This window comes from Caloenas nicobarica, chromosome 2 (assembly GCF_036013445.1).
Source record: "Caloenas nicobarica isolate bCalNic1 chromosome 2, bCalNic1.hap1, whole genome shotgun sequence".
Lineage (NCBI taxonomy): Eukaryota > Metazoa > Chordata > Aves > Columbiformes > Columbidae > Caloenas > Caloenas nicobarica.
The window spans coordinates 3,040,842-3,112,712 of record NC_088246.1 but is presented as its reverse complement, the minus strand read 5'-3'; the positions used below and the strand labels follow the sequence as shown (position 1 = coordinate 3,112,712).

Genomic DNA, 71,871 nt, shown 5'->3' with positions numbered 1-71,871 from the left:
GCTGTTGAAAGATTAGTACTTTTCTGTGAAAAGAAAGCCACTGAGGAGGTCAGAGGGGCTTTATGGGATGTGGCCTTTAACGAAGGGGTTTCACAATGGACACTGTCTAAGATGGAGTGTAGTAGTCAAAGAAGAACATCCAGCCAGGAATTTAGATCATGGAAAAAGAGCCTATAGAGGACTTATTTCCAACATGCACTGTTTCTCTGAACAACTGATTCTCAATCTTTTTCATCCTTCAGATACCCTATACTGAAACAATCTGGAGTCTGAAGCAACTTTTGCCTCCTATTCATTTTGAGAAGTTTAAAGTTAGAGGCCATTTTACCAGCCTGACATTTTCGAGTATTCCAAACAAAAGGGAAAATTGCACAATTCTGACACTGAGAGATCATGGACCTGGAATAAGTGCAACTTCCTCTATCTTCATAAATTGTGAATGACTTTGTTTCCAAATGGGATAGATCATTTTATTCTGTTTAGTAGTCAGTCTACAGCAGGTTAGGAATGAGACATCCCAAAGCATTTTCTCTCTTTTCCCACAGTATATTAATGTTTTTTTCTTTAAAAACTGCAGTATGAGTTGAGCTTGTGGCACTTGCAGAGTTACAGCCCCTTACATTTACTCTTCAAATTCACCCCTGATTGAGATTAACAACCAGCTCCTGAACCTGTCAGGAAGCCCTTCTCTTGTGGAAGTGAAAAGACAACAGGTCCTTGGATCTGGAAGAGGAGTCCACTCACCATCACTGGCATATTCGGAAAAACTCCTTGCTAAGGAAGGCTTAGCAAGGCGAGTGCTAAGTTTGAACTACCTACTTTCCTTGTAACCGCAGAGTCAAAATCCAGCTGACTCAACTCAAAACTTTTGTGCTTCTTCAGCAGGTGAGTAGAGTCTGTTCAGATTACTCCCATTAAGGATATATTGTTTCATGGTCTGGACAGACATTAAGGCCAGTTTCTGGTCAGAAATGAAATTTGCTCTTGTGTCTTCAGATACAAGTTTCTTCCTAGTTAGAAGTGACCTTCACTCTTCGGCTTCTGTGGTTATCGTGAGCTTTTCTTTCTTATGGAAAGCATTGTAGACCGCTCAGAGGGAACTGGTTTTGGGCCACGAGCTGGCATGTAAACCTGAGGGGTTCAAAGGAAATTTTGGTGCCAAAATTTAGTCAGCTGGTACAAAACAATTTCGAAATGTATTTGCATTTCTTTAGCATTTATTACAGTTTTGGATACTTTTTCTACACTCTACCTCACAGTTGAGATTGCTGCAAATTTGAGGTGAGGCATGCAGTTTTGGGATGGTTTCATCAGCCCTAATTTACACCTCTCAAAGTGAGATGCCCAGGTCCAAGTTAGTCAGCCCAGGTTTGCTTTGTAGTCAAGGGAGATGAGAGTCATCCCTAGAGGAAGATTCATCTTGTAAAACAGACACCCAAGGTCGGTCATGCAAATCACTTGCTGGACATGTCCTGTTCTCTCCCCTTCACTGTACAGATTTGTCAGAATTTTAATATTTTTAAAGTTAAGTGAAATGACTACTGTCTTCAGGGTTTTTCTTCTAGACTGGAAGAATAAATAACTTTTTTCCTGAAAGGCATTCCCTCCTGAACTGCAGAAAGTATATGAGTCTCTCCCAAGTTTGTTTCATGGACATTTACGTGTTGATGAATAGATGATCAGCTGTGCTGCATCAGACAGCAGGTTGTGTTGGCCCCATCTCCTGTCTATGACAGAGGCCAAGAGTAGGTGCCTGGGGAAGAGCAGAAGAACAGGACAAATGCAGGGTGACACTGCCACTGGCGTGTGCCCAACTCCCAGCAACTCCCGGCTGGGATTTCTGATTGAGGAGTTGTATCTTTGAGTGTAAAAAAACCCCTCCTCATGCATTTTTCTTTAGTGAATTTTGTCTAGTTGCTTTTTAAACTCGGGTAAATTTAAATATCCACAGCTCCCTGCGGCAGAGGTTTCTACTGTTGAACTGTGTCCCATGAGAAGAAACACTCCTTTCTGTTGTTTTCCACCTGCTAATTACAGTGAATGTCTCCCAGTTTAATATTATGAGAAATGGTGGATATTTGTTCTATATTCACCTCTCGGTGCTGTTGTCTCCCCAGGCCTGGCTGCTCCAAGGATTTCTTTTGCAGATCATGCCAGCTTGCACCCTATGGCCTCTGCTTACAGAGCAGTTCCCACCTTCTTTATGCCAGCAAGGTGTAACCACATGCTTGGTGAGCTAGCAGAACTCTAAATTTTTTATTGACTTGTACTAATTCCAAGCCACAAGTGAAAAAAGTAATTTCCTTGACATGACACGTTTGATAGATAATGCTAAAAAGTGGACCTCACTTTTCTTTAGTTAAGCCAAACACTGTTACTATTACTAACTTGCTGTTATTTTTGCATTCAGATGACTTGCAAGACATCTGCTTGGTAGGAACAACTTTGTGGCATCCTTGGGTATGGTTGTTGTGTCTACAGGCAAACTGGCTCAGGCAGCCTACAGTAATGGCTAGGAGCTGGTTTTATTTATCAGCACCGCTGATGAATGTTAACAGGGTTAGGTAGAAATAGATGACTTGGACTGGAAGTTCTTTAGGACTGAGTCCACCTCCTTGTTCTGCATTTGTACATCACCTAGGCCTTGGGATGCTCTTCAGCTGTGATGGGCACCAGAGACACCACCACAAGACGTGGCGTATGATGATGACTGAGACTATCATAATAACAATGACACTTGGATCTCATTGTGTTCCCCTGATATCGAAATATCCTAATTAAAGGAGAGGAAAAAAATAATTCAACAAAGTAGTGCAGCCAGACTTTTGGTTGCGTTTTATTCCATATGAATTTGGAGTGTCTGCTGACTTTTAATGTGTAACCTTCTTCTTCTCCGCAGGGACAACATCTGCTGCTAAGGAGAGGTGTGTCGAGCAGTCCCTGCCAGCCTGTAACAGCAGCTGGGCAGCTGGGGAACTTATTCAGAGCTCTTGAGGGCCACTCAATTGTAATTCATTAACAAGTCTAAAGGTCAGCTCCTTGCGAGTCCTCCATGTGCCAAACTCCTTCTCGATGACTGCCGTGCTCAGGGAATGGTGTTTCCACTCCATGGTTGAACCAGTGACAAGTGTGATTATTGATTTAGCTGTTAATAACAACCAAAGTTCTTTCCTTACCAACTCCAGGGTTATTTACTTGTCCTGCCCTCTTCACTTCATTGAGACACCCTACTATCCAACTGACACTGCAGAAAACATGCCTGGGAGAAATCTCCTGCGAAGTCCGGTCTGATATTCTGGCCTGGGTTAGCAAGGTGGAAGATAAAACCATCTGCAAGGTGTTTGAAGGGGCTGTGTCTCATCACAGTCTATGTGGAAAAGCATAAGCCTTTGTCAAAAAATTCACCCATCTTCATTCCCATTGACTACCCAAAGGCTACTGTGGAGTCTCTACTGCGAACCTGGGTCTAAAGAGTGGGTGGGACCCAAGTTACTTCATAATTTTTGAGAGCACTTGGAATTCAGGTGTATCGCTTGTGGGGGAGCGGTATGAGGAACAGAGAGGGAGCAGCAGTTTCAGAGGGAGCATTTTTCCCCTGGAAAGCAGAAGTTTGTTGAAACTAAGATTCCAGTGAGGTTGCTCAAGACTAGACTGGAGCTATCAGTCACTCAGAAATGGCTAGTGACTCAGCCAGGATGTTGGCTGTAGGTTCAAGTCTCTGTCTGATAGGGAGGGGAGGCTTGCCCTGGGGTTTCCATGTGCTGCCAGTTGTCCTCGCCGTGTGGCTGTTCTGGAATCCTTTTCCCACCAGAGCAATCCTATTTTGCATAAAGACCTTGATATTCCCAGGATGAAAGACGCTGCCTGCATAACCCAACAGCATTGATTAGGACAGAAAAAACAGGTTCAAGACTCTCCTTGGATTCCTGCATGAAAGAAATTCTTGCTATAACAAGTTGGCACCCCACCACTACCACTGCTGTTTCCCACACACACTGATGCTGCAGAATTGAGGATCACCACGGCCTCATATATCCCAGGAAAAAATCTCATAGATGCACTTTATTTCTCAGAGCTCAGGTGCTTGTTGAGATATACTCAACCCAGCCTTGTTGTACATCCTCTTAGAAAAAAGAGCAGATGAAATTTGGGGCATTGGGGTGTGCATGAGCCAAGGAGAACAGAACAAGGTTTCAAAGGGTCAGGTCCAGAGCACAGATCTATTTTAGATCACAGTTAAAGTCTATTTAGTCTTGCTGTCCTTGCACAAAACCAACTTGCAGAGAAACTGAGCTGACCTCACCTTAACACTACCACCAAGTTCATTAGTTAACACTTCACCTGTTGACACTCGCAGGCAAATCCCAGACTGGGTTGTAGCCCTGTGGAATGCAAATCTGGCTATGTGCCTCCAAATGACTGTATGGTGGGGAAGAAAAAAAAAATCCACACCTGCAAATAAAAGCGATCAGTAAGCAAATTCCAAAGCCAGGCTGGGTAGCAACGAGGTGGCAAAGCTTTCAAATTATATTGGGTCACAGCTTATTTCTTTATGGCCTGGTTAGCTGCTGGTCAGGAGTTGCTTTCAGCTGGTTTTCACAGCTTCAAAGGATGTTGTATTGGACTGATTGCTTAAGCGGGATTCAACTTGCAGATTAAGACCTCTAAATTTAGGCAGCAATATGTAGTGTGCTGCCTACATGCGCTTGGAGAGTCTAAGCTCCCATTACAACCCGTGGAGATCAAAGTGTCAGTGTGCTTGCCTAAACACAGGATTCTGGTACCATCTAAGGTGTCTTAGTGTAATTCCTTTGGGTATCCACCTCCCAGTCTAGAAGGGTTTGGGTCTCCTAAAGGGTCTGTAGCATGGGACATGCCAAGCCCATATGATACTGCTGATGCCCTCAGCGGTCTAAGGCAGCACTCAGACCTTATGGTTAAATTAATCCCTTTCTAGACTTCACTGACAATAACGGGAACTTGAAAGTCAGACCTCAAATTCAGGCAAATTAGGCTCAATTCACTTGACTAAAGTGTCTAGTGCCTTTTGATATGTCTTGGGGTATCTGAGACATCTTCCTGGAGCTGCCAGACATGACAGAGACCTGCAGGAGACCCATGGAGGTTCTGGAACAGCACCTGGAAGACAGGCAGGATACTCCAGATGGAAATGCCCGGAGGGCATCAATATGCCTATTTGTGGCTCTGTGGGCACCTACATTTGTGTGTTTGAATCTGTGAGTTGAATCCCGCTCCTTGTAATCAGTGAAGCCTGCGTGGCAAGTCTGCAAGTTTGGGGAAGACTTAGGATGCCTTGTTCACATGCAGATTTGTCTGACTATGGGTGGTTTATTTCCACCAGACTGGTGCACAAGGACTCTGGGTGCTGTCAGAAGCCTTGGGCTCACTCTGCATGTACAGACCGATTTTCACACGTGCTACAGATCTGACACATCCCAGACAGCTTTGAGTTACTCTTCATATGTGACTGGGTTGCCTGCGCATGCAAAGCAGTCAGGAGAAATGGTGTAGTACTACCAGCGGTGTGGCATGTGAACTTGGCCACAGTTTGGCCTAGGAGTAGTCTAGTCAGTACTGATTCTTTGCTGGGAACCAAACCTTTGGCCAAGCTCAGTGCACTGTTTCTCAAAGAAATGTTAAACTCTCGACTCTGATGATTGCAAGCAAGCTAGGTGCCTAATTACCTCTCTGCATCAAGGCCTGTGTGCACATCAAAACTTAAATTATGCTTGGGAATGAGGTTAGACCCTTGACTCTGAGTATCAAATAGCAGCCACTTGAATCATAGAATGGTTTGGGTTGGAAGGGACCTTCAATGCCCATCTAGTCCAACCCCCTGCCATGAGCAGGGACATCTGCACCAGCTCAGGTTGCTCAGAGCCCCGTCCAGCCTGGCCTGGGATGTCTCCAGGGATGGTTCATCCACCACCTCTCTGGGCAGCCTGGGCCAGGCTCTCACCACCCTCAGTGTACAAAATTTCTTCCTCATTTCCAGCCTGAGTCTCCCTCCTTTAGTTTAAAGCCATCACCCCTTGTCCTATCACAACATGCCCTGCTAGAAAGTCTGTCCCCATCCTTCTTATCAGCCCTTTTGAAGTATGGAAAGGCCACAATAAGGTCTCCCCAGAGCCTTCTCTTCTCCAGGCTGGACACCCCAACTCTCTCAGCCTGTCCTCACAGCAATGCTCTTCAAGCTGTCTGAGTATTTTTGTGGCCTCCTCTGGAACCGTTTTACGTGACTTCTATGAGCTAGGCTGTCATCAGCAAAGTCCACTGCCATGGCTAAATGTGACCATAGCCTGTGCTGCCTACCCATAAAGAAAAAAAGAACTGTTCTGCAAAAGAGAGAGCTCCCACAGGTTCTCTAATGGTGAAAAGTCCAGGTCATGGGGCAGCAGTAAGTTATCAACACCAGATTTAGTTCATAAAAGGGTCTAATAATAATAAACGGGTTAATAGCATGCATAAGGTAAGAGCAACTGAGATGTCCACTCGTTTCTAACTTTTTCCTATTTAAATGAAAAAAAGGCTCTTGCTCAAACCTGGTGAAGCAGGCAACACAGTTTGACAAATAAGCTTATCTCAAGTGCTCTTTAATAAGAATGTTTATCATTTATTTCTGGAAAATATGCTGAGTCTGGTATGCTGAAAGCTCTCTGTGGTGTTTGACCTGTGTCATTCAAAGCAAGGCATGGGTGTGTGTTTGTGGGGGGGGATATTTTGTCTGGGCCATCACAGTGTGCTACTTGCTTCCCGGTCCCTTCTCATGGGAAATGTGCTTGTTTTGTTGTTTATAGATGTGCTCATTTAGAGTCTCTGTAGGAAAACGGATGTCTCTGGAAGGTGATTTATACCAGGTTCTATATTTTGAAGAAATGAGATGAATCTCTGAATGTGCTCAGATCCCTTCATCAGCTATAAAGGATGAGCTTAGACGAGACACTTGGTCTATGAGGGAAAAAGCTGGATGGCTTCAATGTCTCCTAACTGTGTGATGAAGGCCACAAGAAGACCTGTGGTATCTGATCTGCTTCTATTTGTTTGAGTGGGCTGGGAGGGAACAGGCATAAAGCTTTGGAAATGCTGCCCTGTCTGCCTGCAGCCATCTATTCTGCAGTGAACCCCTCGCCTCTGCAACCAACCCATCACCTCTGCAACCAACCCATCAACTCTGCAACCAACCCATCACCTCTACAGCAAACCCATCACCTGTGCAGTGAACCCATCACCAGTGTCGTGAACCCATCACCTTTGCAGCCAATCCAGTCAAGCTGAGAGTATCGAAGAGAAGATTTGCTTCTTTCTGAATTAAATGAGCCAATTTCATGAGGATGTCTTTCCTCACTAAGGAGAGAAGAATGGGAAAGGCTGTTACGTGGGTTTTTTTGGGGAGCAGATTTCTCTGTGTACGGTCCATGCTAGCCATAGTAGGTGCAATGGAAGGCCAGCTATGGTAGGTTCCAATGAAAGGAACAACATGGGTTGCCTCATCTTCTCCATCAGCAATATCTCCTCCTAATTGTGTCCTGATGGTCAGTCTCTGAAATCTATTCACTCTTCCAGCAGGATTACAGCCTTGGTGGATGCATGACTATGCCCAGAAGGCTTCAAACCTAATGTACTGACAGAGGAAGAAAATGGCAGGAAATGGCAGAACCGACATAAAATTTCTTAGAGCCTTCCACAAGCATTGTGCAAAGAGAATTCTTGCCTCCATCAAGCTTTCGTTGCTCTGGACAAAGAATATTTAAAGCATCCACAGGCTGAGGTTATAGTAGCTCACCATGTACCAGCTCTCAGCCATGAGTAGCTGTGTGGTTGGTCTTTGTCCTCCCCATGTTTGAAACAAGATGAATGCTTTTTGTCTACCTTTCTTTATGTTGCAGGAGGGAAACTAGGTCTTTGTCCTAGTGATGCTCGGCTGAGAAATGGACTTGTGGTAGTTGAAGTGTAGATGTTTTACTCATAATTGGGTTGTCACCTACCACAGCACCTGAGCATGGGCTAAATGGTGCCAACTCATGTGGCATCTCTTCTTCCAAAGCACACAACTTCTGTCATAGAATCACAGAATCATAGAATGTCCTGAGTTGGAAGGGACCCACAAGGATCATCGAGTCCAACTCCAACTGTCCTGCAAGAGGAAGACATATTTGTTTCCTACTTCTACTCATCTGTATTTCAGCCCCTGATATGAAATATCATCCCATCCATACTATGGCATAGTGGGAAAAAAACCCAAACACAGGTTAAAATTAATGCTTTTTTATTATTATTTTCATTATAAAGTTAACACATCTATCAAACTTAACTGGTAACAAAAAACAATTATAAGACATCGCTAGTGTGCTGTCAGTAGAAAATAGGGTAAAAGCCAATGAGGTCACAAGCACAACAGCAGAGCAATGACACTGTCCCGATGAGTTATTTCCGCAAATATATACTCTTACTAATATATACATTTATTCATAAAATAAATAATCATAAAAAAATCATCAGACTTAACAAAATACTGAGAAAAATAAAAGGTGACAATCCTACTTTGTACAATAGCTTTGGAATTTCAGGTTGTATCATACATGCAATCTGTACAAAGGGGTGCGCGGGTAGGGTGAGGGCAGGGGAGGAGTTACAGACGGTGATGTAGCTTTGAAGAAGGCGATGTAATCAGGCAGACAGTCTGTGGGAAGGGAAAGCAATAGTGAAAAAAAACCCACCCGCAAGAAGGTACTTGTCCTCGACTGCCGGACAATCATGTTTTGTACCATGGGGGAATCCCCTGGGGTGCTACAGGTCTGCGTTTTGTGTCTTCCACACTGCTGGTGGGCTCGTCAGATAGTCCAAAGCTACGACAGGTCTTGTTTGGGCAGGTTTTGTCCTGGGAGTTGCAGAAAACGATGCCATAAGAGAGAGATTGAGTGGATCTCCACTGAGGTTAAGAGGTGTAAGGCTGAGCAGCAGTCAGCTGGGGACAGGAGAGCATTGGGGCAACCAAGTCTGGAGGAACACACATCAGTGGGAACCAGGCTTTCAATGGGGAGGATTTTGTTACACACAGGGGAATTTTAAAGGTTTTGGGAGCCTGACTTGGAAAGGCTTAGGCTTCTTGTGCTTTCCAAGTGGTAGCAGCAGGTGGCAAGTGCACATTAGGAAGGAGCCTTGATAAGATGGTGTCTCCCCTCAAAAACATGGGTGATACCCAGCTGCTTGCTAGCCTGTGTCTGTAGCAGACGTGCCTTCGGGATTTTTGGTGGAGTGAAATGAATGGTGAGAAATAAATAAATACTAATAAATAAGAATAAGGAACTTTGAGAAGAAAGGAAAATGATGAAAGAATCTCCTCACACCTTCCCCACTCTCCACTTCCATGCAGGGCTGTCCAAGTTCTCCCTTAGTCCACAGAACATGTATAAGAAAAGTAAGGTCTAAAGAGTCAGAGTAAACCAAGTCATGTAGAAAGGACTCTTGTGACTGTTGTGCTTCAGGAGCTTTCTTTATCTGGATGGTATTCCTATAGCAGCAAGCTTTTGCCTGTAGATGACTTGGTGAGACTTGTCCATTTTCATTATGTGCTCACCAACAGGAAGAGCAGAGACACTCCCTTGGGGTCAAACCCATTACATACCAGTCAGTAAAGTGGATTCAAATAATTATTCTTGCAGAATATGTCCACTCTCTGCTCCCTTTGATACACTTGTAAGTCTGGCGTTATGGAAATTATGTCTGCTGATTTATATCAGTTTGAGAAGAGAATGAAGCCCATACACAGTTTTCCATCTTAAAGTCTCTAAAAACATGAGAGTTAGGCATCTGGAGTGGGATCCAGCTCACAGATAAAGACACACACTTGTAGATGTTCACAAGCATGTGTCTCCATGTGACTCAGACATCTTAACACCTTTATCTGACGGAGATCTAGTCAGCAGTCAGTGGAGTCCAGAGACTGGTTCAGTTTGCCCTACAGTGGACACTTATATTTGGCCAGCTGAATTCTTCTCTAGCCTCCACTCTTTATTGACTAGGAGGTCAACTGAGTTGCACACACACAGGCATCTATTGCCTCCTGAGATGCATTAGGGTTTCTGCAACATCTACATGGAGCTAGCAGACACACCATAGGACTTAGGGGAAGGCCATAGTCTTCCAGTGTAGCTTCTAGAGGCCAGTGGGGTACCCTGGTGCACCTCAAATGGCTCTAGACACTTATTTCCCATAATTCAATTCAGTCCTAGATGATATGTTTAGGCAAAGGGAGCCCATCATTGGTTTTGTATGGGAGTTCAAGCACCTCCCTCACATGTAGATACCTGCATTTAAGCATCTCACCTTGTATTGTGAATCCCACTTCAGGTGCCACTGCTTGGGAGTTAACTACTCGCCTCTCATTTGTGCTTGGGAAAATCTCCCCCTTCAAGGTGGAGATGCACCTCTGGAAAACTGCAGTGAAGTGGGAGTAGAATGACTTGCCCAAGTCCACGAAGAGACTGGAAGTGTCAGGAATGAGGACTAAACACCCCGTTCTCAAAATGGAGCCCACAGGAACCTCCGTTTCCCACCAAATGGAAGTGTCTGCACCCTGCAGGACTTAACGGAGGCCTGAGGCAGGAGGGTCCTGTTCCTTTGCTGAGTTGTGATGATCTGCAGGGCAGTAGCTTTTGTTGGAGCACACAGGAAAGGGCAGGAAACATGAGAATGATGGGCCAAGCCATGAAGAAAACAATTCAGCAAAAAAGCAAGCCAGATCCTGCTGCTGCTGCCTGGCGAAAGAGGGGGAATCTAGAAAAGAGATTCTCCCGTACTAAGAAGTCCCTGCAACAGCCAAGATTTAGCCTGATGGCAGGTAGAAAATAGGAGATATATAGCTATGAAGGAGAGATGGGATCTCGTCCCACCCAGCCCACCTTCTCTCCCATCATCTAATGCTCTCTCCATATCTTCTCATCCAAACAGCTGCTTGGGCACATGGCTGACAGATCTGATTGAACATCCCCTGTCCCTTGCTGTGTCACTGAGCTCAGCAGCCTCAGCTCTGGAGCAGGTCTCTGGAAGAGCCGGGAGTCATTTCCCTATGAGCAGCCTGTTTAACCAGATCCAACAGCTGGTGTCTGCAGGACTGTTTGATTCGGTGCCTTTTCATGGCCCTGCTTTGTCTTCCCAAAGAAAATATCATTAAGGCATCAATGGAAGTTCGAAGTAATTTCCATAGTGCAGAAACTAGGACTGGATTCACATCTCCTAGCTCTTGCAGTGTGCTCATGCTGTAACCCTGAATATCCACAGGAACATCAGCCTCAGATTTTCATCACTGAAACCCCTCTTTGACTAAAAAATGTGACCTGAAGCTCATAGTGTTTCTCCTGTATCTGAATTTAAGGATGGGGGCATGACAAGCATATGAATACACATGATAAATATATTATAATCCATGGACACCTCTGTGGGAATATATCTGAAAACACCAAAATATTTTAGATTGAGTGGCAAAAGAATTTCCTCTCTAATGTTTGTTAATGCAGGCTGATGTGGTTGGTGCTGGCTCAGAGATTTCTGTACCAGATTGCATCTTGTGGCTTGGTTGTCTCTGCAGTCTCCTCTTGAGATTAAATTCTGTCTGCTTTAGTTCTGCACATGAAGCCCCTTGCAAGGAATGGAAACAATTCTCATGACTTCAAAGTGCTTTGGAGAAGACTGTCAGTGTTGAGCATGACACTTAGCCAAAAGAGATACCTCAGGGGTCAAGTATATAGAAAATGTCATGCATTTCCCTCCTTATGTTTTTCTTTTCTCTAAGAAAGACAAACCCCCAAATTCTAAAACTGAAAGAAAACAAGAAAAAGCTCCTAAGCTTTCTATTTCTTTCATAGAAAGAAAAGAGATGAGGCCAAATTCACCCCTCACAGGTAACTCCACTGTCTTCGGTGAGGGTGGCTGTGGAACTGATGAGGACCATCAAAACCATCTGTTCAGTTAAAGAAAAGGTTGGGTAGCAGCATGTAAGAGGATTGAATTATGTTCCTTTTTTAATTTTTGTTTTTCAGGTATGTTACTTGGTTGGATGATATCTTCTCCCTTTTCCGTGGTACTGCCAGACACATCCCTGATACAAACCATCTGCCCGAGCACAAACCTCAAAATAAGTGAAGACCAGAAGGAAGAGCACCACAGATCATGGAAGTTGATTTGGCCAGCTCTGATTTGTGGAAAATGAATTATCTTTTCATTTCGACTATAGACCAGTCCATTACGCAGCTCAACTGAGATGGAGAGGAAGTTTTGACAGAAAACCATTTCCAGAGAAGTGCACAATTCAACTGTCTACATGTAGGCATCTCGTGTCATTTTGCACACCCTACAGTCTCTCCCTGACATATCCGCCCAGGTTTAAGGCTTGTGGGAGTTATTGAAGCAACAGCTGGATCCCAATAGGATACTGTAGAGCACATAAAATGTCACCAGATGCTTATATTATTGAGTGAAACCCTAAGTCCTCTCCATAAGGAAAGCCTGATGGTTTTCACAGAATGGGAGAACCTGAGGCAGAAGGCAGCTCTAGGATGGATTTAGACCATCTCCTAAATGATGCCAAGTGTAGGCATGATGATGTATAAGGAGGGATGGCACCTGACTCAATATTTCATACCACTACAGTGGCAACCCTAGCTTGAGACATCTCGTGTAGGCAATGGAGTGAGATCTTAGTTTTCCAATGAAAATTCATGTGCATTAGGGAGCGATGGTCCAAGTCCCTCCTCCAAACCCATGGGATGAGACTAAGACCTCGCATGTGCACTCAGCATGCTCCCAGGTCCCTACCAGGCTCTCTCTCTTCCCTCCTCATGTGTGGGAAGAGTCAGACCTAGGACCAGGGCCCTCAGATGCACTTGGAGTGATTAACAGAATTCACGCAGGCATTTTTCATTGTCTTTAGTAGCAGCTGCTCAACCCTTTACATTATATCATCATGGTGGATGACTAATTACACAATAAAACCAAACAAGTATGCATAAGCTTCATTAGAAATCCCTTGAATGGGTGAAAGTCCCCAAGTACTGAGCTGTTTCAAGCCTGACCCCAGCTTTGGATGAAGGAATACAACTTCCAGCCCATCTCAGCTGATGATCAGATTGTAGCTTCACCTCCTTGACTCATGGTGGACTTCACATCATCAGCCTGTATCCAGGAACTCGTCATCTAGTATGAGCTCATCAGCTAAAGTCAGAGGAAAGACAGAGGTATACCCAGAGGACAATTTACCAAACATAGATTAGATACCATCCTAGGCTACAATGAATCACCTTCTGGACTTGTTTCTTGCCATTGATCCTAGAAGAAAAGTAGATAAATAGCTTAGACTAGATGACATGGCCAGATGAAATAAATTCCACTGCTGCAGTCAAAATCTGTTTGTTCACCTTAAGAGGCTATTGCTCAGCAAATGTCTAGTTTTTTGCTGTGTGTTTTGGTTTTGTTTGTTTGTTTGTTTGTTTGTTTACCCTCCATTCTTCCCAAGGAGTTTCACCTGCTAGTAATGTTGGGCTTGTTTCTGGTGCAAAAGCAGAAATGGTGGATGTTAGCATGCTGTGGATGGGCTGGGGTCAAAGTCCAGCTCCCATGCATAGAAGCCAAGTCCTTCAACCCATTTCTTCCCCAGTGTGGTATAAAAGAAGGAGTTTGAAACTACTTTGCTTAAAAATATTAGGGTAAAATCAGTTGTGGGTGTGACCCTGCTGAAGTCAGTGGATTGACAGGGACTGTGACCTGCAGTGATTTGCATCCTCACCATCAGGGATACCATTAACTGACACAAGTACCTGGTGGGACATGTCTAACATGTCTTGCTGTGGCTGCTAGCACTGAATCATATTAAGTAAATCAGACATATCCCTTGTCCCATCTTTTCCAATTCATCAATGTCTCCACCACATATATGGTTTTCTTCAGCTTTCTTGAAAGCTTGTGTTTGAATATTGGTTATTGTAGCAATATCCCCCTGCAGTGGCTTCCTTCTCTATTTGCCATAATAACCAGATTTTCCTTTTCTCCCAGACTGTATTATAAAAAATCAGTCATGCCTCCATTAATTGGTCCATCTTTCAGTTTTTAGTGATCTATTGCTTTCTACCAGTCAGTGTGTCGCCATTCATTGGGTGCAACATTGACGTGTACAGATATGATTGGTTGGTTTTCTCCCTCTTTTTTCATTGTCTTGATCTCTTCCTCTCTTCTATGTCTCTGCTCTCATTTCATTGCAGTTTGGTTTAAATTTTTTTTTTTCCAGAGAGTAATAGAAGTGCCTCCATCAATAAGCAAAGTTTGCTTGTGCCCTTGGGCACAGCCCTGAGACAAATGGGTGATGCACAAACTGCACCAGCCTTGGAGTGGTCCCAGGAGACGCCATGACTGAGAGTCAACCCTTGGAGGCATCATTTCCTCCTGTTTTCCCTCTGAGGGGATTAAGCTCTGTTTGTTCCTTGCCTCTTCTGCATACTCCCTCCTTTGGTTCTCAAGAATAAGCAGGGATAAAAGAGCACTCTCGTTTCTCTACATAGACATCTAGGTGTGAACGAGCCCATAGCCATGATTGCATTGCCATGAAAATACTCTTACGGGTCACTGGGAGTTAGTTCATGCCTGATTTCCCTTCCTGTACTGAAGAGGGAGAAAAAATGCCAATCCATTGTCCTTTTCCCAAGATAGGAACCCAAAGGTGTGGGTAAGGCAAAGAGGACACAGGACAAGTGCATGATTCACCACTCATTTATGCCAAAATCGACCAGGAGTAACTCAAGCAGAGTTACAGTGTGATAAATACCAAGGTGATGGGCTGAGATTCACACCTGACACCCAGATGGCTGAAGAAGCCCTGATGTCCACGGAGTAGGTGGGAGCTGTTTCTACAGACTGGGAATCCTGACCTGAAATCAGAAGTAGGGCAGCACGCAAAGACAAGGAGTGAGGGGTGAACAGCAGAGATGGGGCAGCGCTGCAAAGCTGGTATTCGTCTCTGTGTCCAAGCTTGCCCAAAACTCTGGGCTGGTTCAGCGTCTGGGCTTTGTGCATTATAATATGTGTCACTTTCAGAGATGGGAATGGCTGTAGAAATTAGGTGTGGAACAAAATTCAGCATGAGTCTCATACTGTTCCAGCTTGTGTGTGGGGGTGGTGATGGGTTGGTTCACCATCACGTACGTTAATGAGTGACAAGCGGTCCTTCAGAGTCATGTTCCCAACAGACTTGTGATCTGAGGCTTTTGCTAAGTGCCCAGGGGGAAGCCTGAACGAGGTGCAGAGAGCGGATGGACAAAGTGCACTTTCCGCTGTTGGTGACTGCATTTTCTAACGAGGTGGGAGAGGTAAACACTTTCCCTTTCCTCCCCTACGGGACCACACTGGGATGCTGAGGAGCTGCATGTCCTACTCCCAGCAGCGAATGTCCAGCCCCAGGAGACTCACTCTTCACCGCTTGTTTCCAAGGAAGACTCATCTGAACCATGTGCCAGGCCACCGCTGGAGCAACATCTCCATCCGTGGGACTGTCTTCTTGACGTACACACCAAGTCCTCTTCTCAGATCAGGCACTGGACTTGTCCGCACCTTGCACATCACCTGTGTGCCAACAGGGCGTTTGCAGGAAACCATCAGCAGTTCTCTCTCTTTCTCTCCTTCTCCTTTCCTCCCTCTCCACAGGTGTCACTTCATCCTGTGTCAAAACTGGCAGAAGGTACTGTGCTAAAAAGTTCACGCAAAAAGCCTGCCCACTCCACAGCTCTGTTATGTATTTGTAGACTTCTCCAGTTCCAGGGCAAAAGCAAAAGAGTATTTGCATTTTTAAAAAAATCATTAATTTATCTGTTTTTTTTTTTTCTTTTGCTGCTGCTGTTGTCGCTCATGTTACACACAGAGCCAGGCCATTTGGGTGGGTAGATAGATCTCAGAAAGCTTAGTGCTGCTGTCCAACACAGCCTCTGCCTGGCCGAGGGAAAAGGAGATGCTCAGGAAGATGCAAGTCTTTCAAAGGACACTTAATCACACGAGTCACTTCGGGTGGTTGAGAGCAGAGCAAAACCATGCTTTTGCTGATGCTCTTCTTTCCAGCTCTGTGTTCTTGGCTGGTTGAAAAATCACTGTCTCCTACAGGAGACATCGTTGGGGCGTAACTTGTGTCACTGCCAGATGTACATCAGGATAGCCCAGAAGTCATTAGACCTATTCTATCCGACCAGTTTTAGCTTTCTTTTAAAAAAGTTTTTATTCTTTTAATATCAAAAAAAAGTAGACTTCTCTCGTGTCTGCCTCAGAGGAAGTAGGCTCGAATCTGTTTCTCCACCTGGAGCCCAGCAAAGGGTTTTTTGCCTGTCTTATTTGCACGTGTGGACATCATAGACTCGTATGCACTCCTGGCAGCGGACGTAGCAGCACCAGTGGAAGATACAGTGGCACTTCTCTTTCCGTTTCTCAGTCCTCGTGTTGTGCCCGCGGCCGCAGCACAAAAGGTCGCAGCCATCAATCCCATGGGAAGTGACATTACAGATCCTGTCACGGGTCCCAAAGGAACCCGTCTCAGGGTTGGGCTCACAAAAGTTCGGTGAGTTCTCGTAGTAAACCAGGTCCTTCTCGGTTGGAGCCTTGAAGAAGTTGTATTTGGGCCTGAGGGTCTCCACCCAGCCGCGGGATTCTCGATGTTTCTCCACCACCATTTCAGAAGCGCTGTCGTACTTGTCCTTGAGGTAGTCACCGATGACCCTGAAGTCTGGCTGAGACCACCAGCAGGTCTTCACTTCGCAGCTGCCCGAGAGGCCATGACATTTGCACTTGAGATGCATGAGTTCAATAATAGACTGAAAAAGAGGAGAGGAAAGGCAAAGAAGAAGGAAGACATTAGACTGTATTCAAAACACATATTGCATTCTGCTATTTAGCCAGGATTTCCTAAAGAACTGCGGTGTTTTCACAGATAATTTTACACACTTACGAATGAAAATCACCTTATCCTCCAGTCAATGCCCTGCATAGATGGTGGGTCTGAGGAAGATAAAACCTCTGCAACTTTGTTGTTTTCAGTGACTATCTCTGATTCCTACTCCAACTTTAAGCATCTACCGAGTGCTTTCACTAAGGGCTGAAGAGATTTCTGTGCATGCTAACTTCTATCTTATCAATGTTCATGGGTGAATATTGCAGTACTGTCACCCGAAACCCCAACTCAGACACATCTAGGCAGAGAAGAGAAGAACACACAAATCTACTAAAACAATGTCTCTGTAAATGCAATATACAGCTACTCCGTTGGAAATTAAAGAAATATGAAATATCCTAACCATCTAGCACAGAATTTTTTCTTTTACATACATTTCATGTTTACTTAAGCAAACGAAGATCTAGCCTTGCTGTGGCTATGTTCAGAAACCTGAAAAGTAATGTGTTTGTATTTTTAAACCAGGTTTATGATTTTTCTAAAACCATTTAAAAAAAAAAAATAGCAGCCCAACTTTTGATTTCGAAAAGTTCAAACATAAAACCCTGTCCTGGAATAAATGAAAAGGTAATTATTGATCCCAGAAGTTTTGCTTTTGCCTCTTACAAAATTAGTCTAAAGGTTTCTCGAGGTGTTGCCCTCCAGTACTCTGAGGTGGGAGATAGCCTTATGCAACTTGTTTGATAATCTGCATTTTCAGACTGATCAGCAAATTTCTGAGTACGTGAACAGACTAGTGCCAGCCTGAGTCCAAAAGATTTGCCATGAATCAGCACCCTGGTGTTCACCAGGTGCTTTCCTGTGTTATTTACAGAGTATCACCCACCGCAAAGGCAGTGGTAATTAGCGATGAGAGAGAACCACAAAACGTTTGGTTCATATATTCATGCTGAACTTAATCAAAGCTTCTGGCCTAGTCGTAGGGGTTGAGTTCATATGGGAACTAATAAGAAATATTGCCTATGGGTCAGATTTAGCTGGAAACACTTCAATATCAAGGCCTGGAAGATCTACACCATGTGTGCTGGCATAGTGAGAATGGAAAGTGCTAGTGCTTTATAGAACAGTAGGATTTCAGATAATAGTGTGACATTTGCTCTCTGATCTTTGACATCTGTAAAGTGCCCAAAAATAACTCAGTGTCAAGGAACAAGGCTTATGGTAAAAAGACCTCTGCAGGCCTGTGGTCACAGGGATGTTTGCTCAAAGCTCTATTTTTCCAAGAATTCTCATTTAAGGGCAAATATCTCCTTTCCACTCTACCCAGCTTCTCCACAGCCCTCTTTATCTCATCCATCCCAGCAACTGCCACCAGCAATGCATGATACCTTGGGGTACATGGAACAATTTGGGCCAGAGCTGGAGGAAACCACGTTACTTCTTGTAGATAACTTCATTGCGGACAATTTTCTCTTCTGCTGGTATTTCATTTTGAAGGGCTGTATTCCCTACCAGCTCTCCTGTGGTGTGAGGTGCAATAACTCCACCAGGGCTTGATGGTGTCCGCCTGAGGAGCTCACACTGAACTTCTAGCTTGCCTGAGGACAGCAGTTTCCTCGCACAGTGCAACAGTTTTGGCTTTGCTATAGCTCACTGCACAGTCGTGTGTCCTCATAGACATATGTAAGGCTGTCTCCTGAGGGAACAAGACCACATAAATCTCTTCCGATTACAGTGGGGTATCTTTCTTCCACTCAGGGATAAACTATCTCAAGTTTATGATATGAGAAAAAATTCTGTTATCTTAGAGGAGCTGTGGCATGGTCTCCATTTGCAAGAGCTTTCACAAATTGTTTCCTGCTCTTCTGGCATTTATGGGCTATTCTTGAGATGAAAAATAGAATATTCTCATACTGGGATTGTTCCTCCTTATGGCAAAAGATCCACTGTGTGTGAGGCAGTCATTGTGATGAGGGCAAGATTTTGTGCTTTCAGTTCCCTTACTTATTATGCTCCGTGACTGAAGTGAAAACACATTAGCTGTCTTTGGGTCATGGTCCAGGTTTAATCAGGAGGCACCAGAGTCACATTTTCTTTTAATACTACCTGGGGAATGGAACAGCGTTGAGAAGAGGGGTGGTGGGAAATGCTGCTGTGTTCTTCCCCACCCTCAAGCCTACAGAGCAGGGTGGTGTTCCCAGGGGAATGGACAGTTGCACTCAAACTAAGATTCGGGTGCCCAAACACATGCATCTAATGCCATTTGTGAGCTCTAGTAGTGTCCAAGGCATCAGTTAAAAGATGGTGGAGTACCTGCAGGAGACCCGGTCTTTCTCAGTAGCAGCTCATGGGCAGGCTGGATACTTCAGGATATCTCAGTTTACATTAAAATGCCTTTGCTTAAGCAGCTGAATCCTTTCCATAAGCCCTGGTCCATCTCTCCTAACTTCAGATGTCTACAGTATGGACATCTCTGGCTGTACATCTCACTTTCTTCCTACAGCCAGCCGAGGTGGGCAGGCACAGTTAGGGCATCACTGACTGAGATATTTTAAATGACTCCCTCAAGCTGGGATCAAATAGCATCCTAGACCTGTCTGAATTGATCAATTCTCTATAAAGACAACTGGAACACTGACTCCAAGGTAGACGTTTACATCTGGGTGGGTAAATTTATTTATAGCTTTCATAGGTCGAGTACATCAATCACCTCCCTGACAAGAACAATCACAGGGCAAGTATGATTGTTTCATGATGTAAACCAGCCCAGATTTAGGTTTGGTTATTCCCTCCCACTGCTCATTGTAAGAAAAGATTAAAGGGAGATCAGGAAAGGAGAAACTAAATGTCCTTACGGTCCTTCCAGCTTCGTTATTGTGCCTGTTCATGGCTGATCGAGCATCTGGTCTGTTCTCTCGAGCGTCCGCAAACTCCCGAGACACCATGCTCCCAAACTCCACGTCCTCGCTGCAGCCCCCCCATTTCCAGCCTTCCCCAGGAGAGCCTTTGTGGCGAGTGTCACAGCCGCAGATGGTGGCCGAGCCCTCGGCGCAAGATCTGGTCACCGCGAAAGCCACTCCAGCAGAGGCAATGGCGTGGACAAAGGCTGATTCCCTCGTAGCTGTGGAAGAGAGAAATCAATGAATAGTGGCCAGTGAAGGCACCACACGTGGCTACGATCAGAATACCTTCTCTCCAGTGTATGGCAGAAGGCCAGGAAACTCCTCTTCCCTGTGGTCCGGCTTGGACCTACTCCAAAGACATTTGCTTATACTAAGAAATAAGCTCCTTGTGTAGACAGGACCAGGCTTGATTCAAGGTCAGCCAAGAAGTGTTGACTAAGGTCATCTTGAGGTCTTAGGATGGGGCCATGGCAAAACAGTGCAAACCTGAGCTTCAGAGGCCATATGGAATATACTATATGGTACTTTGGTGGCAATGTACCCCGTAGCCATACCCTGTGCTGCAGTCGTGGTGTCAGATGTGCAGAATTTGGGCTGTGTTCCCATAATATGGAAAATGCAAGTCTACACTTACTGACAGCCTCCACCCTTAATGGTGGGACCAGCACCAGTTAAAGCATCTCCTCTTCCTTGACTGGGAGAGCTGCTGATGGCTAGAAGGTAGGAAAATGCCAGGGTGGACAGATACTCCCCAATCTTCACTATGTGAACTAAATATTGTTCCCAGTCTCCATCCTCAGGCCACCTTCTTTTTCCTAGGCTGTCTAGCTCACTTGGCATTCAATATATGGCATCTTGAATCTACCCAAAACTTTGCTTACTTGCCTAATTAAGGTGACTGGGAATGAGCTTTTCTTTCCTGCCCATTGCTTCCGGATGGGGGGTGGAATCAGCCAAAAGATTTCATGGTTGGGGTCTGAGGAGGCGTGGTCTTTGTGGAGACCTTTCTTCACAGCCCTTAATCCTAGTTGGACCTGGGTGGGGAAGGGCAGCTCAGCATTAACCTGGCTTTCCTGGATGCTAGTGTTTTTTCTACATTGTGACGAAATGAAAACCAAACATTTCAAACTGCTTTGCGAATGGGCAATATACCAAAATATCAGTTTTTATTCTCCAACCCCCCAGTTTTGGTCTTATTATGTTTCTTCACTCACTTGAAATAACCCTGGAGTTCAACACCACATCTCAGAAAACATGACTGCTATGTCTTTTAGCTTCAGAAAAATGGCATTTTTTTTGTGAACAAGGCTATTCTCAAATCCTTGAGGTAGTTCTAAGAAGACACATGGATTCTGATAACTGGTCTCCCTTAACCTACACCATTCCCCTCATGAACTCATCTCGTGCCTGTAGACCAGTTAGCCATGAAAGCAGGTTGTCTCTGTTGTCTCTGACACCTTTCAGATCCATAAAGGCAGGTCAGGTTTTCAGTTGATGCATCTTCGCCAGCTTCTCCTGAACTTTGCATCAGCTGACGAGGTGCCTCCTCAAAACCACTCAAACCTTCTCTGCAACATATATTGCTGATCTGAGCTTTCCCTGGGCATTTTGGCTTAATCTTTACCTTCAAGTTGCTTCCAGGCTTTACTAACACTAGGAGAGTTTAATATGCCAAGCCAAAAAGCCAACATGTTCTGGGGAAGAAATCAAAACTGCATGCTTGCAGAGCAGTCCAGGCTGGATTGAAGGCTTAAGCAAGAACTTGTGCAGCACTACTTTGCTTTGGGAAGACTACCAAATACAACAATATGCAAATCAAATAGTGTGCATGAACTTACAAGCCGAAGGTATGAGCAATGTCCTGGAATATGATGTCAATGCTCATCATGAGGTTAGTAAGTCACTGAGGCCTAGAACCAAAAAAAGGAAAATGCAGGAACCCTCAGTTCCACAATGGGATTTTGAAAAACCCTTGTTCAGCATCTGTCCAGCCTGGAGGATCCCAGGTTCCTGCAACTGATGACCATACAGTTCCTGAGCTGTGTGAAAGCTCAGCTTTTCAGCGTGAACAGATGAGTCCAGTTCTAACAGGACTGGGGACTTAGCATCTTGCACTTGCCTAAGCCCAGATGGAATCCAGAAACCAAATCTTGGGGATAGGAAGCTTGGTGTGGCGACTCAGAGGGCATTAATTACCAGCCCTGGGGTCTGTACAAGGCAAAGCCTTCTTGCAGAAGCCAGTCAGATAAACTGGTGGGATGAATGCCGAGGACATAGTGCCTGACCAGAAAATAGCTGACATAGCTTCCACCTCCTCCCTTTGTGGCCCAGTTAATCTTGAAACCTTTTGATATGCTGCTATGCCATGGACAGGAGAGGAAGAGGATAATTATTCTTCTTCTTCTTCGCCTTCTTCTTCTTCTTCTTCTTCTTCGTCGCCTTCTTCTTCTTCTTCTTCTTCCCCCTTCTGTCTGACAGCTGTAGTGGCTAAAAGACATTTCTCTCATCTCCTTTGAATCACCCCTTCCTCTGCTCAGGAGGACAGACCTGGTCCAGGCCTTTAACTACCTGGGAAGGTGCCATAGGTGCTGAACTGATGTTTCAAATGCCATGGAGAGCCCTTGTGGCTTGCCAGACTGAGTCAGACAAGAAAGCAACTGCAGCCACGGTGTTTGTGTAGAAAAACCTGCATGAGGATGAGAGGAATGGCCTTGGCTCAGGAGCCCAAAGGTGGTGGATCTCACTTGGACTTCAGCAGGAGCCATTAGCTCAGAACAGATATGATTCTCTGTGCATACAAGTGCAGAGCTCACCAAAATCCAGGGAGCTTCAGGCAATGCAGCCAGAGAGTCCGCAGAATTTCTGCATTTTCCAGGGTCTGGAGCACAAGTGTGATGGGAGCAGCTGAGGGACCTGGGGGGTTCAGCCTGGAGAACAGGAGCTGAGGGGAGACCTTCTGATCTCTGCAACTGCCTGAAAGGAGGTTGCAGCATGGAGGGTGTTGGTCTCTTCTCCCAAGTAGCAAGTGATAGGATGAGAGGAAACGGCCTCAAGTTGCACCAGGGGAGGTTGAGGTTGGATCTTGGGAATAATTTCTTCCCAGAAAGGGTTGTTGGAACAGGCTGCCCAGGGCAGCGGTGAAGCCACCATCCCTGGAGGGGTTGAACAGATGCAGAGATGAGCTTCTTAGGGACATGGGCTACTGCCAGAGGTGGGTTAACAGCTGGATTCGATGATGTTGAGGGTCTCTTCCAACCAAAATAATTCTGTGACTTGGTTGCAACTGAACAAGGGGTTACAGAAGCACTGCTTTGGTTGTAGATACCCGACTCTGTCTAAATCCCAGGTCTGTTACCTAAACTCTCTACCGGTGCTAGCCCTTACTGAAAGCCTACTGCTCCAGAAGGGTGTTGATAGGATTTGCTCTAAGAAGCACCGGTTCTACTCAGCTCTCCTCTTCCCAGAAAGAGCTCAACGTCTTTTTACAGCCTGTACACGCCGTAATCACTCCCCTGCTTTTGAAATGCAGCCACCCCTGGGGTGGAGTGCAGCCACCACTTAACAGCACACAACAGGAAGCAAATAGCATCGTATCTGATCCTAACTACCTGGGGAATGTAGGCAGGCAGAGAGAAGAAGCTGAAATCTGGCCCCGGGGCACTGAGGTTAGGAGTTTGTCTCTCTTGAGAAAGTTGCAGCCTGATCTCTTCTTAATGACTCCATGAAATTAGGGCACACCGGGTTTACGTCTCCTACCCCTAACTTAAGGCACCGAGTTCAATATTGACGCAGATGAAAGGGTGCCGTGGCGTGAATCATGTCCTGCCACCCCCTAAGTTATAGGACTGTCCTCCAATTACTAAGCAGACCTGACCCTGCTGAGCTCTGAAGAGCTCCCCAGGTTGTAGCCGGAGGCGGTGTGGCTGCAGGAATGGAGAAGGAGTGTATAGAGATACAGATAAGCAGAAGGAAAGCATGCACTTGTAATGGAAATGAGGGGTTATTAAGGTGCCATATAAAAATGCAAGAGACTTTAGCAAAGATAACAGGAAAGTGCAGTATATTTGTCAGGTCGCCTCATTCCTCTCTGGGTGGTTCGGGTAGCAGGAGACAAGCAGCTCGTTAGGACTTGAAGAGAGCTTCTGGAAAGTCATCTGGCAACAGAAGGTTAATAAGGACTAATACTTCATGGGGATGTTGACTTAAGAGCATTTTAACCACTTTTTTTTTTTTCTTTTGCAGTGCAGCACAAGGTCACCAAAGCTCTGGCTTCAGCTTGTTTAATTCCTGCTTGCTCCCGAGTTTCCCTGCAGGGCTTAGAGACTTAGACAGCTGGTGTTCCAAGGTAGCCTGTTCTAGACCCTTTTTGGGGGGATGTCTACCAGTGAAAAAGGTGCTGAGATGTACAGAGGGCCTTTAAGGATGCTTTGTAGCTGCCCCCTCATGCAGAGCTCTCCAAGTCACTGGTCACTTCCAGAGATCATTTCCTAAGGAGCCCAGTCTGGGAAGCTGGGAGCCTGAATGTCCCATGCAGAACACTTCTGACCACCCTGCCTCAGCAGAAGAAACATCTCGGGATGCAAAAACACATGGCTGGGCAGTATCAATATGAGAATTCAGAGGCCTGAGGATGGGGTGACCTAAGATTTGATGTCCTGCTTTCTCAGGGCTTTCATATGTGAGTTTGGGCAAATCCTTTAGTCAGTTTGTGTCTCTACTTCCTTATCCATACACCTGAGAACAATCCTGCCGCTCTCCTCAGGAGCCTGCATGTCTTCAGGATTCTGGGCAGAAGGTGCTGCAGCTGAACAGCAGGTCATCAAGTTATGGGATGAGGAAGACAAATGAATAAGTGCAGAAATATCTCAACTGTCTAATATATGAAAGCCGCTTTCTTCTGCCCAGACAATGACTTATTTTCCCCGAATCTTTATCTGAATGACTAAATGATTAACCCCAGGTTGGGTAGATGTCCCAGAAATGAGAGAGGAAGGACTAAGGTGGTGTAGAAGGATGAACATAATGGTTTATTTTGGTCTCTACAAGCTACAGTCCCTTTTTACCACCTTTGTACCATAGTACTGAGCCCTGTTGTCTGCACGTTTGACACCCTAAATCCTTCCTTCCTCCCTGCATGGTGTCCTGGTGGTAACAGCAGGTTCTTGGGATGGGGCAACGCAACCCACCTTCAGATGTGTTGGGAGCTGAGGTTGCAAGTCCTGTGTCCTGGACCACAGCTTGAAGAGCTGGATGGTATTTTAGAAAGGGGGCACCACTGTTTCCGCTGACTGCTCTTTAAAAGAGAGAAGTGAGATCTGTGCAGAGAAAGAAAGGAAGAAGAAAACAAAGAAAGGAAGAAAGGAAAGAATCACAGAATGCCCTGAGTTGGAAGGGACCCACAAGGATCATCGAGTCCAACTCCTGTCCCTGCACAGGACAAGCCCACAGTTCACACTGTGTGTCTGAGGACGTTGTCCAGTCTCTTCTTGAACACTGTCAGGTTTGGGGACATGACACTTCCCTGGGGAGCCTGTTCCAGTGTCCAGCACCCTCTGGGTGAAGAACCTTTTCCTCATGTCCAACCTGACCCTCCCCTGGCACATCTTCCTGCCATTCCCTTGGGTTCTGTCGTTGGTCACTAAAGAGAAGAGTTTGGCGGCTGCCCTTCCTTCTCCCCTTGTGAGGAAGCTGTAACCACCATGAAGTCTCCTCTCAGTCTTCTCTTCTCCAAGCTAAATAAACCCAGCGACCTTAGCTGCTCCTCATACAGCTTCCCCTCCAAACCCTTCACCAGGAGGGGAAGGAAGGAAGGGAAACAAAGAGAGGAAGGAAGCAAGATGTCTTGCTTGAGGTGGTTCTGGATAGTACATCTTGCGAGGAAGGAAGCAGACCTCAGCAGCTGGAGAACAGATAGCCAAGCAGTAGAGATGGATCCTGCTCTAAGGGTTTTCCACTCGACACACCGCTGTTCTAGGTGGTCCTCCTGAAGGTGTGGAAGCTCCTTTGCAAAGGGAACCTGGATGTCTCCAGGGCAGCTACTGGCTCTGCTGTGTGGAAACAAATCTCCCATTCCAACAACCCTTTACTGCCCGTGACCCTGACACCATCCTTTTTGAAACATAGCCCTTGGAGTAGAACAATGACTTAATGCCTTTTTTTTTGGTCTGGATAATATATAAACAACACAGAAAAGAACAGAATTGTCCCAGATTGTTCTGGAAGACATATAGTGAAGGAAAAAGTTCCCACATCCTAAGCACTCCTCCCAGCCATCGTTAGCATATCTAGTCTTGAACAGAGGATCCTTCTCCCCGTTTCACAATAGGAAAGACACTGCAATGGTGTGGCTGCAAGATATGAATTTCTGACACCACAGACTTCTTGAGTGCTCTTGAGAGAGTCACTTAGCAAGCAGGGTAAACCAGAAAATCTCATGTCTGCTTAGAACTGCAGGGAGGAGACACATTTTTTTCCTCTCAACTTCCTTTTTCAAAGTGAAAAGACAAGAGAAAGCTACCTGTTGTGTCAGCTGTTCCAGACACCCATCTCTGAGGGGCAGAAGCTCTAAAGTCTTTCCGACATTTGTCTGGCAGGGCATGTACCCAAGGAGTGTGATGAAGGGCTTCAATTCCCTCCTTGGCCCAAGGGGACACAAACCCACAGCTCTCACGCTAGGATTTGCACAACAGTTGACACTACATTGACTCTGGGTTTAAAAAACAAAAAAAATAACAAACCAAACCAAACCTAAATAAACCCTAAGAACCAAGAAACTGGAAATAAAACTGGGGCCAGACTAGTGTTTCTGATCTTTGGAGCCAGCACAGCCCTGTCCTTTACACTGGAGGCCTGTCCTAACAGCTTGTTGTGGTTGGGGTCCTTCTTGCAGGGATTGCAGGGGAGGAAGGAGTTGTCTAGTGGAGGAAGATGGTGAGGAATTTGTGAATTGAGCTTTGAGACTTTTGGAAGCCCAGTCTGTGACTCAAGGTGAGGTGAATTTTGTTTTTCGACTGTAGTATAAAGAGGACCAGCCAGCTGTGATGAGCAATCTGTGGTTTCCTCCTTGTATCCATCAAGACAGCCATCTTAGCGAGACATGGGAGGAGAGCTGTGCCATTCCCTTGTGGGGAGGGTCACCCATAAACACCTCCATGGTGAAAGCTAAGCCAGAAGGGCTTGAATGAAATACCGTGTTGCATCATTTTGGATGGAAAAGAAGGATGCCAGAAAAGATTAATACCAAACGCTCCTCACCATGCATGTGGGAGTTGAAGTACTGATGGTGCAGGTCAATGCCTGCTCCTTATTTCCAACTACACTGAAGCCAAGGTTGGAGGAAGGCCTCATCTCTGAAGGGTACCTCTCAGAGCTACCTTGATCCAAAGCCTCATCAGATGCTAAGTAGATGGTGACCCCCCAGGGGAAGTGGGTTGTTTAAGGCTCACACTGACAGCCTTTCTGGCTCAGCTACCTCCTGAATAGCAGAAGTGAAATCCAGTGGATCTGGTGAGTCAGAGCTCACAGAAACTGCGAAAACACAGGCAGAGATCACTACTGGCTTTTACGGGCATGAACAACATTTCCTGTTGGCCCTGAAATCTGTGTGCAGGGTAGGCAGGGACCACACGCAGCAATGAAGCCTTATTTGTCCCAGACACTAGGAGAAGAAGATCCTCCAGTCCCCTCAGTCTTACTGGACTCTGTGCTAAACTTGACAAAACCATCGGATCCCTCAGAGCTAAGAACCAAGGGATCAGGACATGGGAACGATGTCCCCCACCTTACGATGCTGTTGGCACAAAAGAGAGCTTGTAAGAAAGATGGGACAGACTTTTTAGTGGGGTTGTGATAGGACAAAGAGTGATGGTTTTAGCTAAAAGAGGGGAGATTCAGGCTAGAAGGAAGAAATTTTTTACAATGAGGATGGTGAAACACTGTCCCAGGCTGGCCAGAGAGGTGGTGGATGAACCATCCCTGGAGACATCCCAGGCCAGGCTGGACGGGGCTCTGAGCAACCTGAGCTGGTGCAGATGTCCCTGCTCATGGCAGGAGTGGGACTGAATGAGCTTTGAAGGTCCCTTCCAACCTAAACTATTCTATAATTCTATGATTCTAAGAAGTGAAGAGTCACATCTCTTAGGAGATATTTCCTATCTCACAGGACATATTTCTCCCCAGGGAAAGGAGGAGGGAAGGTGGGAAAGAAAATGTTAAAACGTGGGGGGTTTTTGTTTTGTTTTGGTTTTTTTCCAGATCACAAGGAAGCAAATAATTTGCCAGTCAGAACTGTTAAATATTAGCATGGCACCAGGTGAAAACAGAGAACAGGGAACCGTTTGGCACATGCCAGCTGACAGATCCATCCACGCTGCAGAGACAGTGCCCAAGCACTGGAGGGGAACAAGTGCTGTTCCCATTCTAGAGGAGAAGGAGGAGGAGGGTCACAGAGGTGTCACAGCTGCTGTGAGCCTGACATTGCTTGTGGGGAAAATACTGGGAACGTTGGAAACAAAATGTTGATTCTCATGGCCTTGGAGGCAGGTGAGCTTCAGTTTCACCACATTCCTCTCGATTGTAGAAATAGAGGATCCCATCTCAGATAAATGAACTGAAAGAGTTTTACGTAAGCTGTCTGGCCGAGCCTCGAGCTTCCTCCAGCTCCTTCCTCTCCAGAAAGGCAGAAAGTGCTCATATTTCCCCTGGCCCATCCTCACCAACATCAACATGTTGGTCTGCAGCAGCATCTCCTGGCCTGACACCGAAGGTTTCTCAGTGATCACTTTACCCCAAAATAGGATCTTTGTACCATAATTGCTGTTTACTTTTGTAGGTGCATCAGCTACTCATTACGGAAAGTGGACAGGAGAAAGTTGTGGCCTTGGATGTTCTCAACACAAGGACTACAAAAGGAGGGGAGAAGTCAAGCTTCTTGGTGGGAGAGGGAATCATTCATAGGGAACATCTTACTAGGTATTGGAGAATGTTCCAAAGTCAAAGCTGCAGGAAGAGCTCCTGAACTTCCTTAAAGCTTTCATTTCTTTACTTGGTGTCACTCCCAAGTCTAAACACCAAGCAGCCAAGTGCCCTGATGCTGATTTTCTGTTTGATCACAGAAGCATCAGTCAGGAAGTCCTTGTTGTTAGTCTGAGCAGATTCTGGGGTCTTTAGGAAGATCAGAGCCTGATGACCACCTCACAGGGCTACAAATGCTGCACTCTCTGGACATAAGTGATTCCAAAATGCCTCTGTTTCCCCTGTTTGCAAAAATGGGCAAAATCCATATATCATGGCACATAAATCAAACTCTCATATATTCATTCAGATGGTAATCACTATTGACTGACACCATAGACCACATCTAGCATACTGTCTGTACAGGACAAAGACAGAAAGCTCAGCTTACACTCTGTAGCCTGAGCTTTGAGCACCCTTTCAGCCTACAACATCATGGAGGAGAGGGACAAAAGGGAAGACTTTTCTCCTCACCCAATATTGCGTGATGCCTTATTACCCTAGGAGTGATGCTTGTATCACTCTTTTCCATAGGGTCTTCCACGAAAACATCAGTAGCCTGAGCTGCCTCTGTCCTGACCTGTGTGGACATGGCTACTTTCTTATCAGCATCTCATCTGGGCTTATAGCCATTGCAAGTCTCAGAAATAGCTCCAGGACTTTCCAGAGCAGCTCTGCGATGCACAGAGAAGATGTGTTCAGAGCTATATAAACTCATACAATCTTGTACAGAATCACAGAATCACTTTGGTTGGAAAAGACCCTCAAGATCATTGAGTCCAACCGTTAACCCACCCCTGGCACTGCCCCATGTCCCTGAGAACCTCATCTCTGGTCTGTCCAACCCCTCCAGGGATGGTGACTCCAGCACTGCCCTGGGCAGCCTGTTCCAATGCCCCACAGCCCTTTGGGGAAGAAATTGTTCCCCAGACCCAACCTCAACCTCCCCTGGCGCAACTTGAGGCCGTTTCTTTGTGTCCCTGTCTCCCCTCAGCTCCTGTTCTCCAGCTGAACCCCCAGCTCCCTCAGCCGCTCCCATCACACTTGTGCTCCAGCCCCTTCCCCAGCTCCGTTCCCTTCTCTCAACTCACTTCAGCACCTCAAGGCCTTTCCTGGTGTGAGGGACCCAAAAGTGACCCCAGGATTCAGGGTTTGGCCTCCCCAGTGCCCAGCACAGGGGCACGATTGTATAGGATCCTTTGGAATAGAGCAGAGCCAAAATGATCTCATGGGATCCCTTGGATGCAGAAGGATCACTAAGTCCATTCCTCAAAGATGTGTTTGTAAGACTACAGTCTCACTGTAGATTTACAGACCGACCTGATGACACCAAGCTGGGAGGAGTGGCTGACACGCCAGAAGGCTGTGCTGCCATCCAGAGACCTGGACAGGCTGGAGAGTTGGGCGGGGAAGAATATAATGAAATATAATAAGAGAAAGTGCAGGGTCTTGCATCTGGGCAGGAACAACCTCAGGTTCCAGTATGGGTTGGGGAATGACCTATTATAGACCAGTGTAGGGGAAAGGGACCTGGGGGTCCTGGGGACAGCAGGGTGACCATGAGCCAGCACTGGGCCCTTGTGGCCAGGAAGGGCAATGGGACCTGGGGGGGATTAGAAGGGGGTGGTCAGTAGGTCAGAGAGGTTCTCCTGCCCCTCTGCTCTGCCCTGGTGAGACCTCATCTGGAATATTGTGTCCAGTTCTGGGCCCCTCAGTCCCAGAAGGACAGGGAACTGCTGGAGAGAGTCCAGCGCAGCCACGGAGATGCTGCAGGGAGTGGAGCATCTCCCGTGTGAGGAAAGGCTGAGGAGCTGGGGCTCTGGAGCTGGAGAAGAGGAGACTGAGGGGTGACTCATTCATGGGGATCAATATGGAAAGGGGGAGTGTCAGGAGGATGCAGCCAGGCTCTTCTCGGTGACAACCAGTGATAGGACAAGTGGCAATGGGTTCAAACTGGAACACGGGAGGTTCCACTTAAATTTGAGAAGAAACTTCTTCTCAGTGAGGGTAACAGAACACTGGCCCAGGCTGCCCAGGGAGGTTGTGGAGTCTCCTTCTCTGCAGACATTCCAACCCACCTGGACACCTTCTGTGTAACCTCATCTGGGTGTTCCTGCTCCGGAGGGGGGATTGGACTGGGTGATCTTTTGAGGTCCCTTCCAATCCCTGACATTCTGTGATTCTGTGATTCTGTGATTTGGAACCACACACTAGTGAAACCCAAATACCCACTGCCGTTATCTGGTGTGTAGCCTTGTCTCAGGTCCCTCAGTCTTTAGTAGAATTTCCCAGGTGGGTTTTTCACCAAATCTGGGGAAGCCTGCTTTAAAAAACACCAGTCCTTGGGGGTTGCAGGTAATTGAGCCTTTCAAGTCTAACCCTGACATGGGGTGGCTCTAAGAGCAGATGCAGTGATAGGAGAAATGCACCTTCGGAGCACCCACGATGGAGCAAGTGATGCCAGCCAGGAGCTGCCCCACCGGTCCATGCCCAGCTGATTCTGCACTGTTTCTCATCAAAATACAGCTCCGGGGTTTGTTTGAATTTTTTTTTTTTTTAATCCTTTTAAAAATCAAGCCCCCAAATGCAAAGACTTATGCAAATGTGAAGCATAATAACAAGAAGCTAACCGCACTTTTGCATATCTTAAAGGAAAGGTTAGGTTTGGGTCCCATCTGTGTTTTGAATGAAGTTCTGATTGAGTTCTTGTTTCCTCTGAACCAGCATGCTAGTGTCAACACATCCCTGGGAAGATGAAAGGTCCTAAAAAGACATTTGATCAGATTAGCTGTGATTCAGATCATTGGAGGGAAATTATTAAATGGGCAATTCCTGCCAGGGAACATGAAGGCGATACAGATAAGGGGGAATGTTGGGTTGAAGGAGGTTGGATTAACACAGTTGGTAAAATCCTGAAGGCCAAGTTCCCCTAAAACAACTAAAGAGCACTCCTTTTTATTTTTTTCTTTTTTTTTCTTTTTTTCTTTTTCTTTTTCTTCTTCTTTTTCTTTTTCTTCTTCTTTTTCTTCTTCTTCTTCTTTTTCTTCTTCTTTTTCTTCTTCTTTTTCTTCTTTTCCCTTTTTCTATTTCTCTTCTCTTTCCTTTTTCTCTTTCCTTTTTCTCTTTCCTTTTTTTCCTTCTCCTTCTCCTTCTCCTTCTTTTCCTTTTCCTTCTTTTCCCTTATCCCATTTCTCTTTCCCTTTTCCCTTTTCCCTTTTCATTTTTTCTTTTTTTTTAAATTCTTTTTATTTTTCTTTTTCCTGCTGTTTGCTTATGTTTATCCTTGCACCCAGCACAACAAAGCTGCAACCTCTGGCACTGTCCTCTCACTTCCAAACCTTTCAGATTCTACCCAAAACAGGTAGAGCCAGATTGTCAGATTCTGGAGCATCCTGGGAGCCTTGTACATGTCTCTGGGATCAGGGCTGGTGCTCCCTGCTGCCCTCCGATCCCGCAAGAGCTGATGGCTGGAATGCAATCCCTAATTAGCTACTGTCAAAATAACCCCAGGTGACCACAGGTAACCAGACCCCCAAGATAGGCAAATTGGCAGGACAGTCTGGTATCAGTAACCCAAGCCTGATACCTGCAACGCAAACATCCCTCTATCTCTCCCTCCATCGCCCTATCTCTCTGTCGATCTAATCACTACCATGTATGTCTCCCTACCTACACTGCTTAATGCCAGCACATTTTATCTGTCTTTCTGTTGGCTTGGTCATGTGTGAAACACTCGTCGTCCGATCCCCTCCTCCTGCCATCCTGTAAATGCCTTCTTCTGAATATTTCATTGCCATCTCAAGTTCTGAAACAGCACAGTACTTTCAGCCCTTCGAACCACCCCAAATTACCCCGACCCCTTGTCTCCCCAATGCCCGACATCCCTGGGAGGCTCTAGACAAAAGGAAGCTGTGTGCCAATTGGGGGTTATTAGCAGAGATACAGCGTGCTCATTGTGGCAGGACGGGGTCCTTAATGAAAGGGGAAGGTGGAAAAGGAGCGGGGAAGGACTGGAGCGAAGTTCTTCAGGGTGTGCTCCAGGCTAAAGGATCATGGGGGTCCCTTCTAGCCCTCTCCCCAAAAAGGCAAAAAAACCCAAAAGGCAAACCCCAAAGACTGCTATGAAGAACAGTTCCACTGGTTAAAATTATACAGGGAAGGAAAAAAAAAATACATATAATTGTATTCTGTTATCAGAAGCAACATGGTCGAACAAAAGGATCGCCTTCGCCCACCTGAGAATGGAATGTGAGGCTCCATTTCGCTGCTCTGATCGTATTTGACAGCCCCCCTCGAGACTGCCTGGTTGGTATGGCAAATCGTCCTTATTACCTGCTGGGGTGAATGAATCCTCCTTTGTGCTGGCACTGTCACGCTGCATTAGGTTGACAATGGCCCGAGATATTTTATATGAAATTTGCCCTCACTTGTGATTAGCCAGCATCAACTAAGTCATAGCAACCTAGAACTATGCATTGGCCGGGCCCCGTTGTCGGCCGAAAGGGAAATCCCTATTCAAATGGTTTAATAAAACAATCTAAAGGGCGTGTGAATCGTGAAAAGCATTTTCACTTTTCTCTTTAGCTTAATCTCATGGTCGCTGGGATATTGTGCTCTGAGCAGACCCCAGCAGGGTGTGGGCTAAGGTCCCCCATCAACTTCTTTTACAGCCTCCTTTTCTGCGAGTTAATGATATACCGGTGTGATTGCCTCCCGCAGCAAGAAGAAACACGCATTTGATGAAAAGGATGGACCTCCTAACACATCCTAAATGGCAACAATTTCTCATCCAAAGGTCACAGGTCATAACCTGGATTTTGAATCACCACCCAGATCTTTTTCAAAAGCCCCTGCTAAAGCTGGGGGATTCTGCGAGGCCGTTTTACACACACAGAGACACACACACACAGACACCGCGTTATCTCTGGAGGTTCTCGCTCCCCTTGAGGCCTGGGTTTAGTGTTTGGAAATAACTGGATTTTCCCCTGGTTTTGGGCTACAGTTTGCTGCTTTTCACATCCGCTCAACCCTGGGTTGCAATGCAGGGAAAAGCACAAGAAATAGGCGGGCAAAGCAGAGATGCATCATCTCTCTGCGAGATGCCTCCTGAGCTATGAGAGAGTTGGGGTGCTCGGCCTGGAGAAGAGAAGCTCCAGGGAAACCTTATTGTGGCCTTTCTGGACTTAAAAGGGGCCTGTAAGAAAGATGGGGACGGACTTTTTAGCAGGGCCAGTTGTGATAGGACAAAGGATGATGGCTTTAAATTAAAGGAGGGGAGATTCCGGCTAAACATGAAGAAGAAATTTTTTACAGTGAGGGTGGTGAGACCCTGGCCCAGGCTGCCCAGAAAGGTGGTAGATGTGCCATCCCTGGAGACATCCCAGGCCAGGCTGGACCCTTCCAACCCAAACTATTCTATGATTCTGTGATCCCAAGAGGGGCACCCAGAGGTCAGCAGCACCCAGGGTACCAGCAAGACGTTCGGTTGAATCAGCAGCTGGCCATTCACCCCAACCGTGGCACACTCCCAGCCTCCAGCAAAGATTAAAGGTCTCAAAACTCTCCCCACTCACTTGCACATGTTGAAAAGCTCTCCCAGTGCTGACCCCTTGACAAGCAGGATCTCCCAAGGATGGGCGAGATGCAGCCACAGAGATTTATTTGTGGATGCGATGGGAGGAGAGGGAAGGAGAAGCAAAGGGTTCCCCTTTTCCATTCTTGCTCTACTTCGTTGCCTGGGCTGGAAAGCAGAGGAAGGCAACAGGTGCAAGGTGTCCCCAAAGCAAGCTGAAAGCCAAGTGCTCATCTTAACGTTTACCCAAAGAGAGGAGCACTCTGCACTGCAAAATGAGGCTGGAAATCCCCAAGAAAACAAGCTCCCTCATGAACCTCCTCCAGCCGAGCTTCCGAGCACAAATGGAAGGTGAAAGGGAAAGCAGCACAGAAATCTGTTTTGTTTTCCTCACTTTTATTTCCTCTTCTCTATCTTTTTCCCCTCGCCTTCCTGAAGCCTTGAGCCTCTGTTGGTTGTAATGTCAATATTCTCCTTCAATTTCTTCCCACCGGAGCTCAGCAAGAATGGGGCTGCAGGAAACATGCACAATGAAAACAGCCCATGTTCTCATGAGGGACCCTTTTGGCTTTGGAAATCCATGTTAACCTCTCCTAAAAGGTGTTCACATGAGCTGTGGTATGTTTTCACTGCAGCTTTCCATGTAATTGTAAGTTTTCTGGGGCAAGGAGTGATTTGGTTGTTATGTGCTTGTACAGTATTCAGCACAATGGGGCCCTGATCTCTGCTTGGGGCCTCAGAGTCTACTGTAATACAAATAATTAACCATAATAGAGCTGGGTGAATATCTTAATAAAGGCAGGGAATCAATTTGAGGCAATTAAGCAATTTTTCGGCTTGCAGAATTTTTTGCTTTACAGGCTCAATTTGGAGAAGGGAGGAGATTTTTGGGTGCTGGGGGAGCTGCAGGGAATAGCTCAGTCACATGCAGCAGGCTTTAGCAAACTTTTAAAAATTTTTTCCCATTGGATTCAGTTTCACCCAGTTGGGGAAGCAGAAAAGTTTTATGCAGCTCCCAAAGCACAAAAGCCAGCTTTTATAATTAGCTTGTGAGAGGAAGCGTGGTTTGGAGGCTGGGTTGATGGCTCCTGATGGAGAAGGGGCTCAGTCCTAAACAACATGACTTTCAAACAGCTCATCTGCTCTGCCTCTACCCCAGGTGCCCACCTGTGAAAATTGAGAGCAATCGCTATTTTCCTGCTTTCTAATCCCAAGCACTTGAGGACACAGCTAGCTGCTAAAGCAATGAGGATTGCAGATTTATTTAGACAGAGAGGAATAAGAAAACTGCAAAGGCCTGGACACAGACTGGATGATTTAAAAGCAATTACAAGTCAGCAGATAAGCTTTGGATGACAGATATTCTGATTATAGTTGGAGTTCTTGTATGATTTGCAAGCGGAAAAAGGAGCTAAATATATTGAACATTTGTTTAAAGTTGTATTCAGTTCTATACTTGTCCATCGCAGAGGGAGTGCATGTGAGGACACTACAGCAAGGACCACATCTTCTAAGTAACCTCAAGAACTGAGCTACACCACCCTTTTCTGTAGGAAATAACTATAACCTCCATAAAAACATCTGCTGGCCAAACACCTGCAGACACCGAACTTTGTCATGCATAGATCTTTTATGTCCAAGCCTTTGCAGGGACTCTAGTGACCAACAGCCGTGTTCTAAGAGGCATTCCTTAAAATTTTAGTCCTTGAAAGATGCAATCAGAATAGTCACAACAGAAAAAGTGAAAAAAAATGAATATATCCCTCCATACACCATTGCGCATTGAAGTCTGTCAACTGGTGATCAGCCTGTCGTTGGCCCCAGACATGGAAAAATACATCCTAGTATGGAATAACTGAAGAAAAGAATCTGCATCACAATGCTTTGAAAGTTGACCTGACTCTCTACTGCACCTATGTCCTAACAATGGTTCATTTTAGCTACCATGAAGAGCTATTCTGTCATCCTGATGGTCTGAAAATGTCATCAGTTTGATTCGGGAAGTTAAGAAAAACATGCAAGGTGAATACTTGGCTAGGAGACCACCCAATAATCTGTGACACTCAGAATAAGAGAACTTGAGTTGTTGGTGAATATAAGAGCACAGAAATGACATAAATGGAAGTGTTCCATCAGCTTCACTGTCAAATGGTAGACAGACATTAAATAATAATAATATCAACAATAAAATAGCCATAACTTGTATCTATTTGTGATTGAAAACAGTGAAGCTCTCTCGCACAGAAACAGCATCTACTTTGCCCCCACCAATGTGAATGGGCTTTGTGTCACGGACAACTGTCCACCCATGTGTCTGTGCCCACACTGGTGAAGTGAGTTCTCATAGAATCATAGAATAGTTTGGGTTGAAGGGACCTTCAAAGCTCATCCAGTGCCCCCCCCTGCCATGAGCAGGGACATCTGCACCAGCTCAGGTTGCTCAGAGCCCCGTCCAGCCTGGCCTGGGATGTCTCCAGGGATGGTTCATCCACCACCTCTCTGGCCAACCTGGGCCAGTATTATCACATCATCCTGTGATGTGGGCAAATGCCACATGCTCTTACTGCAGGGACAGGGAACCAGTTCAAGGACTGAGCTGTTTTCAACTGGAACATCCAGTCTGGGTTAGAAGAATGGTCTGGGTTTTCTGATGCCCACTAAGAAGCTCTCAGACAAAGTGATTTCTGTTCCTCACTGAGCCACGCTCATTTTTGAATCAGTGATCCCCAAATAGTTTCAAAATTGTGGATAGATGTTGTCAAGACTCTGTTACATGATCCCTCCCATAATCAGAATTGCAGCACAGATTTTGCAGCATGAGAGAGCTACTTGACCTCAAAAAACCCGAACCAAAAAACTTGCTGTAGAAGTAAAGGATACTAAACACCTCCAGACAACTTTCTCAACCACTCATCATTCGTATTCATAAGACAAGCCAATTTCTTATGCTTACCTTATTTTTTCTAGGTTTCTTAAGTTCGAACAACACCCACCTACCTAATTAGAGGATGCAGCTTTCTCATCCAGCCCCGTGCCACACACTCACCAGCCCTCGTGGCAAGAGCCACTGGAAGTGTGCAGAGATGCTCTCTCCAATGGAGATGATCTCTTGCAGTCTGAACTGCACATGGATTTTGCCCTCCCAGGCAAGCAAAAAGATGCGCAACCAGAACATGAATAACCACCAGGTGGGGATTGGAGTCTCTCTGAAGAGAGATGGGGGCTGTGAGCAAGTGGGAAGAAGAAGCAGGTGCTGGGGGTTTAGATCCAGCTTGGATCTCAGTCTCTGGGTTTGTCTGCGTTAACCCGTTTTAAGCCAAATGATAACATTTGCTTTGATGAAGCATTCTCTTCCTCAGGCTATGCTTCATTATAGTATTTTTGCCTCTTTTCTTTCACACCGTGGGGCTTTTCCAGAGCCTCTCCAGTCTAATTGCAAGAAAAGTTGCAATTCCAGCTTATACTTCTCATTCTTGCTGCTTTTAATTCACCAAATGCCTGCTTGCCCATGTGTCAGCCCTGCCCTCGTATTTGACAAGTGGCCGCGATGTTATTCCTGATTTTGCATCCTAAATGATCCTGTAGTTCTGCTACAGGTTGTTAAAGAGCATCCACACCCCACAGCTATGGGTGTGTGCACTCCGGAGTTGGTGGGAACAATTCATGGCTCCTTATCCAGCATATTAACTTGGGGAGGGTAAGGAAGGGTGATGACCTGTTCTGCCTACAACATCTTCAGTGACTTCAGTGGGAGCGGAAGGCGTTTGCCAAACTGCTGGAGAAACCCAGTACCTTAAGGGTTTTACTGACAGTGCACATTGCTTTCATCCCTGCCTATCTCACAGCAACAAAAATCAAAGCCATGCATCCTGCAGCCTCTTGGGATGGGAGCTGCTGAAGATTCCTCTCTTGCTGTTAAATGTAAGCTCCCTCAGTGGCAGCACTGCTGTTGCCCTGTGTAATGAGTGGGGGTAGATGAGATGTGAAGTGCAGAAGAATTTTTTTAAAAAAAGAACAAGCAAGAACCCTTAGGAAATGTCTTTGAAAATTAGTTGCTGAATAAATCGGGTAAAGTAAAAAGTGTGTTTTGGCCACCAGCAGAACAACATGGGGCCTAATTCTTCTCTGGGCCTGGTGTAACTCAAACCAATCTTTTTATAATTCAGTGGAAATGGCAGAAAATTTAAGTCAGCATAATTAGGGGTACATCTTGGTATAGGATAATTTTTTCCTACAAAAACCTTACTTTTTCTAATGAGACACCTCACTTCTCATTATTTTGCATGAAACTGATATCTAGATGCCCTGGCAGGCTCAGACCCTGCTCCAGAAAACCTTAAAATCATAGATATCAGGCTTGGACCTTGCACCTTTTTGCCCAAAGGCAGGATCCACTCTGCCTAAACTATCCCTGACAGATGTTTGTCTAACCTGTTCTCAAAAACCTCCCAGGTCGGAGCTCCCACCCCTTCCCCAGGCAATCTGTCCTCATGCTTCACTACCCTCACCGTTAGAGTGCTCTTCCTAAAGTCTAACCTCAGTCCCTCCGGCTGTGATTGAGCTGGACATGGAGGAGAACTTGTCAAATTAACCTTGGCAAACCAAAGGAGGAGGAGGAAGTGCAAGGGGGAGAGAAAAACAAAGTGATGCTGTGAAACTGTGTAGCAGATCAGTTGTGGAGCTGGGAATAGAGCTCAGCTCCCTTGGCTCCATGACTTAAGCCTGCGTAAGCGAGGGAGTCCTTACCTTATTAATCCCACTGGGTACCTCGCCTTTTTCCTGGCGTTTTTTTTTTCTACCCTCCCTCTTCTTGCTCGCTTCCATCTCTCATGTTAATTTTCCCTGCCTTTCAGCATCTCACATGTACCCGCAGAGGGAGAGGCTGTTGTAACGTATGCAGTCTTCGACTGATTCATCCCTTTGCTTATACATGACTAACACTCGTGCTATTTGTCTAACTATTTCGACTGATGTACATTTAATATGTAAAAATTTAATTAAAGTGTTATTCATAAAAAAATATCTGGGCCAGTTTAATTTTTTTTTTTTAAATACCTAAAGGGAGTATTCCAATTAGGGATTAAATGCCAGAAAACACTGTCAGATTTTTTTTCCCCATCTCTAATCAAAGCAGCAGGTTTTGATATTATAAAGAAAAAGCCACCAAAACCACAACAATATTTACAGGCATTTGGTCTGCAGGTGTAGAGATCAATCCCGAGAGAAGTTGAGAACTTCCAGCTCTCGGTGGAAACCGGTGGAAGTTACTCTGAGGAGAAGCCAACTATGTATGCAGAGCCAGCTCCTTACCTAGTGGATCTGTGCTAGTGCTCTGATTGGAGAATTTGCTAAATCTTTCTAATCAGCTTGGTCCTGCAACCTTTAATCATGTAAATGGTTCACATCTTCAGTGCAGTTTCAGACTTGCCAGCAAAAGGGAAATTGGGATTTGTGCTGGCACAACCAAGTTTCTGACGGTTATGGGCCTGAAAATGCATCCCTCCAAATAGATGCTTCTCCCAGGTTAGCTGGGAGGAGTAAAAACTCTTGGGCTTGCATATTACATGGCCCAACAAGTCTCTTTAGTGGACGTCATTCAGGAGCTTAGCGGATATATTAGTGTTTGCCGCTTCCAAATAGGCAAGGACTACCAAAATGAAGGAGTTAGGTGGAAACAATGGCCCAAGAAACCACAGCAATCGTCTTAATTTGTTCATCCTAAAAGGACCAACTTGGTTTGGGTCTTGGGAAAAGGCTGAAATCGAACCACCCAGTCTTCAGTTTAGCATCATCCAGACCTGATTCACAAGCTTGGTCAGAAAGTCTGGTTTCCAGCAATTTCAGGTAACTGTGCAATAGTGGTTCAGTTCAAAAGTCTGCCCGGGACAAATCCTCACAACAAGGCTGGTTGTGTTATGTGCAGTGCACAGTGGGCGGTATAACAGTGAGGACACAGAATTCTTGTGTGACTCAGAACGAGGTGCCACACCAGTCAGTGCTGACGGTGGCCCTTGGTCTCCCTGCTCCTTCCCAGCCTCATGTTGTCAACCACAAGCCATGAAAACTTGTGCTCCCTAACAAACTCAAGACTTTCAGCATGAAACAGCAAAGCTTCAAGAGCAGTGATGACCAAAATATTCAGTCACCCCCATCCCAAGTGGACATCTTCATGCCAAAACTTCAGCTGCTCCATGGCTGACATCTGCCTATAGGTTTTTGAGACCTTTTCAAGGTTTATCAAGATTTGCGAAAGTCTTGAAATGCCTCACTGCCATTCCAGTGCCAGAAGTCTCAGAAACCAGTGCAGAAATCTCAGAATTGTCCTCAAACTGGAGTGCCTATTTCCTATATACACCAAAGAAGTCACAAGTGCCACGTCAAAAAGGAGGACAATGGAAATTCTGTGTGTTATACGTAAGGAGAGGTCCCCAAACTCTCTGGCTGAAGGCTGCTGATGAGTCATGAGATCCATTCTTCAGGAAGACCTCCAAGACCATTTAACCCAAGTCTTAACTTCAGGCATTTTTATGAGGTTATTGCAAAGGCTCAGTCATTTATGTCTTTGGAGGGAGATAGTAGGGTACCTGAAGTATGTGTTAGTACGTGATTCACCTCCATGGAGCAGCAGCCTTGCACTGCACAAGTAGGAGCTGTTAGATATGCTAATACGCAAACACAGGCCTCATCTTGAAGTCTTAAGAGGGGATTAGAGCAGATGAGTCCTCATTTAGTTTTCCACAACAGTGGTAGAAATAAATCTGGCTGCTCTTTTGCTGGGTGTTAAAGGGGGATTTCCTGGTGGGTGGGTCCCCTCAGTGGAGTATTATTGTCTTGACAGTGGGGCGGAAAGGAATGGATTAAGCAACTGGCAATGGGATGTGGAGCCTTTGCATGTGCTGACAATGGATATGAGCTGGGGAGGGTGGAAAGCTGTCAGAAGACTATAGGAAATCAGGTTTGGTTCCTGGCTTATTCCTGGAGACCACACTGTTGCTCTTGAGATGGGCATTACTCATCAGAAACTCAGTCATGGCCCCCACCCTGAGTATGTCACTGGTGACCAGTGATAGGGCTCAGGTGTTGTGGACACTGCTGGACCTCCTGATGTGGAAAGCGGTCGGCCACTTGGAGCTGCTGAAGTTGGGTCACCCATACACTGCCCAACCCTGCAGTGGAGTGATAACAACGCTGGTAAGAAATGTTAACTCCTGCCCATAAATCACTCCCAGGTCCCACCATCCTCTTGGTTTTCCTGAATATGTGCATTTTTTTGCTATGTTTCTTGTCTGTGGTGAAGATTTTGGCATGCTTTTCTTCTAATCTGCACGTTTTGTCTTCTAGTCTGGATAAGTGTAGGTGCTATGGGTGTCACCATCAACTTTGGTGCTAATTTGGGGGATTGGTGCAAACCTACAGGGAGTTCAGGAACTGAGAGCAGAGCTGAGCAAAACAGAGCTGAGAATGATTTTCCACTTCACCCTGGAGATATGGTATCATTTAGAGGGGAGAGATTTTGGTAAGGATCTGCAGAGATTCTTCAAATTTCAGGGCCTATGTTTGCCCTTATTTTAATGCTAAGTGCAACATGCTGATCTCCGAAACTCCAAGTCCTGTTGAGTAAATACATTTAACTTAAGAAGCAAAATGCCCACGATCTGCAGATTCTTATAGTCTCATAGAGCTGTTTAGGGATCAAACACAGAAATGAAGAGCTCCCAGATGGTAAGCCCTACACAACGAAGACGCATAGAATCATAGAATCAATTTTGTTTGGAAAAGACCCTCAAGATCGAGTCCAACCATTAACCACTGTCACTAAACCAGTACTTCACCCAGTCCTATGACTCAGTCAGGTGAAAACCATTTTCAAAGCAAGGAAGCTTGTGTATTAGTTCAGCTGAGTATCTTAAGTTCAAGGCAGGTTTGGGTATTATCTTCAGTCAGTAGCTTAAGTCACAGCTGCTATTGCAGGAACATCTCTCCAGCAGCTCCTGCATCACATGTGGCTCTCCAAAGTTTTGCATATGGCTCTTTGCCCTGGCTATAGTATGTAGTTGGTTAGCAGGAGGGCTATGTTGCGTGTGGGCTAGAAGCCCAATATCACTGGGCTGTATTACTCTGGGATGTGGCTTGCTTGCCCAGACCAGCTCCAGAGAAGCCAACGTCATCCTCTGAGGTAGTCCTGGTACACCTCTACACCAGACTTTCTGATGTACATCACATATGGCTCATAAAGCAAAGAAGATCCACCATCTCACACTGAGGTTCATCCCAAGCTGTCTGATCCAAATCAGTACCAAGCTTAGCTCTTCTGTCATTTTAAGACAGGCTAATTGGCTCAGTTGCCCAGTGAGAACTAAGAACACCATTCTTCTTCTGGCAGGGTTGATGGAACCAGAGAAAAGTCTTAAAACATCAAGAGACATGAACGTCACAAAAGAAGGTGTAACCCTGGATTAACAAACTAGCAGTCAGCTCCAAGCCTCTCAAATGTCAGAATACCCAGCCCCAGCTAGAAAAAGCCTAATATACTTTCAGCTTTTGGTCAATCACTTTATTGGTCAACCCCTTTAGTGGTCAACCCCATAAAATAGGCTAATATGTGTAGTTAACAGTTCAGAGTGCTTGACGCAATGACCTCACTGAGTTGCAACACAGGTGATTACAGCCTCTTTTCCAGTGGAGCTATAATGCTGATACATATATTTTTAAATTGCATCTTTCCAGCTCTGCAGATTTTGAACAACTATAATTTTGTAGCCAGCGCCAGTGTATGAGGCTTGTGCCAGAGTTGTAATGGTGAGTGTGGATGTTTGAGCAGAGTATCATCCATTTCTAAAGCATCTACCTGAAAAGTCAGGTTAAACATGGAGATACGTTTGGGTTCCTTAAAAAACAAACAAAGAACAACAACAACAAAATAACTAACTAAGCCCACAAAAGAAACACCTTTTTCGCTTTTCTTTTGCTGCTCTTTTTGAGAAGGCATTGACATAAGTCAGGTTGATTCAAAGATTTCAGGGAAGTCACAATAGCCTTAACATGAATAATGAACAAAAGTATTAATGATGGGACAGGAGTATTCTGAAGGTTAGTGATCTGCTTTTGTTCAAGTGAGGAGGTTTTAGGGAGGGTTTTTAACTCTTACACTTGATTATTCTTGCATATTGGTTATTGATTATATGGTATAGCTCCTGAAACCTTAGGACAAACATTGGAAACATGGAACTGGAAACCAAGATGGTGCTTTTCTGCTGTCTGAGAAGTTCAAAAGCTTCATTGTCCATCTGGCCTCTTGAAATCCAAAACAAGAAGGCAAGAATCCATCGTCTTGCTTAAAGGAGGTATTTTATGATAAGGCATTTGTATCTTCCTCATCTCTTTCCCAGTCCACAGGGATCGGTGACATGATATGGGGATGTGTTTGGACCAGGATCATAATTAATAAAGCCATGAAAAGAACTTTACAAAAGCTATTGTTTGACAGTGTCTTGCCTTCAGAAGCTCACTAAGTCATTTCTGATATGTTCAGGTGCAAGTGATGTGCACATTAACTTCTGGTTGAGAAGACACTGTGCTCAGGCAAGCTAAATACAGAGAATACTCCTCATCACAGATGCTGGGCACAGAAAACACTTCAATTACAAATCTCGCCAGAGTCCTGCTGTGCTGGGCACAGATCGAACATCTAACACAGACTGGTTGTGCTCCACAAAGCTCCCATCTACCTCTCTGAAAATACATCCTTATCTTCAAATTCATCTGCCAAGGAATCTATATCCAAAATGCAGTTAGGAAAGCAGACTGAAATCTTTATACGAACAGAAACATCTTTCTCCACCAAAACCAACAGCACTAAAATACTTTTTCACCTTTTGTTTCTTCTCTAGGAAGAGCCTGTGCAATTTCCTGCTGGACCATCTTCATGACAGGACTCTGTCTATAACAGGGCAGAATGAGTTGTGGATTTTGGGCTTATCTTGCTGCAGCTCTCATTTTGTAAAGCTGTAAGGCTGCTTTATGAATTTAGAGGGATCCTTCGGAGAGTCCTGCTAATACTTTGCTCTCAGTTAATCTGGATTTGGGCAGCCTGTCAGAATGAAGGAGTTTGGCAAGTATGTCATGCCTAAGGCTAGTAAGGAGGGTCAAAAAATCGAATTACTATATTATGGGAAATCCTGTTTTGTTTTATATTTAAGAGTTGAAAATCAGATGGAAAAATGTCAGATATTTTTTGCTTGAGAAGATAAAATCATTCAGCTTCAATAATATCAAAACACTACAACAGTCCATAAAAATATTAAGGTGCAGCAGTGTGCTTTTTTGATAGTTTCATGTCTTTCTATTTTGACATAAGATCTCATTTAAATTAAAAATAAGTAAAATGTCTTCTTTTCAAGAACTTAAATGAAACTATCTGAAATGAAAAACAAAACAAGAAAGCAAAAGCTGTTCATTTTTGCTTTGAAATTGAAGAGGTCCTGTAAAACATCCCCATTTTGATGCAGCTGCCTTTTCTGATGGAAAAGTGGCCCAGAAAATAAATAAACACACTTCACAAGATATAATATCTCCTAGGTGGGATCCTGTGTGCCTAGCCTAAGGGGTCTCCAACTTTTTTATGGCTCCGGGTGAACAGAAATATCTCCTTGCGCCCTCCCCACCCATTCACACTCCCACAACATCCCTGTGGCAACAGCTTCCCTGGGAAAGTAGCATGATTAGGAAAGGATAAACCATAATTATTAGCTATCATTTAATGTGATTTAGCACCTGGAAATAATGGAGAGGAGAAGGTGCCAGATGCTTAGTCAACAAACTGCAGCCTAACAGGAAGCGCTTCATGAAGCATTACTGCCCCATCGATCAAAACTGAGAGCAACAGACATAAGTAGGCCAATAAAACTACCTAAATTATGTTGCAAGAGCTGCAGGGCCCTACATATGACCTACTTTGGTATCGTTCTCTTTGAAGTATCCAGTTGTTGCTGTGGTGCACTCTGTCGTAAGTGGAGATGTAGAAGAAGGAGGACGTGCTCCACTGTCTCCATCACAGCCAAAAGCACAGCCAGAACCAGAATCAGAACCTCCCTTTTCTGCCTTGCTACCCATCACTGATCCAGGCTGGGTCTGGAGAAACCAGCCAAATAACACGTATGCTTTGTAAACTGGTTTTCTTCTCTAGGAAGGGTGAGATAAGTCAAGCTGAAAGGAAAAGCGAAAGACACTCTCCATTCCTCTGCCCATGACCTGTACCCACTCTTGAGTTCCACCTCAAGCCATGTGGACAGCTCTGTGTTTCCCAGGATCTGTATGTGCTTTGCTGTCAGGTTTTAGCTCCAGTCACTCCCTGAAGTTCACCATTACATCTTCTATTTCCTAAAAAAGCCTGCCCAAAGCAAAACAAAACCACGGCAGTTTCCTTCTAGTCCTTCCCTAAAGCATATCCATACTGTGACATATCTACAACCTTCTTTTATGGGCCCATCTTATAGTGATCTGCTGTAGGCAACACTCTTCTGGAACCATCTCAGTGACCCATGAGAGCACATTGAAGGTGAGCAGGAAACAACACACCATGCACTTCCCTGCTTAATGTCTTGGGTTCTACTTCACACAGTCCTCAGCTACCTCGGCTTCACCCATCTCATGCTGTTTTTTCCAAAAAATGATGCTTCCGTGCAACATCTCTGCTTACCCTGGAGTGGTGGAAGCCCCTGCTTACGACAGCTGGGTGCTGCCTCCCATGAAGCTCTCTGATCCTGTGACTTTGCACGCCCCAAGACTTTAGAGCCTCCCAAAATCCTGCTTTCCTCTTACTTCTGCTTTGTCCTCACTGCTCAGTCTTATGTCAGCTGTGCCTTAATCACTCCTATGAGCACATTGCTCACATGCGCAACACAAATCCAAAGAGTCGTAACAATCCTTTTGAACCCTTCCCTCTTCCCAGTGGCTGACCTCTGCCTCCTTGTTAATCCCGTGGATTTTCTTGGATGACGAGCGCTTCCTTCAAAGGATGTGCTCCCTGAAAGATGGGGCTGAGGGAGCAAGGAGAGGTTGATCCATCAAGGCACAGGCTTTCTCCTGCAGCAGACCTTTGCAGGGAACATGCGGGGAACTATCTCCTGCCAAAACATGCCTTGGCTGTCTGCCTCATCTTCTCTGCAGGAGACAGCCCCGTTCCCCTCCCATGCGAGCACACAGAATCACAGAATAGTTTGGGTTGGAAGGGACCTTCAAAGGTCATCTAGTCCAACCCCTCTGCACAAAAGGAGGCATGAAGGGCAGCTTTATGTGCCCTGTTTTTCCCCTTGCTGCCCTGTCATATCTGCTCAGGGAGGAGGGATGAGAGGAAATTCTCTGCTTTTTATACAGGAATCCAACCAGATGATCCCACAGCCCCTTCTGGCCTTAAAATCCCAGCATCTATTCAGCACTGCCAGCTCATAACGCATCTCACAGGGAAGAAAAGCCACATTCATGGGCTTGGATCCCTCTTTGTTAGACGACTTTGCTTGTTTTGGTTGTTTGGTGCATAGGAGCGTGGGCAGATACATCTACCACCTCAACCAGCAAAAGTCGCCCTTGCAGACCTAGAGGACGGTGAACCTCATCTCCAGAGACATCCCAAAGTGGTGCTTGGGGGTGAAGCCCACTGTGTCCTCCTTCCCCCCCGCAGATGAAGGAGACCAAGCCTCCGCCGTCCCCATTTCCCTCCCTGGCTCCCGTCCATGCGTGTGTGTGTGTTTGTGCCACCCCATTGTGTGCCGAGGGCCCATTTGGGGCTGGGATTCTCCTGGGACAAAGGGATGCTAATCAGCTCCCTCTACTGTTGCCTTTTGTCTAGGACTAGCTCCCACGCTTGGACTTGGCACTCTGGGATGCTGCAGAGGGAGCTCCTTGTTGCAACCAGCCTGAGCCCAGTTGGGGAATGCAATGTACCCAGCAGGGAAAGGGGAGGAAGGGGAGGGGAGCGGGGGAAGGAAATAAATCTATAACTCTGCTCAGCCCCACTCCCTGCCAACCCGTCGCATTGTGCATGCTGCCCGAGGCAGAAGTTTCCAGTGCCTCCCGCCACCGGGAGAGAGACGCCACCGGTTTTGTAGCCACAGGCTGTCTTGTTCCTTCTTCCCTCCCTGATTCCCCGTCTAATGTTTTAGTCGCCAGAAAAAAAAAAAAAAATCTCCATGTCAGGGCTGACAGATGAGGGTTGGTACAGTGGGAGGGAGAGGGAGCATAGAAAGCAAACAAGATCAGCTCCTGGCATTGCTGCCATTTCCTTTTCACCATCGCCGCTCTCCCAGGCTCGCAGCCCGTGTCTGGGTGTTCGCTGTTTACAGCTGTTTACATGGGCTGTCTCATCTCCAGGGAACCGTACAGATGCACAAGAGCCAGATCTTTATCCAGGGATCACTTTTTCAGGTGGAGAGGTGACGAGGTCAGGGTCTCTTGCTAAAAAGCCTAGGTCACACTTAAGCCCACCAAACCCAGGCCATGTACAGCCTCCAGTTGACTCACCTGAATGCACTGAGGATGGAGACGCAAATGCAGCCAGGTGGGATGCTAACCATAATCTTCTGACTGCTGTACCAGACGACTGCCCAGTGTTTGCCCTTGAACATCTCTGAAATCACAAGGGGCTGAAGTGACCCCTACTTGCCCAAGTAGCAAGTGGTAGGACAAGAGGAAATGGCCTCAAGTTGTACCAGGGGAGGTTTAGATGGGATATTGGGAAAAATTTCTTCCCAAAAAGGGTTGTCAGATGTTGGAACACGCTGCCCAGAGCAGTGGTGGAGTCACCATCCCTGGAGGTGTTTAAAAGACACATAGATGAGATTCTCAGGGACATGGGTTAGTGCCAGTGTGCGGTTAATTGTTGGACTCGATGATCCTGAGGACCTTTTCCAACCAAAATGATTCTATAATTCTGTGATTCTATGATGGTGACCTGGCCCTACCAGCAGCCCTAGAGTAAGAGAAGGAGCTCCTCTACCACCTCACTGGTGTCCTGTTCCCAGAGCCTGAGGGACTAACACCTTGGTGAGTTTCCTCATCATCTCTGTTTGCTGCCATCACAATTTTGCTCTTGCCAAGGCCCTGTGAATGCTGCTGGTCTCCCAGTACTGATGTGGGCTACAAACCAGAGACGTGGCTACGGCTCATCTTGATTTCCCCAAACTGCATTTCCTCTCTGATGCTGCTGCCGGGACTGAGTTACCTACATAAAAACCAGCGCAGAAATGCTGCAACTGTGAATATGGGCTGTTCTGTACCTGTGGGCTGGAATGTGGACTCAGGCAGTGCAGCAATGTACACGAACTTATGTCTCATCACCGGCTCCGAGATCAGTTTACACTGACACTAAACACAAGCGATGCTTCTGTCTTGAGCCAGGATCTGCCAGTCTTCTTCCCAGCAGCACTGGCAAATCTCTGGCCTACAGTATTTATGCATCTTGATGGCTGAGCAGAGCTTGCATACTCACATTTTCAATCCTGATCCTTCCAGTTTCCTTCCCCATAGTTACAGGGTAGAGCTTGTAGATCTCCGTTGCTGATACCAGGGCAGCTGCCCAAATTGCCATTAGCGGAGAGGTAGACGGGGTGTGGTTGGAAATCAGATCCTCTTGGGAAGAGTTTCATGAGAGAGCAGAGAGTACCTCCTACATGTAACTAACCTCCTGGATGGATCAGTATCTTGTGGCTTTCTGCTCATGCCTTACTTTATTGCAGAAGTGGAAAAGTCTGATCTAGAGCAAGGAAAAGGGGGGGAAGCATTTGGCACAGAGACAACTGAGATGCCAGAATGCCATCAGGAAAAATATGATGAGGTCTGCTAAACATATTAGTTTTAAATCATGCAAGACATTATGAGATGGTATTATGCCTGAAATAACAAGGGACTGCCTGGATTCAGTGGTCCAGGAGATCCTTTTCAGTGCCATGTTCTTGCTTTAGTAAAATGGCCTCTCCAACAGAAGGTGGATTTCAGGATAGCTTTCTAACAGAAGAAATATGAGGGGTGGGCATATTTGCCCCCAAAATGAGCCTCTGAGACATGGACATGGAAGTTTGAGCCTGTAGCCCTAGGCTCCCTCTATAGTCAATGGAGAGAAATAAACATCTTGGTATGATTCATGTTATTCTGAGATAGGTGTCTAAGATAGGTCAGATGAATTGCTCTCTGGAGATGCCGATTACTCTCCACTGACTGCAAAGGGAGCCTGGGGTGACTAGCTCAGACTTTGACATCTAACTTTGGTAGATGAGATCAGGCCTATCAGAGAGCCTAGGGAGCAATATTGTTACAACACAGCAAGAAAAAAAAATAGGGAGAAGACTTGTGTCTCCGAGGTATTATAACTGAATTTAAAAGTCTTTTTCCATTCTTGCTAAACCCAGAGAAAAAAACCTCACATGGATTTTGCTAGAGACAAGATGAAGTTTCTCATCCACAGTAGCAACAGACACAAAAGATTCAGCCCATGAACACAGCTACATTTTGGCTTTCTTGAGACAGACAAGACATGGAGTTTATCCCTAAAACGTCTAGAGTCCACAATAAACCTAGCTGCAAAATAAGCCTAGTCCAAACCAAGCCTAGCTGCAAAGGTAACAGTGCCCAGCATCCCGTATGAAACTGGATGTGACTTGAATGCCACATCTCTCATGAGCTAGACAAATGCCTGCGCTGCCCTTCATGTGGTCCCAGGGAACAGGAGTCTTCTCATCAAGAGCCGGTCTCCCTGGATTCCCTCAGTGATTGATGGAGAGATGTAGAAACTTCAGGGTGTGAATAATTTAATACTAACTGTCTAGAATACAGCAGATGAATCATCCCTCAGAGGACCCCAGCGTCAAATGGAACTCCCTTGACCTGTCTCGCTGTCTGACATAATGGACCCAAACTTTTGCTGACCTACTGCTCTTCTGCAGGCCTCAATTTTAACTTTTTATAAAGTGAGAGTAGTAAAGAAAATGTTTTGTTCTAGAAGATTTATTCTGAACCTAGAAAAGGAAAATATAGTGGCCAGTTTTCAACAGCAGAGTGGTGTTCCATTAGAAATGAAGAGACTGGTAAAAGGGGACGTAGATAGGTTGCCTAACTCTTGGTGGTATGTCAAGGCAAGATGCCTTTTGGGAAGAGATGCCATAGCCAAATTCAGATTTTGGTTTCATTCCAGAAGTCTTTAGGGGAAATTCTACCGTCTGCATCATGTGAGAAGTCTGCTTGGATAATCTGACAGACCTGGCAGGCTGTAAATATGCAGTGTGTACTCTACTGTGGGAAGGACAGAAGCATTTGAGATCCAGAGATCTCATATCTCTACCAATAACACACTATTATTGCTGTCCCTTTCCATTGACAAGTGCCCTTCAAAGAGATTATTTGGTATAATTTTCTGAGGGACATTCTACTTTGTCTATAAGACAGTGTCATCTACAGGAACATCAGGAGTGAAGATAATAGTAATTCATGGTCTCCCTGGATAATATGACAGGGAGATACCACCCCATCCCATCCCATCCCATCCCGTCCTGTCCCGTCCTGTCCTGTCCCATCCCATCCCATCCCATCCCACCCCATCCCATCTCATCCCACCTTGATTTGAACTGGAAGTTCTGGAAGGCAAGATATCTACCCAGTTTAATAATGAAGCAATCAAGTCGTTTTGAATACTCCCTATTTCATTCCATGCTCATCCTGGTAACTGCACAAACAGAAGCCGCATCAAGAAGAACATCCCTTTGCTGGACAGGAACAGGGTTAACCCAGGGGGACACGAACAGTGGTCACTATGCAGCTTTTGTGGCTCTTGTCATTTGCCTTCTAGCAGGGTTGACGACCGACAATTGTTTCCGGAATGAACTTATGCCTCCCAGCCTCTGCATCACCCATTAGGCTCTCATTTGTCCAGTGGGCAATTTGATATATGTCCTCAGAGGACACATCCGACGGGCGCAGACACTCGACAAAGCAACAGGACGCTCGCGTACCCGCCCTGGCTTGTTCAAACCCCCTCGCAAACTCCCCGACGTACAAAAAGGGATGGTGGTGGCTTCCCAAGGTCGCACGAGTGTTAAACTCTAATAAACAAGCCCTGTCGGTGAAAGCTGAAAGAATCAGAGCCCTCTCCAACAAAGCATTTAATCCAGTTTGGCATCACCTTTGACATTATTAGGGATCGCAGTGACCCTAATCCAATCAGATTGATTAACTAAAGCGGAGACCCCATAAGCTGACCCCCCTCTGGCCTCTGCTATTTAGTCCTGACCAAACAGTGGGAGAGACGTGCCGTATTTACACCACAATGGGTCCGCACTGAGAACCTGTTTCATTACAGAGCGACTTAAACTCCCATTACTCCATCAATGTATCATTCTTCAATAGTTCATTAAAAGCTGCTCCTCCACAATAACTATTAACCATTTCTCAGTCCAGCTGGCAGGTTTAAAGCCCCAGCCAGTCTTTAGCAGAAGGAGGTGGGAGTGAGTGAAAGAAATAGATGGACAAGGGCTCCCTTTTAAAATTTAAACGAACTGGGGGCTTAAATAGTTTGAGGTAATTTACTTTTATTGAATGGGGGGGGAGGAGAGGGAGGAAACTTTTATTTTGGCTTAATTATGTGTCGAGGTCCTTTAAAGAGAAAAGGCCATGATAAGCTTTTATTGTATTACTTCTCTTGAGGTCAGTTCATATTTCTGCCCAGAAGAATTTCAAAGAGACCTCGCATGGTGTTGAGAGACTAGAAAATGCCCCATAGCTCAAAACATGAACAGTGTCTTCAGTCCACAAATGTTAAAAACAGGGTGAAGGACACAGTTTCCAGTAAATACCACTTGAGATGGAAAATGCCCGTTAGGTTGCACAGTTCATTTTCTATTGCTAGTGATGGCATGTCCCTCTACTACATCCTCCAAAGTTTTATCCTGTATATTTTTAAAGGCAACTCATAAATCTTCCCTTGTCCTTGGAAAACTGAAAGATGTGGCACCTGCCTTACAAACTGTCAAATCTCTAAGGCAAGTGGCTGGTCATGAGCTGTGGCTAAGGTGATCACTTAAGGTCTTGTAGCTATGGCCATGTTCTACTCCACTGTTTCACACAATACAGGTGAAGTAACCATATCAGTCCCAACAAAACAAATGAGAAGAAATTTTTTCCTCTAGAAGTTACTATCTTAGAAAAGTTCAAGTGAGGTGCTCTGTCCTCTGTCCAGTAATTGAGATTTGAACCTCTGAGAAATTACATTAACTGTAGTCTCTAATATATGACTGGTGGTAGTAGTAAGTAGGTTTAGATAGGGGGGGAAAAGATCAGGCTCAATTCTTTTCCTTCATATGTATCCTGTTCTTCGCACTCCCAATAGTTTAGGGTACCTGAGCCATCTATTTCCCAGCCCTTGGCAAGAAAGACCCAACAGTTGCATCTATCTGAATGTTTCTCCATGGAGCTGCACAGATGCTTATACACTCCCAAGGCCACAAAGGAGGAGAAAAACCCTCTTTCAACAGCCCCGTAGCAATTTCACCTCCCGTTAATGCCTGAATCATTCCCCATGCAGGTAACACAACACAGCGAGGAAAGCCGCTCTGTTCCTTTTGAATAAGGAACATTTATTCCACAGCGAAGGACAGGCAAAACTGAGTAATCGAACAGCTGAATGGGATGGGGACTTATGAAGAGCTAGAGGGACATAGGGTCAATCCTGTCAAGGGTTGCCCCCAAATAGCAGCAGATCTGGTTCCCCGGAACCATTCCCTTGTAGCTGGGCTCATGAACACCATTGCTGTTTAATATGTGACTCATTAGGCCTGGCTATGGAAATGTAAAAAAACCAAAAACCAAAACCAAACAAACAAAAAACCAAAAAAACACAGAACCAAACCCATAAAAATAGTTGTTGCTAAAACATGTGGGATATCTTTCCATAAACAGGCTGATGGGGAAAAAAAAGAGTCTGGTTTTAGATGAGATATCAGAATATGGCTCTTAATGGGACCAAAGTCTGGTGACAGTTTGGCACCGCTGAATCACAGCTCAAGCCTGGCCCTGAATTAGTAATGAGATAGCAGAGCAGCAAGGGCAGCCCAAACAGTGAGGCAGCCTCAGTGAGATTTCGGCCTAGAAAGTATTTCCTGAAGGCATAAAATCAGTCCTTTTCAATGAAAGAATTTCAGATAGTCTTGTAAGGCAGAAGGGAGTTGCTTTAGTGACTATGCTTGTTTGTGCTGAAGTAGGATGGGGTCCTTATTGACTCAGATGAGAAGCTGAAGTTAGATCTTGAGTAACTTAAAATTCAAGCTGCAAAGTTTTGCTTGCTTGCTTGCTTTCTCTCCTTTTCTCCTTCTCTCTTTCTGGGTAGGAACTCAAATATGTTCCTACCCTGGGGGATCTGCCGCACAAGAATGTGACTGAGCTGTTTTTTTTCTCCCCCCCTCCTGCTGTAGGTGAAGCAAAACTGAAGGGTGGTTTGATTCTCCCTCAAGGAACAACATTCTTCAGTTATGAAATCGTCCCAGCCTTCTTTCCCTCCCTGAGCCTGGCTACTGACATCCTGCAGTCTCAAGCAGGGACGGACCCTTCGTGTCGAGAATGTTGTGAGATAAGAGAGTTTTGGGGGCATGTGGGATTGGGGCTCCTTCAGTCAGCGAGGAGGTGAGGATCATTTTCCTCCTGCACAGGGTGTCATTGCTATAGGAGATTTGGAATGTCTAATCCGAGAGCATCCGTGGTAAAACACAGGCTCAGGTTTCCCAGATTCATGGTGGATGCCCCATCCCAGGAGACATCCCAGGCCAGGCTGGACGGGGCTCTGAGCAACCTGAGCTGGTGCAGATGTCCCTGCCCATGGCAGGGGGGGCACTGGGGGAGCTTTGAAGGTCCCTTCCCACCCAAACTATACTGTGATTCGATGTGTCCTTGCAGACATCCAGCCTTGTGATGAGGCCAAGGTATTGGGTTATCTGGTTCACTTACTGCCTGTGTTCAGTGAATGGTCTTGGGCAAGTCACGTTGAGCTTGTGTCTGTGAGAAAAATATTCAGCTTGGCTCTGCTGACCTAGTTCAACTGCTATAGTCACCCTAGAGTGATGTACCCAAAATGGGTGTTTTAATTGCATACAGAATATTGTGGTATGATACTTTGGTATGGGCTTAAGTGCACCATGCTGCAGATCTTACAAAGGTAATTATTTTGGGATGATCTCTCACCACTAAGCCTGAATAGTGACACCAGCATTAATACGGTGTCTTGGCTCCCCAGCTTTAATGGGGTAACTCCACCAGTTGAAACCACCTGTTCTCCTTCTGGGTTCTGGCTGGTGGAGGCCCCATCATGATACAAATCAAGGCTTTGCTCTCCCTTGGCTGCTGCATTTTTCAAAATTCATCCAAGAAGTAATGCCCAAGTCTCCTCTGAGTAATGCAGCAGGGGAACAAAAAAACACCCCTATCTCCAGATGGCAAGCCTCAGGATGCCAATGAGCCCCAAGGTGAGTGTAGATCACCTACACACGCCGAGTCAGGACATTCCCTGAAACTATCCCAGGTGCTCCCTAATCTCCCCATACGAGCTCCGATGATGCTACCCCACTGTTCCAGCCAAAGTCATTCCAACTCTCAGGCTGCCAGGAACCTGCAACTGTTTTCCTTCTGTGAAACCAAAAAGGGAAGGAAGGAAGGAAGGAAGGAAGGAAGCAAGGAAGCAAGGAAGCAAGGAAGGAAGGAAGGAAGGAAGGGGGAAAGAGAGAAAGAGAGAAAGAGAGAAAGAAAGAGAGAAAGGAAGGAAAGGAGAAAGAGAGGAAGGAAGGAAGGAAAGAAGGAAGGAAAGAAGGAAAGAAAGAAAGAAGGAAAGAAGGAAAAAAGAAGGAAAGAAGGAAAGAAAGAAGGAAAGAAGGAAAGAAAGAAGGAAAGAAAGAAGGAAAGAAAGAAGGAAAGAAAGAAAGAAGGAAAGAAAGAGAGAAAGAGAGAGAGAAAGAGAGAGAGAAAGAAAGAGAGAGAGAAAGAAAGAGAGAAAGAGAGAAGGAAAGAGAGAAAGAGAGAAAGAAAGAGAGAAAGAAAGAGAGAAAGAAAGAGAGAAAGAAAGAGAGAGAGAAAGAGAGAAAGAAAGAGAGAAAGAGGGAAAGAGAGAAAGAGAGAAAGAGAGAAAGAGAGAAAGAAAGAAAGAGAGAAAAAGAAAGAAAGAGAAAGAAGAAGGAAGGAAGGAAGGAAGGAAGGAAGGAAGGAAGGAAGGAAGGAAAGAAGAAAGAAAGGAAGATGGGGATATCCAAGCCTCTTCTGCTGGTGCTGTCCTAAGAGAAAGCAGATATGTTCTTCCACAGATCTGGACGGAGCACCCGGACTCACCACCTGGGCAGGAATCAAATGCAAAGCAAGTCTGCCCCTTGGATGAAACCCTTGGTGCTAAAGGGAAAGGCAGAGCTTGACCCAGACTTACTGAGACCAGCAGGAGCAGGCTGGACTTTAAAAGGCATACTGTGAGGGCAAAGAAGGATAAAACAGTTCTTATGGGCTAAAATAGGCTCAGGCCAATTTAGAGGGGAAAAGACCAGATACTCAGATTACACCAAGTGCTTAAATCCCACTGCATTCAATGACTTAGGGCAAAACATTTCTAAAAGCTCCCACTTATATCGATGAGTGCTACGTTAGAATTAGTTGCCTGAATGAGCACCCTGTCTGAATTTGCCACGTTCATAACCAATTAAAGCGGAACCATTAATTGATGGTGATTTCCTCAGACCTTTGATCTTCATTTTATCCCGTTGTGGTATCAAAACTGATAGTATCTGATAAGTCCAGCCAACAGCCCGTCAACTCGCCTCCGCAATTATTGAGGGAGCTGAAAATGTGGCATGAAATGCCATGGGGTCAGAAAAGGAGCCAGACATCCAGCTTGACCACTGAAAACACAATAATCCTTTGTGTTCCTTGCAAGAGGCATAGAATCATAGGATAGTTCATGGGACGGGCCCTGGGAGGTCTCTAGTCCAACCTGCTGCTCCAAGCAGGGTCAGAGATGACCCCACTCTCTGCACAATCCCAAATGGGGCACTTCTCTGTTCTATGCATCACCTGTACTATCTCAGTAGAGCTTTGGGGTAGAAATAGTTCTTACCTCTGACTAGATGTTGTTTGTACAATGGAGATGGTGGCATTGGGGGGGCACACACTTACTAGCTATCACCATGAGAAAGCTTAATAATCCTCTTTTCTCTACAAAAGACCCTCTGAGTCAAGTTGAAACTACTTGGATGAGGTCCTGGGTCAACAAAACTTTCCCCACCTTTGTCACATGTCTCCTTTATCAAGACAAAGTCCCGTCTCCAGCAGCCCATTCTACATGATGCTTTATCACAAGCAAATGAGTTCACAGTAGATTTCTCAAGATCTCTGCTGCTACTCCACTATGGATATTGCTGTTTCCAAACCCATAGCACTGCACTCACCTTTATCTAGCACAGGCCCAAAAATGGCTAAGCTGTCATTGACGGTTGTGCAGTTCCACCTTCTCCCTCGAAACTGGTGTTGGCATTCCTGGATCCCAATCTTTACCCCTTCTGCCACACTGGGCATGATCTCCACATAGTTCCGACAGAAGCGTAGCTGCTTGGGTACGAGTCCTGGGATGCTCCCGCAGAGGATGGGCTGAGTCCCCAGGGAGGAATACTGGTGACCAATTGCCAAGGACCTGAGAGAAAAGAAAAAAAAAAAACCACAAGGAAAAAGAGATGCTGTCAGTCTGGCTTTCACCTTTGTACTTGGTTCACAAGAATGGGGACAGAAAATCAACATCTTCAGTTCCTCTGCATTCCCCTCTCCAGGAAACATCCTTTCCACAGTCATTCCTCCCCAAAACATCATCAACTCTCTCCTGAAGTTCCCTACCAGCCCAACAAGGCAAGCAACTCTGCCTTTAATATCTTCCCATCTCTTCATTCTATCAAAACCTTAATCCATCATTGTGCTGCTTCTTCCCAAAGAGGCTCAGCTCACACAGCTAATTTGCTTTGCAACCAGAGGGTCAAAACCACGTTTCTTTCTTTGAAAACCAAGCACACTTGTATGAGAAAAGGTAGGTTTTATAGAAAGTTTTGGCAGCTGATGAATCCCAGGGATTAGAGAGTCAAAAGCACTTTCAGAGCTACACAAAGTAATAACACCAACAGTAGACGAAACCATACTCCAAGTATTTGGAAGGGGAACAATAAAAATTGATAGCCATCACACAATTCAACAATGTGCCTTATATTTTTCAACTTTACTAGCTAACTTCTGTGCACTGAAACCGACCCTAAAGTCTCAAGTAGTTTGGACCTTGAGAACTTAAAATAAACCCAACTCGGAGTTAAAGCTGCAGGAGCCACCCCATGATGCTTTCATAAGCAGTTATATTTCCTGTGCTGTAGAGGAAAGTGGATGGAAACATAGCCCTGCTGGAATAGAAACAACCCAGGGAAATATACTCCTATAGCTTAATATGGGTCCAACATCAATGCTATTCCCCTGTGTGAATAACTGCACTCATGTTACTAGAAATATTCATGCATAGGTACATACAAGTTTGGAGCCAGTACTGGCATATTGGTAACTTCCTTGAAAGCACAGTCTAGAAAAGATTTTCTACTCTTTAGCAAAGTATTTCCACACCTAATTAATCCGGATATGTGCTCTGCAAAGCTGAATAGTAGGGCTTTCTAATCCAGTTCAAATGCTCTAAAAATAAGTTATTAAAATGGCTGCCAGTGTCCTTCTGGTTGTTAGTTTAACACATTTTCACTTTACTTTCACACCAGTTTCAATTTGGGAATTTTCAAAAGTAGAGCTGTATTTTCACAAAACGTTGCCAGCTTTGCTGTACTGTCACAAGGATAGGGAGAGCCTGCTTTGACCATCAATCCGTACATTGCTTCGGTTAAAGCGAGAAGAGTGAAATTAAAACAAAAAACCCAAACAAAACGACAAAACAAAAGCTAAAAGAACAAAAACAAATCAACAAAACTTGAGTGCAAATTCTGTGCTCAGCCAAATGGAAGTCTGTTGAAAGGAGCGTCCATGAACCATTAGGTTGGTTGAAGCCTTAGAGACAAACAAGTCAGCTATGCAGAGAGATCAGCAGATATGTAGCTAATTATATAGATTTTTAAAGTGTTTTTACTAGTGTTTCTAATAATAACTTTGATTACTAAAACTGAAGGGATTTTTGGAGTATAATTTCCTTTTCTTCTAATTAAATCTCTTGATTGACTTTTCTGCTCAGAATTAATGACAAACAGAAACCTGCCTGGGCAGTGTGTATTCCTATTTACATTCATTTTTGCTATGTGGTCGTTGTTTGGGAACAGCCTCGTGTGCTTGAATTATCAACAGGGCAGTCAAGGAATCTGCCTTCACTTTCTTTTGCTCTGACTAAAAAAAAAAAAAACAGCACAAGAATTCTATCTTTGCTGGAGTTCAACAGAAAATTAGCTGGACTTTAGCACTTCTCTAGGCTAGGATAAAAACTGTTTTAAAATGTCTCTCCTTTTTATGGGACAAGGGTACTTGCAGTCAATTATTTCCCTTCCTGGTGGGTACCTGGCCAAGAGGGGACAGAAGTGAAAAGAGTTGGACATTCAGATGGTCAGGTACCAGGAGATTTTATGCTGAACTCAGTGGCTTTACTAAGTGTGCATAGACTAGGCTTTACAAATCAGTCCTTTCCAGGCAAATGAGGCACGGGGACCTCCAAATGACTGTGGTAGGAGTCCAGAACCAAGGCAATCAGCTCAGCCAAAAATGTGCCCCCACCAGTAAATGAAAACTTTAGGTGGACAAGATAGGAGGTACCTGGGAAAGCAAAGGATTTTCGGCTGATTTCCTAAATTCAGATGCCTCCTTTCCACCTCAAGGCCACCTTTGGGGGAAGATCAATCTCACTTAACATTAGAGGACAATTGATCCTACCTCGGGGAGGGAAGATGAGATAAACAGCATGAAGTTCCTCTTTTTTCATAGTATTAAAAGAGGGAGGAATGCAGCTCATATTGACCAGGAACTGTGTTCATCTCACCCACCTTCTGATGTCTACAACATGGACATCTCCAGCTGATCTACTCACCCCAGCCTGTTTGTGTAATCAGTCAGCGGAGAGAAACAGGCACTTCAAGGTACGATTCATCTTCTCTATTTTAGATGTCTGCTTTGGGGTGAAGTGAATCATGGCCTTGCCTCCATTGACTGTATTGGCTAGACTATCAAGACAGCCTGTCTCCTTGGTTGACTGGTTGAGTGAGATATGTCTGCACTGCAAAAGTCTCCAAATGAATCATGCCGTGATATCTAACAACTGGGATGGCTAAATTCCTGGAAAAAGTCCCACCCAGGAAAGCAAAGTAGTGTGTTGAAGGACATGCAAAGAGGTCAGCTGTAGGAAGGAGGCAAGTTCCTGCAGGAGCCTGCAGGAACCCACAGGAGAAGACCAAGGAAAGGACCCAGTTAATTTGTTTTCCCTATCCAAGTGGCTTGATGTGGGTTCGCTTGAGTTTAAGATTAATTCAGGGAACAACCAGTGGCAGAAAAGCACCTGTGAAATGGAGCGCACGCCAAGCCAAAGAGTGTTTGCTCTGTGTATGTGTTTGTTTCATTGCTAAGTTATATACAAAGCACTGGATCACAGTTTCTGGACTAAACACTCCTCCCAAAACACTCCTTTAGGCTTCAGAGGACTTGAATGTGTTGCTTCTGTGGACTTGTTAGGAATGCCGAGTCTTTGGGTACCACGTCTCCAAATCTCAACCCATTCAACCCCCTGAGTACTGGGAGCTAGGAGGTATTCACAGATGCCAGCTTCAGGCTTGGGAGCTAGATGATCTCTGTAAACAATAGAGAGAGAGACATGCCTTCATTGAAGCCTCCAGAGAAGAGCACTAAGTTGTTCTGACTCATCCTTCAGTCATTGACTATACAGAGAGTCCAGGATGTAGCCACCTTCCAGTGTCTAAAGTTACCTTTAATGGAAACATCTGCAGAGTTTGTTTCTACAACAACTAGAGCCACCAACATCCTTCCCAAAACTTTCAAAAATGCCCTGTTCAGTTCCCACCAAGGACAAAGTATTCACTGAGACTGAATCAGCATGCTGCAGGGTCCATCCATCATGTTGTGAAGCCAGGAGAACTTTCTTGAGCTATTTTAATAGGACCTGGATGAAGTTTTAGGATTCAAGTCTCACAAACTTTAATTTATGTGAACCACCAAACTCATTCCTGTCTCTATGTTTTTTGGTAGTTACTACAGTGGTAGAATGAAAACATTGGTCATAGGAAGAGAAGCATATAGTTTGATGCCCTCAACTGTTCGTTTCCGTTGCTGGGAAGATCATCTGAGATAAAAAAAATAAAAACATGTAGAAATACTTTTAATTGCTTTTCACACTGCTCCCTTCTCAATACAGTAGGGAAACAGTCACACCTTGCTTTGATGTTACAGTCTGGAAAGTTTAATCTGCAAAAGACAATCTCCAGCAAGAGTCTTGTTCTCAAGGCGTCATCAGGTGCTGAGGCAGTGTAATGCAAATTTGGCATTTCATGGGGGAGTGTGTAGTCACTTGACTTTCAGCTGAAGATACAGGGTGGAATCTCAAAACATGTCTCCATGAACAGTGTCTCTGCCATTAAACATCACTAAATACTGTCCTCTTCCTAGCTCCCTTGAAGACTCTGGAGTGTAATAACATCTATCAGACCACCCTTTTTTGGTGTCTGCTTTGCTTCCAGCTTCCAGGTATAAACACTTTCTCCCTTTCTCTAAAGTCAATTTATCTTTAGGAGGACCAAGTTCTTTCAGCATCCCATCATTTTTATTGACCATGAGGTATCAACCTTATGAACCTTCCTCCTCTTCCCCCCAAAAAACAACAAAACCCCAAAACCTTTAGAAAAGATTGGGAAAGTCTGTAAAGATCAGAATCTTATTTCAGTGTTACTCAACTCTCTAGTAACTCCCATCATTCATTTTTCCACACTGTTTCCAATGATTAAACCTGCCTTTTGCATTTTTCCACTCTCCTACCATCTGCTTCTAAACTGTCTTCTGCATGTGGGTAATTTTGAAAATGTGGTGTTGAGAAATGGGCCACGTGTCATCTATTGTGGTCTAACCAGGCACCATCTTCACATTTCTTAAGCATCAACACTTCCTGGATGTATTGACACCAACCTCTTCTTTTCCACTGGACAATTCATGAAACACTCAAGTTTACAAACACACTCATCCCCAGAACAGGTACTGCTCAAGTCTGAACCAAGGGAAAGGGTCAAAGAGCTGGTTTTTTTCAGACCAATTAGCTTTTTCTTCCCATTATCTCAGGAGGAGCCATGAAAACACTATTCTGTATGTCCACAGCCAAAGTTCTTGGCTTATCTTTAAGCCTTGCATGCCCTGAAGTGTTTAATTCTACCTTCAGTGAGCATTTTTCTTTGCCAACACACCTAGAGAGCTCTTCATTTCCCTTATCTCAATCTATCTGCCCCTTCAGCAGAGCCGTTGTAAATAAGTACCTGGCCACCCTCTTAATAAATTACGTGCACCCTCCCTCTTGGAATGGACACCCAGCCAGTTTATGAGGAAGAAATATGCAGGAAATATATGCTCATAGCTTTTTCAGAAAATAAGAAGGCTTCAGTTCTGGATGACCTTGCTGTACAGCACCACTCTACTGACTTTTCAAGGTCCCTACCTGTTCAGTATGGCTGTCAAAAGTCCTTGACACATCAGTAGCAGCATGTAGAGGCGCGTACACCTGCGTGCTTCTTCCTGAATTCAATTATTCTTGAACTCTGTAGGAGCTTTATTTTGCTGTTCGTCTTTAAGAGGCCTTTTGCTGGCTCCAAGTGCTGCTGAGAGCTTCCTCAGCAGACGTCCTTCTGAGGTCCCAACCCAGGTGAAATAACTGCATTTGTTAATGCTGTACAGCAAGAGTGTAACTTCTTTAATGACCTGGTATAAGACCCAGAGAGCACTTAAGTCCCCACTGAATACTGAGAACTGAACAACAGTAGTAACTTTGCTCCTTTTGTCTCACACAGATGCAAGGTGGCAGCCAGTCCTGGTGCAGAAGTCAAAGGATGTCCATCTGTTTGTAATAGAGGGAATTTGTGTTGGCTTGAAGATGCCCTAGGTTTTCTTGCATGGGGTCCCCTAATAGGAGGATTTCACACCTTCTCCAAATCCTTTCTCATAATCTGTTCAGATCTCCAGAGGTTCAATTCATTGTATTTTCCTTTCTCACCCTTTTCCTCTGCCTCTTGATGGTGCCACATCTAACTCTTTGAAGATGAATCTCAGCCACACTATGAAGAAGGGGACAAATTGTGCAAAGCTGTCTGTCTAAAAAGACAAACACAAAGCACACTTGGTATTATGAGACAAAATACTGAAAAATGTTGCTTGAGAAGTAATTATAGGTCGTGCCAAGCTATAAGGAAAACCCAGCAAGGGTTGTTTCACATCTCCTCATACCAGACCAGAAGGGGTCACAGGGAAGCTCCTTGCAAAGTGGTGAGTGGGCAGCCCTTAGACCATCCTACAGTATTAGAATTAGGTCATCTGAGGTGCCCTACCCACACTCCCCCATGGACTGCTAAGGTTGACAAGCATGAACTTGACATATTTGAGGCTGCCTAAAAACCCATTTGGGGAGAAGTGAGCTACTAGATGGCTGTGAATTTTCCAAAAAATGGAGAATGCTGTGAATGGCCAATGGCACCTGAATGTTCGAGAGTCTCGTGGGACAGGATCTGTAAGTCAGCCTTGGTTCAGTTCCCACAAACCCTCACCACAGAGGGCTGGCAGACATGACTAAAGAGCTATGGCGCTCACCTAACGTGGACAACCGGAAGATGGGAAGGGTACTCCTGGACATCTCAACCAGAGCTAGGGACCAGGTATAGGAGATGTAGCTGAGCTAGTGTGTCTTCTTTTACATTTCTGTAGCATCCATCAGTTCCCAGCCTCCATTAAACTCTTCTGTAGAGTTGAACCACCAGCCCAGAGGCCAGGTGGGTGGACAGGCAGAAACATTAATAAATCTGCATTTGTTTAATGGTACTCTTTTTCACAGAAAAACACCACTATTCTAGCATATGCAAAGATTATTTTTCTGTTTTCTTAAGAAAATAAAAATAAAACATGGAGAAATTTTAGAATGGAAAGAAAAAGACACTTGCCAGATCCCATCATTTTAAATAGAAAAGGATAATTCCACTATCTAATGCCCCCCTGGATGGAAGTGATTTTCTTGTATGGTGTTAAAACTATCCCAAACTCAAGCAACTACAAAACGTAAATTTTAAATAATGTTTTAGTTGCAAATATTTTAGATGAAAATTTGAAAACCACTTTAACATAGGTCAGCAATACAATAGGTTTAGCTCTAAAAAATATGAATCAAATAACTGATTATCATGAAAAATATTTTTCAGTTAGGTTTTTTATGTTTATGTAATACCCAGTAATAATCAAACCTAGGCCTAAGCAGTATAACACTAGTTTCAGTAGTAACATATTGTAGTTCAGAAATTATGAGCATCTGTAATATTGATTGCAGTGGAATCTTCCACTATCGATCTCTGAGCGTTTGGCTGTTGCCAGACTAAGAGGTCCACAAAGAGACCTAAAAAATCTAAGCCTGTTGTCAGACAGCTCGAATTAACTGTGTGGGAATCTGTCCTTCCAGATTTTTTTTTATTCCAGTCTGGAAAAAAAAAAGACTGAAATCTGCTGGATTAACTGTTCTTTCCATCTCTTTTATGAGACATCTCTTCTTTCATCCTAAAGTAGAGCACAAGAGCTACATTGAATTATTTTTTCTCTTCTACATACAGAAAGTATGTATACAAATGTGCAGCTGGGTCTGATCCTGCAAACACATAGGCATGGAGGTAACTTTTCTCCCACAAATAATTCCCTAACCCTTGCTCTGCATTAATAACAATGATGGTGTTGATGATGCAGCATTGTATTTCTCCAGCACCTTTCATCAGAGGATCTCTGAGCGTGAGACTCATCTCACCCAACTTTGACCATTTAAAAATTATCCATCTCGGCCAAGTTAGCTGTCTACTAAAGTCCATGAAGCAAGATCAGCATCTCCAGAAGGCAATTCAGCCCATCCTAAGATAGGTGCCTCAGATAGGTGGGCTGAATCACTGGAGATGCCCAGGAGGCAGCACTGGCTGTGGAAAAGTGATGAGCATAAACTAGACACCTTGTTTTTAGCAAGTTCGGTAGAGACCAGGAATCTCACCCTTTTTAGCTGAATCTCAGAAATCACAGAATAGTTTGGGTGGGAAGGGACCTTCAAAGCTCCCCCAGTGCCCCCCCTGCCATGAGCAGGGACATCTGCACCAGCTCAGGTTGCTCAGAGCCCCGTCCAGCCTGGCCTGGGGTGTCTCCAGGGATGGGGCATCTACCACCTCTCTGGGCAACCTGGGACAGACTCTCACCACCCTCAGGGGCAAAAATTTCTTCCTCATGTCCAGCCTGAGTCTCCCTTGTCCTATCACAACAGGCCCTGCTCAAAAGTCTGTCTCCATCTTTCTTATCAGCCCCTTTTAAGTCTAGAAAGGCTGCAATAAGGTCTCCCTGGAGCTTCTCTTCTCCAGGCTGAACACCCCAACTCTCTCAGGCTGTCCTCCCAGCAGAGCTGTTCCTGCCTCAAATCATTTCTGTGGCCCTAAATCCCTAGAGGGCTGGTAAGAGGACACAAAAGAAAGTCTTCGCTGAGAGAGAGAAGGCAGCTATCTGTAACGTGGACCATGGCAGCTTTTTTATAACACCCAATAGTAGTTTGAGTCTGGGTTTGGAAAATAACATACTCGATGGCACCTTCGAGTGGATGCTAAGAAAGCAGAGTGTAATTATCTGAGTTGAGGTTTGGCCAGGACAATGAGTTCCCACAGGAACTAAGGCAACACCGCAACACTCAGCACCTTCCACTTTCAGTGCAAGAGATGTTTCTTTGACTTTGTCTTCCCTTAGGATCTACGGAACAGAACAGAAGGGGAGAGAATATGAGTATTAACAACCCAGTTGCTTGCAAAGTCTCAGGAACTCTTTAATTACCCTAGGCAATTAACTCTTCTGTTATACATGTCATCTGAAAAACAACCCATCCAGCAGAATAATGGCCCCTCAAACCATGTTTTCAAGCCTGGCTCCAGGACACAGTGACCCTGATATTGTTTCCATACCACATCCTATATTCTCCCTGGAGGTCTCTCTTCTGAGATCTGCCTCCCTCCAGCTCCATTTGTTTCATAAGATTTGCCAGGATTAGAGATGTATAAGCATTAACATTTTAATCTGCCACCTACACTGCAGTTTATGAGAGCTGTAAATCTCGTGGTTACAATGAACTCATCTAATGATATTGCTGATGGATAAATTTACCTGGGATGAGGAACAACAGTTACTTGCAAATGAAAGAAGAGTAATTTGAAGTTTCATGTAAACACCTTTGCTGCGTTACATCTGACTTCTCCCAGCCTAACCCCTACCAGAGTTTCATGACAAATGGAAAGTATGTATGTATGTGTGTTTGCAATGTAACTACTGGCTGGCCTGTGAGAGAACCTGCCTCTTTCTACCCAGCGAATGTATCTTAGGCACTGGAATCAAGTTTTAGGTGAAAATCAAGTTTTCTGGGTCATGTGAGCTAAATTAGGGGAATGGCAGGAAGAAAGGAGGCAATGAAAAATGCCCACACTATTTAAAGATATTTAGACTCCTACTATGACTTGCAATAATAATTAGGAGTGTGGCTAGTGCTAACCCTCCTAGTTCTCCCCCACCCTCAAAGAACCCAAACTTGAACTTTTTTTTTAAATGATCAGCAATACAAATTACATATTGTGGTTTCAAACCTCTCGTTAAGGCCCATCCCCCTGAACTGAGGTCTGTTCTGGGCTATGTCAGTGCTAAATACCTTGGAGGACTGGGCTTAAAGACCTCAGATCCTTGTGAAGATTGGATTCGGACTTCTAAATTGCTTAAGTGCTTAAATGCTTGGGGGAATTTTATCCTGAAACTCCTTAGTGATGAAGCCAATTTTGAAATGAGAACCATGGATGGAAAGCACTGTCATCGTGGTGTTTAGGTAACCCTATAAGAGCAACACAATTTTCACTGTCCATTGCTCTAATACACCAAATTACTCCAAGAACGCATTCAAAATACATATATCCTCCAAGAATATATTTTGAATATGCATTGGGTCACACCAAACCCATACCCTCGCTCAGTCGTGCACTCAGTCTGTGAGATCCTTCTTTGGCTTTCACTGAGTCATCAGGCTACCAAATGTGTGAACTCACGCTATAATGTTCTCCCAGAAAAATAACAAATTGATTTCATTTTTACAGGCTACAGCATGCTATATAATTGGAGACACTGCCTTGTCAACTCAGACCGGTCTGACCCGACCAGAGACATTGCTTACAGCTGTTTACAGAGCCATAAAGTTTCCTTCTCTTTGTTTTTCCTTCCTTTTGCACCCTCTCTCTCTCTTTTTTTTTTCTTCTTTTCCCTTCTCCCTCTGATGAATCCTACAGCTACTTTTTGTTCTGGTCATAAAATACTGTTAAGAAAACATAGGAAGCCTTGATTTAGAAAAGCACTTCAGTGTGTGCTTCAAGTTAATGTTGTAATCAATGGGAGTTAAGCACATATTTAAACCTGAGCATATGTTTAAGGACTTCTATTGTGCCAAGACAGTCAGTAAGGAACTTTCTGTTGCGCTGGTGTGTGCATCTTTTTTTTTTAATTATCGATACCAAATTAGAGGTTTTGATTGAGCAATCTCAGGGACTGTTTCCTTGTTAGACCCAAAGCACAGCTCCAGTTGCATCGGGAATTTTGCCATTTCTCATTGTCACTGTGTCCAAATCCTGATCATTTGAAGAAGAGTAAACTCCTACATTAGTTCATCTACTCTACTGAAACTGCCTGTTAGGACTGGGCATATTTTTTTTTTACATGAATCTATTTCCCATAAAAATACATCTATATAAAAAACTCCACCCTGAAATCTTCTGAGTATTTTTCACAGTAGTTTGCCACATTTGCCAAGCACTCAGAAGAAGTTTAAGTTTCCTGACCATTGTAAAAATACAGTTACGGAGGGTGGTTCTGCATAAAATTTTACTTTGTGTAAAAGTATTTTATGTTTATTTTAAAACACTCAGAACCTCAAAACTTAAGTGAAATACTTTGATTTCCATGAAAAAAAAAATTCTGATCAAATGCTTGGTTTTCCAACCCTGAGTAAGATTCTTCCATTTTGAACTACTGAACTGAAAAAGAAAAAAAAAAAAGATCCCAAACCCGAAAGAGCTTTTCATCTACTTGCACTATCCATCAAAATACCATTTAAGTACTTTGCAATAAATTATGGTTGTGCTTCCTTTCATATCTTCCATTCATCACCAATTCTGCTCCTCCTTTGGTCTGAAATGTCACAAGACTCATCTTATTCAATCCCTCTGAAATGCTCAAGAATGCTCTGAATGGACTGTTCCAAAGTCATACACAGATATGGATATATATTATACCCTCTTTGAGGGCATTTCTGTACACAGGATGGGCTTAGGACTAAGGAGAATATTTATCTGGATCTTGGTCCAAACTCGTATGAGAAAAGGACATGAGAGTTGGTCAGGAAAAAAAAACCAACAACTTTCCTCCAAAAATACACTGAAGCTTTTCAGGTTTATATTTTTTTTTTTAGAAAAAAATGGAAAGGAGCAGAAGGCAGAGAGCTCCTTAACCTCTCCTTCCCTCTATTTTGGAAGGGCTGCAGAAAGAGATCATTGGACAGCAGAGAAAACACATGGAGGAAGGTCATGAGGAGCTCGCCAACCCAAAGGGAAGTCAACTCTTATTGACAGCTCAACTTGTCCAAGACTGCCATGAAGCTCGGAATTTTTTTGCTGCTTATAAAACCATTTTTTAAATGAAAAGAGTATTTTTGCTGCAACAGAACAACTGGATTTTTTTTTTTTTTTTTGCAAAGAAACTACTTTGCATGGGAAAAAATCCTCATGGCTCCTTGACATGTTTCAGCTAGATCTCGCTAAAATTAAGGAGGTACAGACTGATGAGTCGCTCAAAGGTACAGGAAAAATGCCAGTGTGTGTCCTGGCACTTATATACACTTTGAGAGAGAGAAAACTTTTCCCTCAAAGATGATCTCTCACAACAGAAAAAAAATAACAACAGCAATAAACCTCATGCAGAGAAAGAAGGGAAAGATTTCATTCAGTCTACAGTACTGACATTTGTAGATACCTCGTTTCTGCTGAAATGAATGTATTTGGTCTCCAGCTCAAAATTTATTCTGATGTGAATGGAACAGGCATGGATGTTTCAGCCATAAGGCAGCTCAATTTTGTTGGGCTGCTAAGCAAAACATCCCGACTTCATACATCTATGCCAATGTTTTATAGTCTGTTTTTGAAAGGGGAAGCCCTATACATATGTAATGTGAATCTATTCACAACCAGCTTGCTTTTCTTAGCCATCTTCTGTAGACTATTAAGCAACAGGCCACCCATTCCAAGGGTCAAAAAGGGTGATTTGGGTGAAAATCTTTTCCAGTCTTTTGAGTAACCAAGGAACAGACTTGATCTGATTTCTTGCAACGCGTCTGGAGAATTACAGCACCATATGGGCATCATCAGACCATGCAGAGAAGGACAAAATTTTCTTCTCCGGGCTCCTCTCCCTAAACTGGTTGGAGTTTGGTGTTCGCACACCAGGAGCCATGGCTCAAAGATCTTATCCAAGTGACTCAGCAGGTGAGGTGCCTTGATCACAGAATCATAGAATCATGGAATAGTTTGGGTTGGAAGGGACCTTCAAAGCTCCCCCAGTGCCCCCCCTGCCATGAGCAGGGACATCTGCACCAGCTCAGGTTGCTCAGAGCCCCGTCCAGCCTGGCCTGGGATGTCTCCAGGGATGGCTCATCCACCGCCTCTCTGGCCAACCTGGGCCAGGCTCTCACCACCCTCAGGGCCAACAATTTCTTCCTCATGTCTGGCCTGAATCTCCCTCCTTTAGTTTAAAACCATCACCCCTTGTCCTATCAGAACAGGCCCTGCTAAAAAGTCTGTCTCCATCTTTTTTATCAGCCCCTTTTAAGTACAGAAATACCACACTAAGGTCTCCCCGGAGCTTCTCTCCTCCAGCTGAACCCCCCAACTCTGTCAGCCTGTCCTCCCAGCAGAGCTGTTCCAGCCTCGGGTCATTTCTGGGGCTCCTCTGGCCCCTCTCCAGCAGCTCCATGTCTTTCCCGTGCTGACATCTCCTCACAAAAACATAACCATAACTGTTCTCCAGCCTAGTAACTTCTCAGTGTGACTGGTGACTCAGTGCCTGGCTGAAAAAAAGCTGGTGGTGGTCAGACCGATGAATGGGAAAGAAACTCGGGTGAGAGAGGAAACGTGTAGGAGGGGTACGATTTGGAGGAAAGAAAGAAGGTAGAGAATTTCCTTGGAGCAGGAGAAACTAACCCAAATCTCTGTCTTGGAGGATGAAGTGAGATGCCGGATGGAGAGCAATAACGATAGCAGCGGGCCCATTTTCCCTGGTTGGTGAGGAGAAATGACCCCCCAGTCCTTGGGACAAGGTGCCTCCTGCAGAAGGACTCTCGGAGGGTGGCAGCAACCAGGAGCCTCACCTGCAGACCTCTGCGCAGCATCGGAGCCTTAATGATTTCTTTCTGAAAGTGGCTGGGGAAACGCAGACAGTCTGCCAGATAGTGATCAGCTCGCGGAGGGGTGATCACTATTAGGCAAAGATACCAGCTTTGACATGTAGCGAGGGAAGCGGCCAAGAATTTGGGAAAGCAATCCCAACTTTCTACCGCATGTTCCTCTGCCAAGATATCTCCTGTGTTTACTTTAGAAACCAGAGATGAGCCCTCCGCTTCATAATAATAATAATAAAGCTGCAGGGTCACTCGGCTTAACAGATGGATTCCTTCCAGCTTGGATTTCTCCTCGTTTACCTGCAGAACTGTTGCACTCATGTATCTGGGGCATTATGCAATGTTAATAATTGGGTTTCACAGGAGATCTGAACAGTGACAAGGGGAGGCTGTGGGAAGGAAGCTCCACTGGAAAAAAATCAAATCGACCCGTGGATCTCACGTGGAACCTGTGGACTTTGCTCAAGTTTAAGGAGCATGAGTAGCTACAGGGACCATGCAGTCCTCTGCAGCAGGAGCTTGTTGCTTGCCAGAAAATTGCTCACATTCGTGCAACAGAAGCAGCTCTGTCTCAGCAAAGAGCTGCAGGAGAAATGAACCGAATTGCTTCCTGTCCAGTTTCTGGCTTTCCCATGCTCATGTACCAGATCCTGAATATCATAGAATCATGGAGTCACAGAATAGTTTAGGTTGGAAGGGACCTTCAAAGCCCATCTAGTCAAATCCCCTGCCATGAGCAGGGACATCTTCAAGTAAATATCTAGTGGTGCCTTACATAGCAGGGTCAGAGAGAGAAATCCTGCAGGAATATTCCCTTACATTTCTTTTCTATTATTACTGAATCAAAATCTTAAGTTGTACACGTGATTGTGCTGAAATCCTCAAAAGCCGATGCACCTCAAAGCTTTTTGTGTGTGTTTGCAATTTTCTCCTGTGATGCACGGATAGTATACAGAAGACTAAACCTGCGTCATTGCTGGATTTAAGCTGCTGAGGTTTTATTTTTCGCTTTAAAAAAGTGAAATGTTTGGTTGCTGTACAAGTAGCTTATTTTTCCACATTGAAGAAACTTTTAGTACTGTAATTATTTACTATAGCTCTGCATGCATTAAAACATGCAGAAAAGAAACGAGAGAAGTAGAGACCCAAAGGAGATGTTTTGACTGGCTGGATACATTTAACTGAACAAGGCACTTGGAATTTTAGCAACTTTTTTGATTAAGAAATAAAGATATTTCCATCTACCCATATTGTCTGAAAAGAGAAAGTCCAGTTTTCAAGAATTTTTATAGGAAGAATAAGTTAAAACATATACAGATGGTACAACTACTAACCTCATAAGGCACTGCACAACTCTGAGGTTTATAATATTTGAAAAATTATTGTGTACAGTGTTCAAGTATTTAATTAATAGAACTCAGTTTCACAAGTTATTGTCAAGGTTCAGAGCTGAGCAGGAGTAAGAAGGGATCAGCTGTTTTACACACGACGGCATGGAGATGCGAGGGTTTTAAAGGTTTCTAAGCACTTCATCTATAGGACATTATCCCATTTATCACCAGCTAGGAGGGCAACGGGGAGGATTTCTTTGAACGGAACAGTCTATTCCTTAACTGCAAGGCTAAAAGTGTCAATGAAAGCAAAACCATGAACAGAACAACATGTTTACCTTTGATGCCACCATCAGATGTTTTCTGCC

General features: G+C 44.9%; 1 protein-coding gene across 1 annotated transcript; it reads right to left on the bottom strand.

Annotated features, from left to right (window-relative positions):
* Positions 1-16,379: 16,379 nt before the first annotated feature.
* Positions 16,380-57,109, bottom strand: WNT3A (Wnt family member 3A). The gene is made up of 3 exons (XM_065628551.1): positions 56,875-57,109; positions 19,792-20,057; positions 16,380-16,859 (listed from the first exon to the last, which is right to left on the bottom strand). The coding sequence occupies exons 1-3, from the start codon at positions 56,999-57,001 to the stop codon at positions 16,380-16,382; spliced, it is 873 nt and encodes a 290-aa protein (XP_065484623.1). The 5' UTR covers positions 57,002-57,109.
* Between the last annotated feature and the right edge of the window lie 14,762 nt (positions 57,110-71,871).

Bases quoted from the DNA above. Each gene is read 5' to 3' on its own strand.
- WNT3A (XM_065628551.1), bottom strand. From the start codon at position 57,001: ATGCCCAGTGTGGCAGAAGGGGTAAAGATTGGGATCCAGGAATGCCAA. The intron at 20,058-56,874 runs GTGAGTGCAGTG...TCTCTTCCACAG, and splicing joins TGGGCCTGTGCTAGATAAAG to CTACGAGGGAATCAGCCTTT. The intron at 16,860-19,791 runs GTAAGGACATTT...CCTCTTTTTCAG, and splicing joins ATAACGAAGCTGGAAGGACC to TCTATTATTGAACTCATGCA.